This window comes from Bos taurus, chromosome X (genome assembly GCF_002263795.3).
Source record: "Bos taurus isolate L1 Dominette 01449 registration number 42190680 breed Hereford chromosome X, ARS-UCD2.0, whole genome shotgun sequence".
NCBI lineage: Eukaryota > Metazoa > Chordata > Mammalia > Artiodactyla > Bovidae > Bos > Bos taurus.
This window is the reverse complement of record NC_037357.1, coordinates 131539773-131611861: the sequence shown is the minus strand read 5'-3', so window position 1 is coordinate 131611861 and position 72089 is coordinate 131539773. Positions and strand designations below refer to the sequence as shown.

Below are 72089 nucleotides of genomic sequence, written 5' to 3'. Positions count from 1 at the left end.
GAAACCCACCCAGTATTCTTGCCTGGAAAACTCCATGGACAGAGGAGCCTGGCGGGCTACAGTCCATGGAGTCACAAAGAGTCGGACATGACTGAGCATGCAAGCAAGCAGCCTTAGAAGGTTACCTTGGAAATGAAAACACATGGTTAACACAGGACAAATTATTTTCTCTTCTCGAGATCAAAAAGATCACTTACCAGAAAGATGTTTTCCTCCTGGCACACGTCTAAATGATTGACACAGTGAACAGACAGTTTGAGTTTACTACTGCTCTGGTAGGTTAGATAGCAAATGACTTGCTAGGATAATAACACACACACAAAATACAAAGACTCAGATTTCTCCAAGGACAAAAATGCCACTTGACAGTTGAGTCCACTGGCCTGACAAGCTAGTGAACTTATCTTGATCTATGGAGTAAAAAATTCTATGTGTACATGATGACAAAACAAGATTTGGGACCCTGCCTGCAAATTTCTTTTGGTCAAATAGACAATTTAAAAATACTCCATCAATCCTTGCAATATTTCTAGATGTGGAAGCACTTTGTTTCTCAATCACGGTTGTAGGACATGACTCCAAGTTGCTTGTTTTCTGAAATTTATGGCAGAATAAATGAGATTACACAAAAGAGGCTTCTTCTAGACAGTGGCAAATGGGGAAGGGAATTTATGGATCACCAACTCTGTGATGCTGTGGCTTTGTAACATATTATTTCCTTTAAGTCTGAGGCCATTACCTTTACCTCATTTTAGAGCTAAAGAAATTAATGCTTAGGAGATTAAGAAACTCACCTGTAAAGGGGGCCTGTAGCTTTTAAGTGGGCAAGTTGAGATTAATACCCATATCTGCCTCTAATGCCAGTGGTCCTCGTAGTTCTATACTTTTGTCTAGCCTCTGCTTTATAGTTTTACTAGGCCTACGTATTTCAGAGAGAGCTGGGCATATACAAATTCCTGAGCCCTGGCCCCAGGTATCCTAATTCTGTCGCCCTTTTGGAAGTGTAGGCAGAAATTCCAATTTTCTTGGGCATCCCCTCCCACTGTGATGCTGACTGTCTGAAGCCAGTACTTGGCGGAGTGCTAGTCTGGACCTGAGGTTCTCCATGCTGGCTGCACATTGAGTCACCTCAAGTGCCAATATTTGGTGCCTCACCTCAGATTCTCTGGAGTGGAGCCCAGGCATCAGTATGTTAAAGTCAAGTCCTGCCCCTCTGGGTCATGATCATTTTGATGGGTTTGAGGGTTGTGAATCTCTGGTCTAGATGTTTTTGATCTCAGTTTCGGTAGGGAGTAACTACATGATCACTAACAGTCCTTGCTCCTTCATAAGGCATGGGACTGGGATAGTTAATTTTATGTGTCAGTTTGACTAGGCCAAGGGATAGCTGATAAGACATTATTTCAGATGGGGCCTGTGAGGGTGTTTCTGGAAGAGATTAGCCTTTGAATCAGTAGATTGGGTAAATAAAGTGCACCCTCAGCACTGTGAGTGGGCATCATCTAATCTATCAAGGGCCCAAATAGAACAAAAGGCAGAAGAAGGGTGAATTCTTGGCCTCCATAACCTCATGAAACAATTCCTATAATACATTTTCTATTATCTCTGCATATCCTGTTGGTTGTGTTTCTCTGGAGAACCCTGACCAATAGTGAACTTGACCTTCAAGATCTCTTTGAGTTACCTGAGTCTTAGAGGAAAACTAGTTGATATTGGATGGTTCATGGTTCAGTAAATATTCGAATACATTGTTGCTTTCTGGAATTAAACATTTTGATGTCATTTTTCCTTTGGCATTTTGATGTCATTTTTCCTTTGGCAAATAAGGAAAAACTCAGTATTTGCAGGTTTCTAACTGATTGTGTTTCAGCACCTCCTGTAGAAGAAAGATCAAGAATTTCCCCAAAGCTGTGAAATAGGATAAAGACAGCAGCTGAAGATGGTAGATTGAGTGAGTGAGCAGAGGGGTGGTGAGACCTGAATTCAAGTTTCCTGTTTCACTGGGATTCCCAGCAAACACTGGAGAAAACAGATGTGGAGGAAAGAAAGTGGAGGGATTTGTAGATTTGATAACTATAATCATTTTAACTACTGTAGGCACTAAAACCTGCCAACATATCCCAGAATTCTAGTTCTGCTAGGATTCTGTGACTTGAAGAACGTGGGTCTACAACTCTGTCTTCTGTAAATATTTCCTGGATGAATCAATTCCTCTAGATTTAGAGAAGGTTCATAAATGCAGGAAGTGAATTTGTCCTTTTTGTTTAAAAGATCAGTAAGTCTAACTTGGTGAACTGACGGTGTGTTACATCTGAGCAGCACATTACACGGTGTCCTTCAATTATGATGTCATTTGAATAATAACTAGGTAAGAATTGGACTGCAGGGGAAAGTGTCTGGGTGCTCTGAGTTAGTGGGATACCGCCTAGCCAGGTGTTAAAACTTAAATGCCTCCAGAGGGCCAAACAGGCAAACGAGATGGAGTACTGAACAGATAGAAAGCAAAAAGGAATGGTGGGAACAATGAAACATTTAAGCATGCAGGTCCTATCTGAAAGCATTCAGATAATACATTTCTTAGAAAAAAAATTGTGTGGGTAAAATAAAATACATCCCAGGGCCACCACTTTGTAACCCCCGATTCAACAAAACCATTTAGTATCCTGTTGCAGGCTTATGTTATATACAGCTTTAAAGCACAATCCTTTGATTATTGGAAAATTCTTTACAACTTTTAACAGTCAGGTTCTTGCCATCTCTCTTTTCTCCCTGATAAAGAAAACAAAACTCAAAATGTGCAAACAACCCTGCCTGTTCTTTAAACTGTAGCTAACCACATGGGAAAGTTATTTCTATGGATATTATTATTCTCTGTGCATTGTGCTGAATGGAGGAGAAAAATTAACCTTTTTTTATGTGTATACATAAATAATTAAATAACATGGTGAAGACAAAACATATGCTGCCTTTGTCACTTAGATATTTTCACACTGATTTGTGAATAGTGTTCAGAAATTTAATGTTATTTCTTGATATGGATATCTTCCAAAGTTAAGCATAAATCTTCATGGGATATGGTGATACACACACACACACACACACACACACAAATAGCCTTCTAGCAATGTAAAACTAATAGCTTTCAGGATGTGCTTGTGTTTACCGCAGTTGACTTTTATTTCCTATTCCTTGGTGCTGTGTGCTGACCTTAAAAATGTTATTAGATGTTGACCTGTAAATATAAAGAAGAATTGTCAATAAGTGGAATTGTATTTCTGAACACAGAGGTCGGAGTCTCTTCTAAGCTACATGAGGTTGCTTTGTGAGCTCATGGTATCAAAAAGTAATAAAACAGCTTTTTTGAGAAACATTTTCAATTAGAGTGGTTAACCAAATTTTCTAATAATAGAAATTGCGTAGCATATGCTGCAGAATGGAACTCAGCAAAATAGTCTTGTCCCTCATTTGTAGGGGTAGAAAGGCTGCACTACATTTTTATGGCAGAAAAGGAAGTAAGTCTATTTTAATCTAACAAGCCTGGAAGCTGGGTCCTAGGGGCATATGAACTAGCTGTAGTCTCTGCCCTTATATGGAGAAGAATATGGTACAGAGCTGTGTTGTCCAGTATGGTAGCCTCTAGTCACATATGGCTGTTTAAATGAATTAACCTAAAATCCAGTTCCTTAGTCACCCCGGTCACATTACAAGTGCTCAATACTGTGTGTGGTTAATGGTTACCATATTGGATGGTGGAGATATGCAACATGTCTATCACCATAGAAAGTTCCATCACACAGTGCTGGTATAGAAATGATGAACTCACCTCTGGACTCATTGACTGCATTTGAAACCAAGAAGAGTTCTTGAGATCACTGTGCCTCAGCTTCCCCCATTGTTAAATGGGTGATAATTATAGAGAGGGCTGCTGTGAGGATTTGGAGAAGGCAATGGCACCCCACTCCAGTACTCTTGCCTGGAAAATCCCATGGACAGAGGAGCCTGGTAGGCTGCAGTCCATGGGGTCGCTGAGGGTCGGACATGACTGAGCGACTTCACTTTTACTTTTGACTTTCATGCATTGGAGAAGGAAATGGCAACCCACTCCAGTGTGCTTGCCTGGAGAATCCCAGGGACGGGGGAGTTTGGTGGGCTGCCTTCTATGGGGTCGCACAGAGTCAGAGACGACTGAAGTGACTTAGCAGCAGCAGCAGCAGCTGTGAGGATTAAATGAGTTTCATATAAAAAACTTTTATAAGTACCTGGCCTATTGAAAGTGTATATTAGATACAGTGAGGGAATTCCTCAACACAGTAGAGGTTCAACAGAACATTCTGAACATTCTGAACACTCAGAAGAGGCAGCATATTAATTCTGCCACAGAGAGACTGAAGAAGCTTCATGGATCTGGTGACATTTAAGTTGGACCTAAAATGATGAACTTTAACAAATAAGGGAAGTGGATGGGAAAGAAGGACAAGTAGCCTGTGCAAACGCATGGAGGCATGAAATTATGTGGCATATCTGGGTAATAGCAAAATCGCCCTGTTTTTCTGTACAGAAGCTTAAAGGCAGAAGGTGAGGCTAGGAAGGCAGGTGAGGAAAGACTGCAGTGCCCTGGGCCTGGCACTCCAAGGAGGCCAGATTGTATTTTATTTAAAAAGTAAGGAGTCAGCAAGCAGTTTTGACATGACCCTATATAAGGTTTGGAACAATAACTATGGAGGTAGTGTGGAAGATGGATTAAAGTCGAGGGGTCCAGCAATCAGGAGGGAAAGTGGGGATGAGATCTTGAACTAAGTCTATGACCTTGAATTAAGACTGAGAAAGTATGGACCTGGGAGAGAGAAGAGTGTTGACATATATTGGGGGTGAGTCACACGTGGAGAGGTGGAAAGAGGGGATTCAAAGACAACTCTCTGAGCTTCTGACTTGGGTGAAGATGCTCTTTCTAAAACAGGGATTTCAGGACAAAGGCCAGGCATGTGTCTCCTGTGAAGCCTTCCTTGACCTCTCCAGGCAGTGCTGACAGCTCCTGTTTTGTGTTTTACGTTCTAGCTCTAGATGGCAGCAGCGGCCTTGTACTATTCTGATTCTTCCTGCCATAGGCTGTGAGCTTTCTGAGGACAGAGCCAGGCAGCGTCTACACTGTTCTCTGCCTTCTTGTGGAACCTCCCAAGGCCTTTTCCTTGCCAGCAGACACCCCCGCCCACTAAAATGCCAGAACCTATGTTCCCTGCCTCCCTTGCCACTAAGGCTTAGACATGGATATGTGATTCAGTTCTGGCTAAAGTGACCTCAGGAAACTATTGGGCCTGGGGCTAGACAGAAACTTTCTTCCTTGACAGAGGAGCATGTGGAAATGGGAAGCTTCTCTCTCCTTCCTGCTTTGAGACATAGTTCCATAGAAATATAATAGTTAGAGTTGTGACCGCCCTTTTTGTCACAGTGGGGCAAGTGTGAATAGATCATAGAAGCTGACACTGAATCCTGATGTTGTTGAGGCTCTGGACCAAACATGGACTGCCCTTCTCCTCAGACGTCCCCTGACTCTGTACATCCTCTTACTCTTGTCCACTGAGAGGCAAACCTGTCCCCCAGTTGGGAACCACTGCTCTAGGTAGATGCTGTGATTATATGTCAAATTCTAAAGGGCAAATAATAGGAACTACGCAAATGTCTGTTGTGAATACATAAGAATCCATCAGACAGGATTGCGCGGTGGGGAGGACAGGGGCCATGGAGCGCGGGAGGCTGCCCACAGCGGTCGAGGAGCTGGGTGACATAGGTGCTGCGCAGGTGTGACTGGTCTGGCTGCGATGTTCCAGAAAACTCTTAGGAACTCAGGGCCAACAGTGAGCACCAAGAAACCATGCTTGGCAGTTACCATTGGCGGGTCCAGTGGCAGTTCTTGCCTACTTGAAGAGTTGAATTTGAGGATGAGTGACTGAGGAAAACGCTGTCCAAATCAGAATTCCACTACAAAAACTAGTTTATGCTTCTACTTCAAGACTGTTGATTCAAGCTGCCTCATAATATCCCATTCTCTAGGTTTTAAAGCTAAACAGTGTAGAGTATCTTTAGAAAAAGCCCTCCGTCCCTCCTCCTTGCTCCTCTTCAGAGTCTCAGTTTATGCATGGTACAGAGCTCAGCATCTGTGACAGTGCTGTGTTATCTGCTGGGTAACTATTAATATTAAACTGGTCTGGAATTAGTACTGAATTACTGGAGGACAATATGGCCATGAAGAATAAGGAAATGGATATTTATTGGTGAGTAAATCTCTTTTTAGCCCTATAATTCCTGAATTAAAAACAACACAGCTGGCATCCTTTTATGAAGCGTTACACAAACACACCAAACTCTCCTCCCTTCCACCATCTAAATTCCTTATATAATTTCCACACCCTGCTCATTTTGTTTCTAATAAAAATAGAAAAATTTTCTTCCGGACCATTGAGATTCTACATTGCTAAGACCAGGGGAAAAATAAGGGAGGGAAAAAAAGCCAAGTATGTGTTCAGCTTCTGCAGTAACTGCAGGTTTTAATCAACATTGATGATTAACACTAACTTATTTATTTAAATGCCAGCTTTGTTATGACAAGGAAACTCCAGTCAGCTACACAGTGGCCCTGTTAACCAAATGCAGTGACCTTGTCTTCTTGCCTGCAGGTTGGGTCCAACAGCCTCCATTCTTCCTTCCCCATCTCCACTCTCTACAGTCCCCATACAATTAGTCACAATATCTCTATACAGTAATTAGTCCTGTTAAGATGAGTTTTGATTTAAAATAATGATTTAGGCAGCAAAGGAAAATGTCTCTTTTGATAACACTGATACATGCTAAGCTTTAGCTTCCCCTCAGGATGAATTTCTTCAGTTCCTAAGAAGGATGTAGGAAGAAAACAAAATAGCATTTAATGAAAACCTACTCTGTGCTTGGATTTTTCTCTCCTTTACTTCTCACAGCAACCCTGGGACACAGTTATCAGTGTTATTTAACAGACAAAGTAAAACTCAAAGAGTTAATGAAATTTGCACAAGGCTACAGGCACACACGGAGAAGGCAATGGCACCCCACCCCAGTACTCTTGCCTGGAAAATTCCATGGACGGAGGAGCCTGGTAGGCTGCAGTCCATGGGATCGCAAAGAGTTGGGCAGGACTGAGCGACTTCACTTTCACTTTCACACATTGCAGAAGGAAATGGCAACCCACTTCAGTGTTCTTGCCTGGAGAATCCCAGGGACAGCAGAGCCTGGTGCGCTGCTGTCTGTGGGGTCGCACAGAGTCAGACACGACTGAAGTGACTTAGCAGCAGCAACAGCACAGACACACAGATGGAAAGAAGAGAAAGCCAATGATTTCTTGGGAAATTTTAGTGGAAAAGCCTAGAAATGGAATATACCATTCTATTTTCATTTCTTTGATGAGAATTAATCTCATGGTCCAAACTTAAATGCAAGGGAGGCTTAGAAACAGTTTTCCAGAATGCCCAGGAAAATGCAATATTGGTGTGCATTTTGTCCCCGTCTCTGTGAGCACCTGTACTCCAGTGATGTGTCCCCATAAGAAGAGAAGAACTCATGTACACAGAGGCCATGTGAGGATAGAGGTAGAGATTGGAGTGATACAACCACAAGCTAAGGGATGACTAGAGCCACCAGAAGCTAGAAGAAGCAAGGATTCTTCTAGAATCCTTGTGCCTCTGAAGAGCGCACTGTCCTACAGACACCTCGATTTCAGACTTCTGGCTTCCAAAACTGTGAGAGACTAAATTTCTATTGTTTTTAGGCCATGAAGTTTATATATAGGTAATTTATTATGACAACCACAGGAAACTAATACATGAAGATGTGGCGAGTCTGTTCTGTGTCTTCCTGAGGAGTTTGGACATCATCCTGGGAGCAGGGAATGGGTGCAGGAGGCATTATTGATAATCTTCAAGATGGAGCTCTACTAACACAATATTGTAAATCAACTGTACATCGATAAAGAGAGAAAAGGCAATGCTCATGGCTTGGAAAGGTATCAGACAGTTACTGTAAGCCTGCTTGTCCTTGGGAGAGGGGGTGATGAAGACCTGTGGGTGAGCCTGCGGTACAGTGGAGCTGGAGCTGTGCATCTGCCTCTAGAGACACTCGCTGTGCCTCGGCTCTGAGGTCCCATAATCTCTTCTCAAACAGTGACTTAACCTACCACCCTCTTAGGGGATGTCTAAGAGGCTGCCTTTATGTAGCTCCAGAATAGCCAGTTCATTACTAGAGGAAGGGGAATTCATCCTTTTCAGCGAGTCCCTTCTGTAAAGGGCAGAACGTTTGTAACCCTCTGGCCACACATTGCCTCCTCTGGAATACTGACCTCAGCCCCCAAATTCCCTTGAGGGTCATTTCATTATTTAATTACTGTATAACCAACCATCCCAAAATACAGGGGCTTAAAATAGCAGTCCTTTTATTCTCTCTTATAGTTCCGTTGGTTGACTGGGTTCAGCTGTGCAGCTTTTCTGCTGGCCTTTCTTGGGGTTTCTCACAGTTGTGGTCAGGTAACGCTGGGTCTAGAGTCATCTAGAGGCTCACCTGGGACTCTGGGGTGGCCAGGCTTCTCTCCCTCCCCACGTTGTCGCAGTAGCTCTCCCCTCCACTTGGCTTCTCCACGTGTTCTCTCCAGAAAGAGAATGGGACTTCTTGCAGGGTGACTTGGAGGTCCTAAATGTGAGAGTTCTAAGAGAGAGAAAACAGAAACTGTGAGTACTCTTAAGAGGGAAGTCTGAAATTAGAATGGCTTGACTTCTGCTGCATTCTTAGTTAAAGCAGTCACAGTACACCAGATTCAACGGAAAATGAGAAATGGAGAAATAACCCCCATTTCTTGATGAGAGAAGACCAAGAATTGGTAGCCATATTTAATCTGTCTCAAGGAGATTTTTTTAAAAAGTTGCACTTTTGTCATTTTCCTTAAGCAGAACAATTGGGAGAAGAAGAGGCACAGGGTAAGTATTCAGTGAATATTTGATTAATAGATTTATGACTACATGAATGCACACATGCAAACAGTCACCTGTGTTTCAGAATTCCCAAGTCACTTCAAAAGGATTTGATCATAACAAGGACATTGTAATGAAATTGGCCAGAAATATTGTTTAGGTATTACATTAGAAAAAAGAGAAAAGCTTCTTTTCCTGGTGTGTGTGTGTGCGTGCACGTGCGCATGTGTGCTCAGTTGCTCAGTTGTGTCTGACTCTTTTCAACCCTATGGATCTTGTCCTGTTAAGAGTATGATAATCAGCATAAAGTAGTGTCATTAATTAAATCATGGTATTAATTGTAAGGTGGCTGTATATACCACAATCCTGAGCCCAGGGAAAACACTGTGTTTGCCTCTTGCCATTAGGTGGGAGACTTGTTATAAAGGGATATTAATAACGTTTAGTTCCTCTTTTAAAAATGAATTCTAATCTAGCAGATAAAACTACTATAGGCATGAATTAAGAAAGATGAAGTATTCACTGAAAAACTTTATGGAATTAAAAAGCTTTTAAATCGATATATACATTCTCTCTTTCCTGTGATAGGAATCCTAGAAGTCATAAATTTTCTACTTTCAGATATCATGATTGCTTTAATTTTATGAATTAAATACTGCCAGTTATATTAATGATTCAGGCAACATACAAAAGGTTTATCAGCAACATTATAAATCAGTTGTACTTCAGTAAAGTTTTTTAATTCGTAAAAATATTTTTTAAAGTATATCAAAATTCTGGGGGAATATTAATAACTTTTTGGGAAAATGTTATTCAAATTGAGAGATTAGTCAACTGTTCAAATGATTATGTCATTTTAAAGCAGAAATCTCCAGCTATATAATGTGCAATGAAATTCTTCAACATTCATTACCTTGAGTAGAATGTCTCAAACCAGGTTCCAGATATTAAATACCCAAGGCAAGTACTGTTCTCCTCTCTGAGCAAAAGGAGGTCTCCTAAGGGCCAGAGAATAATACAAGAAATATTCAAAAATACCTTGAACTTGACACGCATTTTCCTGGGTACCTTTGTCCAGCCTACTCTTTGCCCATATCCTCCTCTCCCTGAAACTCACATCTTTGGCAGGACTAGCCCCTGATTCCATTCACAGGCCTGCTTAAATTCTGTCTGTAGCACCAGAGTTACCTTTCCTGACTACCCTTGCTAAAATATCATTCCCATTATTCTAAGTTTCTTCTTGATGTATACATTGAATTATTGGTTTGCTCTTTATAATTTGTCTCTCTCCACTGAGTGCAGGGGCATTGCTTTCCACTGCCACCGTATAGTGCCTGGCATACAGCAGCTGCTCAGTGCATATCTATGTATTATTCATAAGACCAAATCCCCAAATGCCAGCACAGGGGTTGAGGGCTTAGACACTCCAAAATCAGGTACACGTTTCCACAAAAGAGAAAGATAAACGCTGCCACTGTAAGTCCTAGGTTCTAACATGGAGACATCTGCCCCAATTGTGGAAAAGACTGCCAGTTTCAGATTGGCCTCATTATTCATGGATCATAAAAAAGAATTGTTTCTTCCTCTTGGAAGATGGCTTGTCAGCAGTATTTATTGTTTTGTACTAACCATCCCCTTGCAATGCTCCTCATGAAGATGGGCTTACTGCCTTTCATAGCAGTCCCCTCTCTTCCATTGGCTGTTCTCCTTTTTTGTATTTAAGCTATGAGCTAATCTCAGCAACCTCAAATGATTCGTTGGAAATATCTTTCATTTGGATCATTGAAAGTTTTCCAGATGTGTGGAGTTGCAGTAAACCAGGAAAAAGTCAGCAGAAAATCAAACATTCTATTTTATTGCTGCAAAATGATTTTCAATTCTTCCTACACCCAAATCACTGCCCAGAAATTCCAGAGAATCAAAACCCTTACTGTTTCTCAGTACTTCCACCATCAATTCTATTTCAGAAACCAGTTGTATCCACCTACTCTCAATTGGGGAGAATAATTGTGTGCATTTGTAGGACTGAAACTGAGTTTCTAAAATATTTGGTGACATTATTGAAGTTAGTTTTGTTTCTTTAGGGATGATCAATATAATGCTAGAATAAATGTAGCATCAAATTACTTTATTTCAGTGGCAGAACTTCTAATTATGATTCAGTTGATCAGTCTGGTGCTAAGCATGCAATAACCCTGCCCTTTTGTTTATGTTTGCCTCTGTGCTAATTTTCTTTTTAAATTAAACTCTTCAGAAGAAAGCTTAAGGTGTGGAATTTTTATTTCAGTTAAGTAGTCCTGGCTTATTCATGGCATATACCCAGCTCTCCTGGCCCATTGCCAGTCATACTTAAAGGGGGATGAGCTTATCAAGATGGTTTGACAATGCCAGGCAACCAGTCTGCTGTCTGATAATCTTAATTTCAAAGAATTTCAACCAAGAGGTGTGGATTTAGTCTACTGTGCTGGTAAGATGAAAAGAACCCTGCATGCTGACTGGGTCACTGCATTGGGTACTCAGACTTGAAATTGCAAGGATTCTGTCTGTTTGCTTGCCTTACTTGAGTCTACCTAACTTTTAAACTAGGAAAGTGTGCTTGAGTTCACACTTAAGCGTGGTTCTGCCAACCTGCATGGCAGTTTATCTAAAACAGAAATAGGAAGTTTGAAGCTGGAAGGAACATCTTGACATTCAGCATCTCCAAGCACAATACCGGTACAGAATTTGTTGAGAAATGGAGAAGCATCTCTCTGCCTGCTGGAAACAGTGGTTTCTAAACTATAGCTCTACCCCTTCCCCACCCCCAGGAAAGTCTCCATGGTAAGAGTGGTTTACTTAATTTGTGAGGTAGACTGACTTTCATTATAAATGTAAAGAGAGCATTTGAGGAAGTGTTTTCTGTTCCCACATGAGAAAGTAATGTGTTCTTGACAAACATAATTGGGTAGTATGTAGTATTTTGAGAAGGAAATGGCATTGGAGAAGGAAATGGCAACCCACTCCAGTGTTCTTGCCTGGAGAATCCCAGGGATGGCAGAGCCTGGTGGGCTGCCGTCTTTGGGGTCGCACAGTCGGACATGACTGAAGCAACTTAGCAGCAGCAGCAGCAAGCTTATAAACTCTTTGAAGTTATGAACCATGACTATCTCTTCCACTTCTGTATCCCCAACCTAGGACAGACAAATTACTTGCAGTGTGATTGGTCTTTTCTTGTGAATGCTGAAGGTCAGGTTCAAGTTTGCCAGTAAACTTGGGCCCTTTGTGACACTGAATTTCTAGCAGTACAATAAAGTAGTGTTGAATTTTTTTACAGTACATTCAGAAGGTTTTAGGAGATGATTATTATGTGCAGTGCCATATGTTTACCTATAGGCCATTCTGGTATTTGCTAGTAACCACATTCCCCACAGCCCGGAACACTTGATGAAATATAGAAACATTCTGCCCATCCTTCCCCACAGTTAGCCATATGCCACTTCAGATCCATAGGTAATTCTTACATATCATCCCTTCCTGAGAAGAAAAAACAGCTTACATATATGAAGGCTTATTCCAAAATGAGAAGCATGGATGGTGTTTCATTTGCTTAAGAAACATTTCAGTCTCAAGTATTGAGAATCTTAAAGAGAGCAGTACCTTTGTTGGAAAAAATCTAGTGTTCAAAGTTTGAAGAAATCCAGTCAACTTCAAGCAGGCTTCTAGATTTATCCCCTAATTTAGAGGACTTAGGCAAGGGAGATTGAAGGCATGGCAGTTATTTTTAGCACTTATTATGGAGGGATGGAGAAGGAAATGGCATCCCACTCCCATACTGTTGCCTGGAGAATCCCATGGATGGAGGAGCCTGGTGGGCTGCAGTCCATGGGGTCACTAAGAGTCGGACACGACTGAGCGACTTCACTTTCACTTTCCACTTTCATGCATTGGAGAAGGAAATGGCAGCCCACTCCAGTGTTCTTGCCTGGAGAATCCCATGGACGGAGAAGCCTGGTGAGCTGCAGTCCATGGGGTCGCACAGAGTCGGACACGACTGAAGCTACTTGGCAGCATGGAGGGATTATCTTTATCACTTTGTAGGCTGAGAAGGCTTTTCTCCTGTGCTGAGAACTTCAGGTCTTTTACCTTCCTAAGGCCATGCATGTGAGGCCAACAGAAGCCCTGTTAAACATCAATCCCCAATAGTCAGTTGTGACCAAAGGCTTCCATGAAGGACATGTGTGGTGAGGAAATGAGGAAAACACACCACCCAGATGCATATGAATGCTAAACCTTTGGAGGTGAACAAAGGCTAAACATTATTTCAAATTGGCTTCTGGTTTTGATGCATATAAAATAGCAAGGGAAAAGCTACTACTGATTCTTCCCAGTGTAAATGTATCTTTGAAAATTTGTGCTGTAGCGGAAATTTATGCTACGTTTTGCATTTTAATAGTAACTTTGCTTCAAACTCTTACCCTGTGGAAATTTTCTGGATGATTATGTTGATTTGTAGTTGCAAGATGCATTTTAAAATATATCATTACCTAAATAATCAGTTCAGTCTCTCAGTTGTGTCAGACTCTTTGTGACCCCATGGAATACAACATGCCAGGCTTCCCTGTCCATCACCAACTCCTGGAGCTTACTCAAACTCATGTCCATCGAGTCGGTGATGCCATCCAATTATCTCATTCTCTGTTGTCCCCTTCTCCCACCTTCAATCTTTTCCAGCATCAAGGTCTTTTCCAATGAGTCAGTTCTTCGCGTCAGGTGGCCAAAGTATTGGAGTTTCAGCTTCAGCATCAGTCCTTCCAATGAATATTCAGGACTGATTTCCTTTAGGATAGACTGGTTGGATCTCCTTGTAGTGCAAGGGACTCTCAAGAGTCTTCTCCAACACCACAGTTGAAAAGCATCAATTCTTCTGCGCTCAGCTTGCTTTATAGTCCAACTCTCACATCCATACATGACTACTGGAAAAACCATAGCTTTGACTCGACAGACCTTTGTTGGCAAAGTAATGTCTCTGCTTTTCAATATGCTGTCTAGGTTGGTCATAACTTTTCTTCCAAGGAGCCTGCGTCTTTTAATTTCATGGCTGCAGTCAGCATCTGCAGTGATTTTGGAGCCCCCCAAAATAGAGTCTGTCACTGTTTCCATTGTTTCCCCATCTATTTGCCATGAAGTGATGGGACTGGATGCCATGATCTTAGTTTTCTGAATAGTATTTAATTTAAAAAGCTTTAACTACAAATTAAGGCACAAAAGAAGCAAAGTAGAATCCTGGCTATAGTAGAATTAAGGTAAAATAGGAACCTCCTACCTCGTAAAATCTACTGCAAATGAGAAAATGGAAGCTCCCCCCAAACATAGTGAGATTTATTATCCATTTAGGACCAGATTTTTGTGTCTAAAAAAGGGATGTTAAGGATTAGGTTGTCTTCAATAATCCTGGTCTCTTATTTTTAGAATAAGTAAAAGGAAGTCACATAGGATCCATTTATTTATTTTGGCAAAATTTGTAAATAATGACATTTTCATTCCTCAATTTAACCATTTTAAAGTGCACAATTCAGGGGCATTTAGTATATTCTCTCAGATTGAGCTAGTTCCAGAATGTTTTCACCACCCACAAAGGAATCCCCATATCCACTGAGCAGTCCTTTCCTCTTTCCCTCTCCTCCCAGCTCCTGCAACCGAGTATCAAACTTCGGCAGCCAGTAAAATATGCTTTCTCTTCAGATTTATGGATTCTGAACATTTCATGTAAACGGATCAACTTTTTAACAGGATAATCTAAGCCAGCAATCATCATCCTTTGAAAAGTATGCTAAAAGTGAATGGTTAGATTTTGCAATCTGCGACCTTTCCTTCTGCCAAAAGTGAAGGACCAGCTGGAGAATCTTGATAATTGAGCAGAAAGTGATGCTATAGTACCTAGGTACTGTGGATGAAACTCTAGAATTTCAGGTGAATTCCTGTGTCACAAAACCAGAAATCTGGGCAGAATTCCATACTGGAATCTCAAGTCATTACAGTGACCTGAGTATGGTACATGAAACTACCGATGGTGAGCTGAGAAGTCAGCTTTATCCATGTCTCTTACCCTTCCTTCCTTCCTTATTTTCTTTTTCAAACAAGTGTTATTAAACACATAGCATGGTCAACACAATGGAGGCAATGATGTACAAAGCAGGCATTATCTCTGCCCTCACAGAGTCTACACTTGTGTGGAGAGACACAATAAAATAAATAGCTACACTGTGCTCTAAGTGGTACGAAGGAAGAGAAAACCATAATACGAGTGAGAATAATTGAAGTAGGAAGCTCCTTTAGATCAAGTGTTCAAGAGTTGCCTCTCTAAGGATGTCATATTCAAGCTAGGAGTTGAAAGATACAAAGGAGGCAACTGTGTGAAAGTGGTGTACAAGAGTTCCAGGTTTAAAAAATGCCATGTGCAGTAGCCCCATGGCAAGAAGGATCACAGCACATTCTATGAAGAAAAGACCAGAAACTTAGTGAGGTGAGGCTGCAGAAGTAGCCAAGGGGCCAGTCGTGCAGGGGTTCATAGCCAGCCCATGGTACAGAATTTATTATGAAAGCAATCGTCAGTCATTGGGCAATACCAAGTAGGAGATTGACTTGATGCAATTTTTTTCACTTGTTGCTGTGAGAAGATTCTATTAAGCGAGCAAGAGTAGAGTTACGAGGGTAATAAAAACATCTGGGAGCAAGATAGTGGTGGCCGGACAGGGTAGAGGTATACCTATTTATACACTAATCACCTCTGGAGTCCTACAGCTGTGCCAGGCAAGGTGGAATGAGCATGGGTGTTCATATTCTTGTCATATTCTGTCCATGTAATATTCTTCTAGGGGACTTGGAAACAAAGAAAGTACAAATCAGCAATAAGGTTGGTAATTTGCTGCAGCTTAACCTAGATAGCATATTCAAAAGCAGAGACATTACTTTGCCAACAAAGGTTCATCTAGTCAAGGCTATGGTTTTTCCTGTGGTCATGTATGGATGTGAGAGTTGGACTGTGAAGAAGGCTCAGTGCCGAAGAATCGATGCTTTTGAACTGTGGTGTTGGAGAAGACTCTTGAGAGTCCCTTGGACTGCAAGGTGGTCCAACCAGTCCCTTCTAAAGGAGATCAGTCCTGGGTGTACACTGGAAGGACTGATGCTAAAGCTGAAACTCCAATACTTTGGCCACCTCATGCGAAGAATTGACTCATTGGAAAAGACTCTGATGCTGGGAGGGATTGGGGGCAAGAGGAGAAGGGGACGACAGAGGATGAGATGGCTGGATGGCATCACTGACTCGATGGACATGAGTGTGAGTGAACTCCGGGAGTTGGTGATGGACAGGGAGGCCTGGTGTGCTGCGATTCATGGGGTTGCAAAGAGTGGGACACGACTGAGTGACTGATCTGATCTGAATAAATATTTATTGAATATCTCTCTGTGCCAAGCAGATGGCACCATTTTCCTTTCGAACTCTGAAGGCATTGCTTCCATGTATATCTATCAGGAGCCAGTATTGCTGTTGGGAAGACCAAAGCTGTTCTGATTCTTCATCTCTTGATTTGACCTGGTTTTTCTCTCTGGAAACTGGAGGGATCTTTTCTGTTCCACTCTTTGATGTTGACAGGCCTTTGTTTGGGTCTCTGGTCATCCATTTTGCTGGGCACTCACTGGGCAAATTCATTCTCAACATTGATTCTCTTCAGTACCTGATATTTTAAAAGTAATTTCATCAATGATTTCCTGTCTCCCATTTTCTTTTTACTTTCTAGATATCTTATTATATTCAGATACTGAACTACTAGACTAGTCCTTTATATTTTTCCCCTGGTTTTGGAACATTTAATCTTATTTTCTGACCCATTCATTGAGCTATTTTTAATTTCTATGAACCACCTTCCCTTTTTGTATTTAATCTCTGGATGTCCCTTTTGTACAGGATCTGGGAAACTGGAAATCTAATTGCTTCTTAAACATACTTTTAACCAACAATTTTTTTTAATAACTTCACCTTCTCACCAACTCCCTGAGGTACTTGATACTGCCAGTTCCTGATCCTCTGGAGTAATGTACGATGGGGATCAGCAAGCTTCTCAAAAGGGGCAGATAGTATCTTAGGCTTTGTGGACCGTATAACTGCTCAACCATAAAATTACAGCTGCTCACAACTTCTCAGCTCTGCTGATGTATCATGAAAGCAGCCATAGACAATACTGAAAGCAATGGGCATATCTGTGTTTCAGTCAAACTTGATTCACTGACCCCTGGTCTGTGATATACATTGAGCTGCATTGTGGCTTTTCCCACTGTCAAGTTAGGATGGAGTGTCTTTTGGTCTGCTAACTTTCTTACTTCTTACCCATCTGCTTTCCAGCTTCCAGAATTTTGTTGCTGTTGTTTGTTCCCTGTTCAATTCTTGCTATTTTGAGATTAGTTGTTTTAAGTAGTTTTTACAGTGCTTTTATTGGAGTTTCAGGAGTGAACGTAAATAAATATTGGAATATCTTGTTTCTACCAACACCTTTACCTGAACATGGCAGTTAAGCATTAATAAAGGGTAGTATTAGGGGTTTCCATTTCTGTAAGTTGACCCAGACATAGTAGGTCATTTAAATGATTTTACTTGTTTCACCCTTTTTGCAGGGCTGACTAATTTGGAGCTTATGATCATTGTTTTCCTTTCTTACCATACAAATTTTACTCTCATTTCAGCTTTTATCAAGAAATCTATTTCCAGCAGTTGGTGGGATGTTAGCATTTGTAATTTCACACAAAATTAATAGGACATAGATTTTAGGCCATGCATTTGTAATTTTGTATAAAATTAATAGAACATAGATTTTAGGCAGTATGAGGCTAACTTACAAATGGCAGGTGAGAAAAACAGCTTTCCCAGGGAGAGGCCAGGAGCAGCAGAATATGCTCAGATAATCCAGAGGCTGCTGCTACCATGACCACCCACCAGGGGTAGAACTGAGGCCACCAAGAGCAGTTGCTAGTCCTTGTACCCTGAACCTTGAGCCATGGTGGCAAATAGGACAGAAAGCCACTGTCTGAACCAACACCTCCCAATAAGCTGAGAGCAGCACCACGTATGTCCACAAACCACGATTATGCTCCAAAACTCCCTCCCTTCTTCTCTTAGAGCAAGACACAAAAGCTTTGTGTGCTGTTACTGAGGAAAGAGAGCTAAAAAACAAATACACTGTTTTTTCCAACTAGAGAATGCTGATTTCCTGTTTCAGGAAATGCCATAGGAGCAGCAGTTTTCTAATCGGACTGTACCTTGGTATCACCTGGGGAGCTTTGCAGAATTCTGATGCCCAGGCCCCATCCCAGATTATTTATACTCAAGAAATAAGTAGCAGATCTGGAAGTCCACCTCCAGGGTTCAAGGTCATGACCACACTCCCTTTACATTTAATTTTGCAAATAGACACTGTCTTTATGGAAAAAAATCAAATTATAATAAAATAAATATAAAACTGAGCAAAAATAGAAATTTGATCACAGCACATATCTACTATCCTTTACATCTGAAATGCCCAAAGCTTGAAAAACAGACTTTTGTAAGTTTGGCTCCCAAAGTCATTTGTGTACAAGACCTGAACTGAACCAATGTGAGGTCATACATCGTCTCTTTTTACAGCCACCCCTCACTGTAAATATTCACAGTTTTTGTGGCACAGATATTGGGTTTTCTTACTCCTTGCTGTGGCAGACTCTGCTGCATAATATATGATGTGGAAATCCAAAGGGCTTTGTAACAGACATTTCCTGTTCTTCACTCTTTGGGCACATTGTGAGGCTGGCACTTTGCTTCCCCTTGGAAGTTAGGTTTGACCATGTGACTTGATTTGGCCAAAGAGAAGTGAGCGGATGTAATCTATGTCACTTCCGAGTCAAAGTTTTAGGAGACAGTTTGTAATTAGTTTTCGTTCTTTCCCCAGCTCTGACCAGCAGTGCTCCTGACAGTCTCTGTTCTGCCCTGAAGAGACAGAGAGCAGAGATATTGGACATATTCATTCCTGGAGTATAATCTAGTCTATCCAGACAAATACAGTGGTATAAGTACCACCTTACCTTTCTAAAATCTGAAAATTTCTAAATTCTGAAACACATCTGGCACCAAGGGTTTCAGATAAAATATTGTGGATCTTTATTTAAATATTTTAAGTTGGGTGCTTTCCCCCCCAAAATTTGAACTGTGTCAATGCTTTGAGCCCAGCAGTTTCCTGAAATGAGCAGACTAGCATCTGGGCAATGCCCTCTGGACTGAGCTCTTGGAAGTCAGAGATTGTCTTGGTAGCCTCAATGCCTGATATGAAGTGAACACTTGGTAATTAGGCACTGAAAAAAATTAATGGCACAAAGACAGATAATACCTGGAGCTTGAGGCTCTGAGAGAGAGAGAGAGAACAAAAGAGAAAGATATGAGGTGAAGGCAAAAGTTATTTACTTCATCTAGTTCATGGTTTTGCCTTGTTCAAATAATGAGCTGGAGGCAGAGCAAATCTTGTTTGAAAGGACGGTATACTGGCTATAAGTTAACGCTCATGGGTAGATGTCAAGATTAATTGAGGTAATTTGAACAAGTAAGGCTCTTAGCACAGAACTGGTTTACAGTTGTTGTTTTAGTTGCTGAGTGTGTCCAACTCTTTACGACCCCATTGACTGTAGCCCATTAGGCTCCTCTGTCCATGGGATTTCCCAGACAAGAATACTGGAGTGGGTTGCCATTTCTTCTGCAGGGGATCTTCCCCACCCAGGGCTTGAACTCTTATCTCCTGCATTGGTGGGCGAATTCTTTACCACTGAGCCACTAGGGAAGTCCTGGTTTATAGTTAACCTGTAATAAATGTAGCTATTATTAATATTAATTAAAAATACATTGGGAGTTAAAATAAATAGCCAACAAGAACCTACTGTATAGTGGTAAATAAATAAATAAATCCAATCGTAAAAAAAATAGCAATCCCCCTGAAACTGTATTGGAAAGGGGAAACTGGCTAATAATTATGGCTTTCAAATTGTACTTTATTCTTCAATGGATTCTGAAGCATCTCTTTAATACCTCTAGGGTGGATTATCTCTCAACCCTGGAGAGGGGAAGGGGCAGCTATGTGGGTAGGGCCTGAACCATCAATGCCCACTCCAACCTCAACAGCTCTACTTTGCAGCCATCATGGGTTAGCTTTCACATAGGACTTTGATTGAAGAAGGAGTCCTGTAGATTAAAAACAACCTTGAAGATCATTAAATAAGATATTTATATATATATGTGTGTGTGTGTGTGTGTGTGTGTGTGTGTGTGTAAACTGAATCACTTTGCTGCACACTAGAAACTAAGATAATATAATATTGTAAATCAGCTATACTTCAATGAAAATAAAATAAAATAATAAAAGAAAAATATATTTCAGAGAGACCTTCAGCAGCTAGTGTTGAAAACCAGGGCTTTTTTGATAAATTTCTTTTTAAAATAAATGAATTAACAAATTTTTCATGGTGTCCTGGTATTCTGGCTAATTAAAGTTTTAATGTAGCATTTGGACATACCATTTTAAAAAAATACTTGATTCCCTAGCAATCATGAGCATTTGAATCCTTAGAACATTTTCCCTGTGTTCTCAAAAAACAAATAATAGTCTTGAAAATGTGTAAGGTTAATCATATGAGAGCTCTGCTAAGCTAGAATTTAATGAGATATTACTTAAAGTTCCTAGAATTTCTTTCTTGGCTTGTGAATTAGTTCTCTGAGAGGCTATCAGTATTCCACTTTAAGGTATAATAGAGGCTTTGAGAAAAGGCTGTTGGAGAGTCTCTTTTTGAGTCCCATTAGTATGATAAATGTGATGTCATTGAGTAACAAAAGCCCAGTCTGGCTTTTGAATTGTGTGGGCTGTGAGGTGTATGTGTATGTACAGATGGCTGTCCTCTAATGCACTGACTGATCCGTGAAGTCTCATAAGAAGATGCTTTTCCTACTCATCCTTCTTCACTGTTGGTACTTCAAGAATTACTATTCTTGGGAGCCCTTATGGGAAAAACAAAAAAGAAACCAGAAAGTTGCAGAGTATTTGTTCAGAAGGGGAAGAGTTGGGGCGAGGAGCAGCTTCCAACACCTAATCCAAGTTAGAGCCTTCCAGGGAGATGGCAAGTTTCCAAAGAAGAGATCAGATAATGTTGACATTTCTAGAATGAACTCTGTAAACATGTGTACATATATGGTGGTGAAGGCTAGCTTGCAGGGGTTGGGGGACGGAATTTTTCCCTTTTCCTCTTTTTTCATATCTAGAATGTGTCTTATTTCCAGAACTCTTAAGTGAGAACAGTATTATTATAAGTTTACTTGGGGTCAAGGATAGGCTCAGCAAGGACTGGTTGGCCTTGGACTATGATCACTCTGTGCAAAAAGATTGAGATATAATTCATATACCTTTTAAAGTTTCATACCTTTTAAAGAGATATAATTCACATACCTTTTAAAGAAATTCACCATTTTAAAGTGCCCATTTCAGTGACGCTCAATATGTTCACAAGATCGAGGCTTGGGCATCAAGCCTCATGTGCCTAGTGAGTGAGTCAGTCCTGCTTTCATGAATAGTCCAGCCACTGGTCAGTGTTTCAGGGAGACCCAGGGCCTGTGGGAGCCTTATCCCCCTAAGGGGAGGTTTAAGAGAATAACAGGATGCAGACTCCTTCCCCGTCAGGCTAAGCTTGGTGCTTTTATTTCTTGAAGCTACAAAATCGACACTTCTTGGTACATCAGGATGGGAGCATTAAATCACAGCTGGAGCATACAAGGGAAGTCGTGTTTATCAGGGTAACACCTCCTCAAATTTATCACAGATGCTGCAGTTTGCATCCCAGGGGAGCAAAACCTAATCTGCCTTCCCCAGAGCCCGATTGTAATCTTTGAAAGGCAGTGGGAACTGGCAGCAGTCCAACCAATGTCTCCTTTCTCCTCCCATTGCAGGAAGTAGATGCTTGAGATTGAAGCTGTTACTCAAAGCTCAAAAAAGTGTATTTGAAAGGCCTTGATGTTTTGCATTTCTTCCTGTCCTAGAGATTCTAGAAGGGGAAAAGCTAACCCTGAGGATGTATTTGCAGCCATCACCCTACCCACTTTCATACAACATCTCCCCTGTCACCAACACCTCTCTTGTGGATGGCTGCCCTGGCCAAGGGGGTTGGAATTTCCTGCCTGAGGATAGCCAAATAATGAATAGAGTCAAGGTGGGGACCACCAGCAGCGTCAGTATTGCCCTGAAATTGATCAGGAATGCAAAATTTCAGGCTCCACCAAAATCAGAAACTGAGAGTGATGTCCAGCAAGCAGTGTTTTAACAAACTCTGCAGGAGATTCTTTTTGCACAAAAAAATTCAAAATGCAGTGAGAAGACCAAGATCAGGTGGGGTTCAGAGTGCAAGACATAACGAGATGGCTCTGAGAGCTGGTGCAAAACCAACAAAAAGAAATCAGGTGACATGAATCCAAACCTCTGAAGCTTGCATATACGTGCCCACAAATAGGCACCCACTGTACCATTTTCAGTTCAGTTCAGTTCAGTTGCTCAGTCGGGTCCAACTCTTTGCGACCCCATGAACCGCAGTATGCCAGGCCTCCCTGTCCATCACCAACTCCCAGAGTCCACCCAAACCCTTGTCCATTGTGTTGGTGATGCCATCCAATCATCTCATCCTCTGTCATCCCCTTCTCCTCCTGCCCTCAATCTTTCCCAGCATCAAGGTCTTTTCAAATGAGGCAGCTCTCTGCATCAGGTGGCCAAAGTATTGGAGTTTCAGCTTTAGCATCAGTCCTTCCAATGAACACCCAGGACTGATCTCCTTTAGGATTGACTGGTTGGATCTCCTTGCAGTCCAAGGGACTCTTAAGAGCCTTCTCCAACACCACAGTTCAAAAGCATCTTCTGCACTCAGCTTTCTTTATAGTCCAACTCTCACATCCATACATGACCACTGGAAAAACTATAGCCTTGACTAGACGGACCTTTGTTGGCAGAGTAATGTCTCTGCTTTTTAATATGGTGTCTAGTTTGGTCATAACTTTCCTTCCAAGGAGCAAACGTCTTTTAATTTCATGGCTGCAATCACCGTCCGCAGTGATTTTGGAGCCCAGAAAAATAAAGTCACCCACTGTTTCCCCATCTATTTGCCATGAAGTGATGGGACCGGATGCCATGATATTAGTTTTCTGAATGTTAAGCTTTAAGCCAACTTTTTCACTTTCTTCTTTCACTTTCATCAGGTACCATTTTCATTTAGGCTAAAAGTGAATGAGACTTCCTGTCTCCTACCTGCCTCTGTTAGTTTATCATTTGTGTTACTATCCTTCTTCCTTCAAGAAGCACTTTATTGTTAACTTCATTGCAAATAGATAAAATTAAGAAATTAAAAAATAGTGGAGAGGGTATAAAAAGAAAGGGAGCTTTTTTTGGATCCTGGAATTTAGGAGTCAAAGATTCTTAACCATGGTACTGTTTAAAACTTTTACCCAGATTTCTCTTGTCAAATAAAAACCAAATCCAGATTTAGGTAAGGAAAGACCTTTATTCACAAGGATTATTGTAGTAAGTGGAAGGGACCATTGCGTTAGGGAAAGAGAACTTAACAGTAGAGAGAACAATTTGGCTATAAGATCTCAAAGGCTGGGGAGAAAATAGTTTTCTTATATAAGAACAGGTAAATAAGGCTAGAAAGAACCCAAATATTGCAGAGAGGGATGAGCAAGTGGTGCGTTCCAACAGTTGAGCAGGAAATGTCTTTCTCTGGGGTCAGCTGATTTTCTTGAAGTGTCAAGAGGGCTTGGCATTCCAATGCTATTGGCAGGCATTTTGTCCACACCAGTCAGTGGTAAAACCAGTCTAGCTAATCACTTATGGCAACGAAAGGAAATGTGGAGGGTCGTGTCTCACATTGTCCTAGGTAAATGCACAAGTCTTATGGAAGTCATATGGGGAAGCCATATTAAGTAAGCCATTCCCTGGAAAACAAAAGGATGGAGGTATTTCTTAACCTTTCCTATATTCCAAGCCCCTACGGCTCAGATAAAGTCTAATGTTGTCACTGTATGTGACTGGAACATTTTAAAACACAAGCCTCTTAGAATTTATTTAATAAAAAGATTCTCTTTAATACAAAACACACTTGTTGACTTTTGTTCAGTTAACTGATGTGTTTTATAATTAAAGAGATGTTGCTTTTTTGGGTGAATGCTGAATTTCTCTTTAAACACATGCAAATATATAGCATAGATTTTTAAAAAATACTTTGAGGATGGATAGAATTGTGTAAACTATTTAAAGCTGGATGAAAGAGTTGCAACTGAAAAAGATATTACATAATTTTCCCCCTGTCAGTGAATCTGGTGTACACCAATATGTGATTTTGGTGAACAAAGAAATGCTGGGAAGTCATTAATTACAGTAATGAGAGAACATTGTGGCTAAGAGGGTGTTCACAGGTTGTCCCATTATTACCTCCTAAAAATAATCCTCATGGCTGAAGTGCTTTTTTTATATGAAAAACTTAATAATTTAAATTAAGAAACACAACTAAGAGCAGGGGAATCTTTCAGTGGAGGTGAGGGACGAAAAAAGGTTATTTTTTTTAACACTATATTTTTCAGTGCCGTGGTCCACTATGACTATCAGCTGACTACAGCTTCTATAAAACAATGCTGCTGCTGCTGCTACTGCTAAGTCACTTCAGTTGTGTCCGACTCTGTTCGACCCCATAGACGGCAGCCCACCAGGCTCCCCCGTCCTTGGTATTCTCCAGGCAAGAACACTGGAGTGGGTTGCCATTTCCTTCTCCAGTGCATGAAAGTGAAAAGTGAAAGTGAAGTCCCTCAGTCAAGTCCGACTCTTAGCGACTCCATGGACTGCAGCCCACCAGGCTCCTCCGTCCATGGGATTTTCCAGGCGAGAGTATTGGAGTGGGGTGCCATTGCCTTCTCCGATAAAACAATGCAGATCCTTTTTAATATCATCCTGGAGTCTTGACATAGCATTCTACAGTTTGCACTGCTGTTTGCTATCATTCTGTCTTTCATTATAAGATCATGAATTGCTTGTAGGAACTGCTGATTTCCATTGAGAATTTGTTCTTAACCTTGCTCATGTCCTTGGCAGCTTTTTAACAGAGTAGGAACCCCTCGTGGCTCAGACGGTAAAGAATATGCCCACAATGTGGGAAACCCGGGTTCAATCCCTGGGTCGGGAAAGTCCCCTGGAGAAGGAAATGACAACTCATTCTGATATTCTTGCCTGGGAAATTTCGTGGACAGAGGAGCCTCGGGGGCTACAGTCCATAGATTCCCAAAAGAGTTGGACATGACAGTGACTAACACTTTCACTTTTTTCTTTCACAGGGAAGTCTTATCACCAAGGAGGAGGCTACAACTCCTCCCAAACAACCACAGTGACAGCAATAACAAGAAAGCCATGTGTTAACAATCAGCCAGACCTTGTCTTAGGTAGTGATAAAGTTAATTCTTATATTGGGCCCCACAAAATGGAGGCTGATGTTCACATGGCCTGATCCCCATCACAAATCTAAACCTAAGTCAGCCTGCACTTACATGCCTCATAGTCAGGGAAACCTCATACCAATCACAGACCTCCAACTCAGCTTTAACTAGTTTACCTTACTAGCAATTTATACATTTTATTTCATTTAAACCTCACAACCTATTTAGTGGATATTGTTTCACTCCACAGATGCAAAATTGAATTTCCAAAGGGTTAGTCTCAGTCTTATCACTCCACTACAGGAAACTTCTAAAACACATGGCAAAGAAAGGTGTCCCCTTTTGAGCCTAGATTTCTGAAGGACAAATAAGGGTTCAATGTGGGGGTGAAGGTATTCCCAGCTTCTCTCAGCTATGGGCCTCAGCGGCTTCACATTTCAGGCTCATCTTTGCCAAGTTGCAAAATCAACTCTGACAGAGGTAAACAGTATGGCAATGTTACAGGTTTCAGGATGTGCATGCATGCTGAGTCACTTTAGTTATGTCCAACTTTTTGTGACCCTTTGGACTGTAGCCCACCAGGCTTTTCTGTCCATGAGATTTCCCAGGCAAGGATACTGGAGTGGGTTGCCATGCCCTCCTCCAGGAGATCTTCCCAACCCAGAGATTGAACCCGTGCCTCCTGTGTCTTTTGCATTGGCAGGTGGGTTCTTTACTACTAGCACCATCTGGGAAGCCCACAGGTTTCAGGATACTCTACCTCAAACTATGATACCTTGGCATATTGAACATTTTAAGCTGAAGAAATTTGAGAAATGGCAGGAGCAGGAAGGCCTCTGCCCTTCCCCTGAGTCAGGTCATAAGACCCTGAAGTGAGAGGTGCCCCCCTCCCCCATACCTGAGGAGAGGAGCATTCCTTTCTCTGCAAGTGGAGCAATGCTGGAGGGAATTTGAAGGAACTGTGCTTGCTCAGTTTCCTCCAGTTGACCACCCACAGCTCATACCCTTTGTCCTATCTCATTTCCACAACTTTCCATTCTTCATCAGACCTAGTATGAAAACACTTCATTCTATTTCTGAAACCACGCAGGACCTTATGGGGCCCTCCTGAATACAAAGGGTATTCTGTGTCCCCCATTTCTTGTTTATTGAACAAAGATTTCAACCTCCTAGACCTTCTCTGAGTTCCAAAGGGCAGATTCAAACAGTTACTAATTAGAGAAGTGAGAGGAAGCAGAGAGAAACAATAGTGCATCCAGTGGCACCTGGCCTGGTCCTGGTTCCTTCTCAGGGATGTACATAACAATTTGGTACATATCTGTGAGTTCTACAGGAATGCAGGCCTCCCACCAAGGTGGAGGATGGGAACTCCAGGCTGAACACAAGTAAGCGCACCTCAAACCTGTTGGAACAGGAAGACTGATAGCTGAGATTTCAGGAACACCACTCTTTACCTCCCCACCAACCGGAGGAGGGTTACACACCCTGCAGCCCTCCCTTGAGATTTTGCCTATGAAACGTTCTTCCCTGAAACCCATCAAAGAGAGTTCAGGTCTTTGAGCATGAGCCACCTGTTCTCCTTGGATGACCCTTGCAATAAACCTTTCTGTGCTCCATACTCCATTTTGGTTTGGTTGGACTCTCTGTGTTGGGCACTAGAACTTAGGTTTGACATTTCTTCATGTCTTTATTTCCTTATGAAGGCTTCCAGGTCACATAAAACATAAATGTGGGTGCTTTTCTCTTGTTAATCTGTCTTTTCTTATGGTGGCCTCAGCTGAGAACCTAAAAAAGTAGAAGGAAAAGATACTTTTCTTCCCGTGCAATGGCTCATGCCCTCTGAAAGATGTGCTCTATTATTACTGCCCACCATGTGCTTGATCGCTGGTGTGTCCACAAAGTTTCCACTCTCTCCAGCTCTCTGCATGCATTGAACTCATTGCCCAGTTCTACTCCATGTCTAAGCATTCCATTTCCCCCAATGAGACTGGAGGCTACCTCCACTATGTATTCTATTTATTGTGTTCCAAAAGATGGTATTGTAATAAATTCAATTAAAAATGTACGTGAGCTTCAAAGAGAGGAGGACTGCTTTAGAGACATTGGCTACTCAAAAATCAGATAAAGCCATTACAGTAGAAGATGCTGAATATAGTAACAAGAGCTCATTTTACTGTTAGTAGAGTTAGATTGACCCTTAGTGGAATTCATGGGTGTTGTGGTCCTATGATACATGTGTGCACATTTTGAATTAGTCTCTAGTGTGACCTAGCTCTTCCTTGCTTGTGGACAGTTCCTCTTTTATCACTGTGCTTTCTTTTGTGTAGCAAACTCTTTGAAACATTCTTCTGTACCAGTTTTAAATAGCATCTTTGTTCTTTTCATCTCTGGCCTTTCAGAAAATATACTTAGAATATTTCAAGAGCATTAGAAATTTTTTTCCATGTTAAAGTTAGAGAACTGAGGTTGAATTGTTGCCAAAGAAAGCAGGCTGGCTACTAACATATGTTCTAGTATCTGGCCCTCAGGTTTGGAGTTTCAGAAATGAGGCTTGTGTGGTACTCAGAGTCAATCAGCCTTATGTGTAGCCTAATCATACTCACAAGAGAATGGTTTATCATCAGTCAAAATTTATTTGTTCACACTAAAAAGACCAGTTTGTAAGAGGACAAGAATGCCTGTTGTATTGCCTTTTCTCCCTTATAGAAAAGCTGTGATTGTTGGCAAGCCAGAGAACTAGAGCAATAAAAAGGTAGATGAACTCACTGGCTGGTCTCATCTCCCTCTAGAGACCTTGACTATTAACAACTTCCTTCATAGAACCTGTTAAAGGATAATTTTAAACAAAAGGTAAAATCATGATTCATACAAATACAAACTGAACATGTAAAATATTTTAGGTAACTCATTAATTAAATGAGGGTCCCAGAAAGATGTTACAGCCAATTCAAAGTAGCATTAGTGAACTATTGATACGTATGGAGTAAAGAAATGTTAAAGCGAATTTACAAATGGACACAAAGCTGCCTTATTTTCGAGGAATGTGGTTGAGGGAGTCAACTGCCACCAGACAATTTATTTGCATGTCCATAAGCAAGAATTATTTTACATTGCTGTCATCTACAATTTACTGTTGTAAAGTAGCTCAAAGAAAATGATAGGCTAGAATCAGATAACCCAGAAGGTTGTGTTCTTCTCAGTTCATAGTTTTCCCATTGGAGCTACCTAGTAATCTTTTTTGCTTTTTTCAGATTTTCTTGTAAACTTGTTTGACATCTTCTTTTGATGGACAGTCATTATCTTGAAGATCAGTTGTAGAACTGATTTCTCCCGGCCTTTATGATGCAGTGGAAGGGAAATATCAAGCTTCTTATATATGGGCTGGATAATTTCATATGCTAACAAGTGGCATCCCTTCCCTACATGTTACTTCATACTCCAGAATAATTTTGTTATGGATATTTTAATCAGAAATAAGACTCTCATCAATTCACTATAACTCACCTCAGTGTCCAAAAAGATATTGTATCTGCTTATTTATATCAATTCACATGCTACCAAAGGTGTTGTCATTTACCACGTGCTCTCCCCATTGTTTGATTCGGTAAGTGTTTCATTCCTTCAGGAGTCCCTGGGCTGTCTGGCAGGATGAGTCCAGCAAAAGCATCCTCTTGTTTCATCGTTGTTGGGAATAGAAATTAGTATTCTTGTGCTAGTTGTACATGGTTCTTGTCTGTTGCTTTCCACTCTCTCAGCATCTTAAATTTAAAATAAAAATCAAACAATACATGAATATAAAAGAAAATGGCATTAGTTGTTTTCACCCCAGTATGGAACTTGAATAGTACCTTGATTTGATTGTTATTTAGAAGCAAACTCCTTATGTTCCATAGTCTTGCAATGCAGGTTCTTTCCTAACAAGGGGAAAATAATAGTTTTCTTATATCTTGTCAATGAAAAACTTAAGTAGTTGCTCTAAGAAAAGAAATGGAAAATTTTATTCAAGTCAAATTGAGGATTGCAACCTGGAAACAGAATTGCAGAAAACTCTGAGAACTGTTCCACTTATTAGGAATCAAAGCACAGATATATGTTTTTGAGACAGGGCTGTACATTAACGATGAATTATTGACAGTTTACACAGTCTAACAGGTCATGGGTCATCATGGGCCCTTATAAGATCAAGAAAAAAGAGAATCTTTTAAGGAGTTGTCTTGTTGGCGCTAGGAGAACATTGCCCTTTATGTCTGAGTGGTGTTTCTGCTGATGGAAAGGTTTGGTAGATGCCTAAATGTAGATCCACAGTGCACAGTAGAGGCAAATGAGGGGGCCAAAGGGCAGAGACATTTTTGTGTGTGTTTAAAGTTGTCGACTGAAAAACCGCACAACCTAAAAGTGGAGTTTTATGTTTTGTTTGGTGGACTTTCATATCTCCGAGGAAAAAGGTAAGAGGAGGAGGATTTATAGGAGTTTTGCAGCAAAGACCCGGTAGTCAGAAAGTCAAAAGATTATTGTTAATGAAAGAAAACCAGATATCTCAAGGTAATGAATTTAGTGCTTTTCTTTGTATGGGGAGATGCAGGAGTCTGGGCTCATTGAAATCATTCCTTTGATATGCACTTTATCTAGGGTCAGTACCTTGTTCGTTCTCCTCCTGAGTCCCCTTAGGGTGCACCATTGGGGGTGACTACAGTGGCTGAGGGCTTGGCAGCCAGCAGCCCATTTTTCTCCTACCAAGTCCCCTCAGGGCTCACTGTTGGGGAGGCCAAAGCAGCTTGATGGCTATAGCATCCTTTGTTTACTGATAAAGCAGGCAACATTTTTCATTCACAAATTTGTCTTGTTTTGCATTAAAATATGAAATTTATTTCACAGTCTCTCACAATATTGTCATACTTCCTCAACTCTATATTTTATATTTAGTGACTCAGTCAGGTGGTATTTTTTAAGTGCTATGCTTGAAAATCCATCTAAGACACAAATCCTGCGCAAAAGAAACTTAAATTGAGGAAAACATATACAAAGTTGGAAAGAAAGAAGCTTTTATACAAAGAATAGAATGAATGAAACCTTCATATGGCATGGACACATTTGCATCTAATCATAATAATGCTATTTTAGCCTTAATTTTTATCAATTGACCATGGCAATGGGTTGAAAAGATAGCATGGATATATAAAAATAATCTGTGATTTCAAAATGCTTTAACCAAGACTTAATTTTTCATGAGTCTAGTATTTTCTAAAGCATAATCAATAAGTAACACCAGCTAAGTCGAATATGCTTTTCTTCTCTTTTTTATTTCCAGTAATGCCAAGTGACAATCCTTTAATTCACAGACTCTGGCTTTGATCCATAATACTCCTGAATGCTTCATCCTTTATGTCTCTACTTTCATTTATTTTTAAGAAACTAAGTTATATGAATACAGCTGATTTTTTTTTTCAAGTAGGATAGATTAAATATTCTGTGTGCCCACACTTACTTGGATTACACTGGAGGATTCTCTTCTAATTGTGCTCATTTCAGGCCCCACTTCCCTAGCCATCAGAAAGTAAGTAGCTTGGGAGTGAGTTTTAGTCATTTATCTGGGTTTCTTTTATGTTTTTCATGGCAAAAGGTAACAGCCATTTAAAAAATAAAGTGCTATTACTATTCTGGAATTAGAACTGAGCAAAGATTTTAGATGTAAATATATCTCATCCATGGTGGGATTTCTTCCCAATTCATTGCTTTCAGAAATTGGAGACACTACCTCCTGCCACTCCCATTACTGCTGAAAATGTACAGCATCATGGACTGGTTTTGCATGGATAGTGCTGTTATATGGTGATGACTTGTGAGACTCTGATGGATGCATTTCTTAGTTTAGCTTTAGAGTCGCAATTTGCTGTCTCGATTAGAGCTGTGACTCCCAAGAGTCCCTGAATGACTTTTATTTGCACAATGCATTCATAGCAATAAGGGTTTGAATTTGTGAATTTCTGGTGCCTTGAGCTCTTACTGTGGGCCTTGATCATTTGCATTTTTACAATGAACATCTGGCCTTACAGTGCATCAGGACCAGAACTGATCTTACAGACTCAAGAATGGAGGGGAAGCTCTCGAACTTCCTTCAGCTTAGACCCAGACTGATAGGAGCCTGGGATACACTGACAAGTGGCTAACTCCTGGGCATTGTGGTTTCTTTAAGAAGACTGATGAATGGCAGCTGGAGTGGGTAGTTCATTGCAGATGCTACAGTGACTGACCTGTTGATTTTTCTCATAGAAGTGAAAGATTCACAGGAATCTTCACTGAGAGATATGGCCAACATCTAGAATTCTGTGTCCTCTGTTTTCTCTGTTTGACTGGGTAGGTCCACCAACTCTTTCTATTCCATCTTCTCTACTGTTGAATTCTCTTTTCCTGTGACCAGCTGGGGACAACCAGTTCCCAACGCCTAGTTTTTGAGCCTTAGGTCTAGTTCATGGTGCAAGTTATTGTTTTATGCCAGACACTGTACTCATGTTTGCAATAGCCCAATGAGATGCTAGCGTGTGAGATGAGTGCAATTGTGTGGTACTTTGAGCATTCTTTGGTGTTGCCTTTATTTGGGATTGGAATGAAAACGGACATTTTCCAGTCCTGTGGCCACTGATGAGTTTTCCAAATTTGCTGGCATATTGAGTGCAGCACTTTCACAGCATCATCTTTGAGGATTTGAAATAGCTCAACTGGTATTCCATCACTTCCACTAGCTTTGTTCGTAGTAAAGTAATGCTCAAAATTCTCCAACCAAGCTTCAGCAATATGTGAACCGTGATCTTCCAGATGTTCAAGCTGGTTTTAGAAAAGGCAGAAGAACCAGAGATCAAATTGCCAACATCTGCTGGATCATGGAAAAAGCAAGAGAGTTCCAGAAAAACATCTATTTCTGCTTTATTGACTATGCCAAAGCCTTTGACTGTGTGGATCACAAAAAACTGTGGAAAATTCTGAAGGAGATGGGAATACCAGACCACCTGACCTGCCTCTTGAGAAACTTATATGCAGGTCAGGAAGCAACAGTTAGAACTGGACATGGAACAACAGACTGGTTCCAAATAGGAAAAGAAGTCCGTCAAGGCTGTATATTGTCACTCTGCTTATTTAACTTATATGCAGACTACATCATGAGAAATGCTGGGCTGGAGGAAGCACAAGCTGGAATCAAGATTGCCGGGAGAAATATCAATAACCTCAGATATGCAGATGACACCACCCTTATGGCAGAAAGTGAAGAGGAACTAAAAAGCCTCCTGATGAAAGTGAAAGTGGAGAGTGAAAAAGTTGGCTTAAAGCTCAACATTCAGAAAACGAAGATCATGGCATCTGGTCCCATCACTTCATGGGAAATAGATGGGGAAATAGTGGAAACAGTGAGACATTTTATTTTTTGGGGCTCCAAAATCACTGCAGATGGTGACTGCAGCCATGAAATTAAAAGCCACTTGCTCCTTGGAAGAAAAGCTGTGCCCAAGCTAGACAGCATATTAAAAAGCAGAGACATTACTTTGCCAACAAAGGTCTGTCTAGTCAAACCTATGGTTTTCCCAGTAGTCATGTATGCATGTGAGAATTGGACTATAAAGAAAGCTGAGTGCCAAATAATTAATGCTTTTGAACTGTGGTGTTGGAAAAGACTCTTAAGAGTCCCTTGGACAGCAAGGAGATCCAGCCAGTCCATCCTAAATGAAATCAGTCCTGAATATTCATTGGAAGGACTGATGCTGAACCTGAAATGCCAATACTTTGGCCACCTGATGTGAAGAACTGACTCATTTGAAAAGACCCTGATGCTGGGAAGGATTTAAGGCAGGAGGAGAAGGGGACAACAGAGGATATGTTGGTTGGATGGCATCACCAACTGAATGACCATGAGTTTGAGTAAGCTTCACGGGTTGGTGATGGATAGGGAGGCCTGGCGTGCTGCAATTCATGGGGTTGCAAAGAGTCAGACACGACTGAGCGACTGAACTGAACTGAATTGAACTGACCTGCATATAGGTTTCTCAAGAGGCAGGTCAGGTGGTCTGGTATTCCCATCTCTTTCAGAATTTTCCACAGTTTTTTGTGATCCACACAGTCAAAAGCTTTGGCATAGTCAATAAAGCAGAAATAGATGTTTTTCTGGAACTCTCTTGCTTTTTTGATGATCCAGCAGATGTTGGCAATTTGATCTCTGGTTCCTCTGCCTTTTCTAAATCCAGCTTGAACATCTGGAAGTTCATGGTTCATGTATTGCTGAAGCCTGGATTGGAGAATTTTGAGCATTACTGTACTAGTGTGTGAGATCAGTGCAATTGTGTGGTAGTTTGAGCATTCTTTGGATTGTCTTTCTTTGGGATTGGAAAGAAAACTGACCCTTTCCTGCCAGGAGCTGGCCTGAGGAACTCCACCCGTGGCAAAGGTCATGAGGGAGGAGGCTCGGCATACGCAAAGGCGGGATCAAGCCTCAGGAGTCTTCCTGGAAATTCTCGAGCATCTACCCCCAAAACCAGAGTCTGCCTACTTTCTGCTTTGTGCTTTCACCTACACCTCTGACTTTATCGGGGGCTGTCCCCCACTACCTCTCTCTGAAAAGAGTTAGCTTTACAGCTCCAGTTAATAATTCCTGGGTGTGACAGTGTTTCAACCTTCAAACTCCTTTGGAAATCCTCTAGCCTGCCTGAACAGGTTTTTCCGGCCACATGTGATTGTTCAGAGCCTTCCAACTGTGAGAGGCAGGAGATGTTCTAAACTGTCTAAATACAGATTCCTTTGAGTAGTTAAAAGATTGATTAGAAATTGTATTGGTGAAGGGCTTTTCACTTGTTGGGCCAATGTTTGCTGCTAAGTCTCCATATCCCTTACCTACTGTGTCCTTGGCAGTGTATTGATTGATATAATTGGTGTATAGAAATGTAAGTAGTAGCCTCAATGTTTGTAACCTTGGACCCTTGAGTTAATTCTTTTCTTGATTGAGCCCACCTCACCTTTGCCCTATAGGAATGCAACTTTATCCAGTGCTTTTTGGAGGCTGGCCCCTGACTTTAGAATAATCACCTTTAGAGAAAAATAAGTTTCTTAAAATGTTAACAGGCCTCCTGGCCAGAAGATGATGTAAATCACTTAAACTTTTGCATATGATAAGTTTGAAAGCCTGGCTTCGATCAGGATCAGGAACTGCTGTCCTTGCATGACTCTACCCCTTCCCCCATGATCCTCTATGCACAACTTAAGGTATAAAACTACTTTGGAAAATAAAGTACGTCTTTTTGTTCACCGAAATTTGGTCTCCCCATGTCATTCTTTCTTTCACCTTCTGGCTGAATTTTTCCTCTGAGGCGGGGAAGCTTGTCAAGCCTACTAATTTTGCCTGGGCTTCTAAGATCTGACCAGGGAGGCCTTAGTGTCTCCTCTCCTTCGGGAGAATGGGAGGACGCCTGCGGCCTTCGTAGGTGATGTAAATTCCCTGCTTCGGAATTTTATTCAGCCTCTTTTCTTCACTGAATTTCTTCGCTGAGCTATCCTTATTTCACCACTCTTTATATCCTTAATTAACGTTTAATTAATCAGTTGTTTCCTGATCTCGCCGACGCCATCCCTGCTTCGAATTCCCTGGATCCACCGGGGCTGGACCTGAGGAACTCCACCCGTGGCACTTTCCAGTCCTGTGGCCACTGCTGAGTTTTCCAAATTTGCTGGCATATTGAGTGCAACACTTTCACAGCACCATCTTTCAGGATTTGAAAGAGCTCAACTGGAATTCCATCACCTCCTCTAGCTTTGTTCGTAGTGAAGCTTTCTAAGGCACACTTGACTTCACATTCCAGGATGTCTGGCTCTAGGTGAGTGATCACACCATCGTGATTATCTTGGTCGTGAAGATCTTTTTTGTACAGTTCTTCTGTGTATTCTTGCCACCTCTTCTTAATAGCTTCTGTTAGGGCCATACCTTTTTTGTCCATTATCGAGCCCATCTTTGCATGAAATGTTCCCCTGGTATTTCTAATTTTCTTGAAGAGATTTCTAGTCTTTCCCATTCTGTTGTTTTCCTCTATTTCTTTGCATTGATTGCTGAGGAAGGCTTTCTTATCTCTCCTTGCTATTCTTTGGAACTCTGCATTCAGATGCTTATATCTTTCCTTTTCTCCTTTGCTTTTCACTTCTCTTCTTTTCACAGCTATTTGTAAGGCCTCCCCAGACAGCCATTTTGCTTTTTTGCATTTCTTTTCCATGGGGATGGTCTTGATCCCTGTCTCCTGTACAGTGTCACGAACCTCTGTCCATAGTTCATCAGGCACTCTATCAATCAGATCTAGTCCCTTAAATCTATTTCTCACTTCCACTGTATAATCATAAGGGATTTGATTTAGGTCATACCTGAATGGTCTAGTGGTTTTCCCTACTTTCTTCAATTTCAGTCTGAATTTGGCAATAAGGAGTTCATGATCTGAGCCACAGTCAGCTCCCGGTCTTGTTTTTGTTGACTGTATAGAGTTTCTTCATCTTTGGCTGCAAGGAATATAATCAGTCTGATTTCAGTGTTGACCACCTGGTGATGTCCCTGTGTAGAGTCTTCTCTTGTGTTGTTGGAAGAGGATGTTTGCTATGACCAGTGCGTTCTCTTGGTGAAACTCTATTAGCCTTTGACCTGCTTCATTCTGTACTCCAAGGCCAAATTTGCCTGTTACTCCAGGTGTTTCTTCACTTCCTAGTTTTGCATTGCAGTCCCCTGTAATGAAAAGGACATCTTTTTTGGGTGTTAGTTCTAAAAGGTCTTGTAGGTCTTCATATAACCATTCAACTTTGGCTTCTTCAGCGTTACTGATTGGGGCACAGGCTTGGATTACTGTGATATTGAATAGTTTGCCTTGGAAACAAACAGAGATCATTCTGTCACTTTTGAGATTGCATCCAGGTACTACATTTCGAACTCTTTTGTTGACCATGATGGCTACTCCATTTCTTCTAAGGGATTCCTGCCCACAGTAGTAGATATAATGGTCATCTGAATTAAATTCACCCCTTCCAGTCCATTTTAATTTGCTGATTCCTAGAATGTCGATGTTCACTCTTGCCATCTCCTGTTTGACCACTTCCAATTAGCCTTGATTCATGGAGTTAACATTCCAGGTTCCTATGCAATATTGCTCTTTATGGCATCAGACCTTGCTTCTATCACCAGTCACATCCACAACTGGGTATTGTTTTGCTTTGGCTCCATCCCTTCATTCTTTCTAGAGTTATTTCTCCACTGATCTCCAGTAGCATAGTGGGCACTTACCGACCTGGGGAGTTCCTCTTTCAGTATCCTATCATTTTGCCTTTTCATACTGTTCATGGGTTTCTCAAGGCAAGAACAGTGAAGTAGTTTGCCATTCCCTTCTCCAGTGATATACTTTTCTAAAAGTGTATATCTTCTCCATTTCCCTTTCAATTCCCCTTACCCCTCTTGTCACTATAACAATCTTCATCCCTAATGAGCAGTGATTATCAGTTCAGTTCAGTTCAGTTCAGTCGCTCAGTCGTGTCCGACTCTTTGCGACCCCATGAATCGCAGCTCGCCAGGCCTCCCTGTCCATCACCAACTCCTGGAGTTCACTCAGACTCACGTCCATCAAGTCAGTGATGCCATCTCATCCTCTGTCGTCCCCTTCTCCTCCTGCCCCCAGTCCCTCCCAGCATCAGAGTCTTTTCCAATTAGTCAACTCTTCGCATGAGGTGGCCAAAGTACTGGAGTTTCAGCTTTAGCATCATTCCTTCCAAAGAACACCCAGGACTGATCTCCTTTACGATGGACTGGTTGGATCTCTTTGCAGTCCAAGGGACTCTCAAGAGTCTTCTCCAACACCACAGTTCAAAAGCATCAATTCTTCGGCACTCAGCTTTCTTCACAGTCCAACTGTCACAGCCATACATGACCACAGGAAAAACCATAGCCTTCACTAGACGAACCTTTGTTGGCAAAGTAACGTCTCTGCTTTTCAATATGCTATGTAGGTTGGTCATAACTTTCCTTCCAAGGAGTAAGCGTCTTTTAATTTCATGGCTGCAGTCACCATCTGCAGTGATTTTGGAGCCCAGAAAAATAAAGTCTGACACTGTTTCCACTGTTTCCCCATCTATTTCCCAAGAAGTGATGGGACCGGATGCCATGATCTTCGTTTTCTGAATGTTGAGCTTTAAGCCAACTTTTTCACTCTCCTCTTTCACCTTCATCAAGAGAGTCTAAAGAGGAGAGCTTTTCCTGGTGTCTTTTTTTTTTTTCTCTCCTGGGGCCCATCAGGTTATCTGATCTTCTTGCAGGCCCTTGGCACTTTGTAGTACACAGATGTCATATCGGCATGGGACTTGCCTTCTTAGATGGAGTCTGATGCTGCCATATCATGTGCAAACTTTTTGATCACTTTTGCCTCATCATTGCCAAGAGTCCACACACTGTGATCAGCATAAATGCCTAAGCACACTGGTTGCCTAGAAAACGGGAGAAGGGCATGCTCTCAGCACTAACCAACCACATCTCAATCATAAAAATTAACTAATAGCGCTCTGTACAGATGATCTGCAGGATGCCACTGTTCTTCATAAATAGGAGGTATATAAGAACCACCAGGGAACAGAAAGAGTAGCTGTCAGGAGGCAAATTTCTGCTGACTGCAAATTTCTGCCACTTTGGCTGGGTGAAATGATTTTTCCCGGAAGGTTTCGGTGATGGCCTAAAGCACTTGCTAGTTTTGCTAATGTGGTTTGACCTCACTGGGGCTCTCATCACAAATGCCTGTTATTTATCTCATACTATACACAGCTGAGACAGAGAATTTGTTCCCAGCCAAGAATCTCATAGAAATTGGATAATCATCCTTTGGCTCAGTCCAATTCTGTTTTATTGTCCCCTGGTTTAAGCTTCCCCTGAAAATAAATATAGTATTGATCTGATAGTCAGTATGTGTAATTGGCAATTGTTCTTCCCTTCTTCCAGATCATTTGTGTGTCTCACATGGTTTATAATGGCTGAATTTGTCAGGGATTTTTCCACTGGGCTTCCTAAATATCTGCAGGTCATGATCTGATACCCAACATTTCTTTATTTCCTTCCTTTCTGGAATCTGTGAGTCACTGAATGCATCTTAGCCATGGATGGGTCTGCCATTCTTACTCCAAAATCGAAATCTGAGTTGCTGTGTTCCATGGCCCAGATTTTGTTAGAGCCAGGGAGACATGCTTCCTTGTCTTGCAGCAAAGCTTTTGGAGTAAAAAATTCCATACAGCACTTTATCTGTGGCCTGGCCATTTCCTTTAGCTGATTATTATCTGATTATTATTGGTAGAACATGACTCCAGAGTTACTATAATATTGTAATTGTATTACTTATGTAGAAACATATGTATATGTAAAATTTAACAATGTAATAGCAGAGAGTATGAGCTAGTCAGTTGCAATGTCTATATCTCAATTATTTATATTCTAGTACCTTGAAGAATACCAGCTCATAGTTGGAATTCAATAAATGCTTTCATTTAAGTGAATAAATAAATGATGGGATAAAAGAATGAATAACTTAGCACTAGACTTTTCATGTTAGTACGTGCCTGCTGCTAAGTCGCTTCAGTCATGTCCAACTCTGTGCGACCCCATAGATGGCAGCCCACCAGGCTCCCCCGTCCCTGGGATTCTCCAGGCAAGAACACTGGAGTGGGTTGCCATTTCCTTCTCCAATGCATGAAAGCAAAAAGCGAAAGTGAAGTCGCTCAGTCGTGTCTCACTCTTAGCGACCCCATGGACTGCAGCCTACCAAGCTGCTCCGTCCATGGGATTTTCCAGGCAAGAGTACTGGAGTGGGGTGCCATTGCCTTCTCTGAGTATGTGCCTAGTAACTTAAAGAACATTTCAATTTTCTTCCCAGCACTTGTTCCACCCTCCTCCATGGAACTAGCAGTAATGCATTAGGTACAAGGATTGAGGCTGCCATGGCTCTGGAGATCATTCCTGACTGGTTAGTCCCAGTGTTAGGTACCAAAAAGGACACACTATTTTAGGAACCACTTCCCTGGTGACTCAGATGGTAAAGAATTTGCCTACAATGCAGGAGACCTGGGTTCAATCCCCGAGTCAGGAAGATCCCCTGGAGAAGGGAATGGCGACCCACTCCCATATTCTTGCCTGGAGAATTCCATGGACAGAGGAGCCTGGTCAGCTATAGTCCATGGGTTGCAAAGAGTCAGACATGATTGACAACTAACACTTCCACTTTTGAAGAAAAAATGAGGAAAAACCCTGACCTAACTATATATGAGTTGTAAGATGTAATTTTAGCAATACTTCAGAGATGTTACAATATGAAAATATGCATCTTATAATAGATCCAGTATAATGAGTTGGTTCTATCAGAGTGAAGCTCAGGACTTTGATAGTTTGGGGAAGAGATGGTCCTCCTCTCAAGTAGAAATGAGGAAGCAAGTAGCTATGAGAGTCCCTGGCCTTCCACATCCTAGAACTCTTAAGTGGGGCAGGCCCCAGATGTGTTCAGCAATTTCAACAGCAATGTGAAATGCTGAAAAGGAACTGGGTTCTTGACCCTGTCCTATCTTGGGAGTTTTCAGTTATGTGGATTAATATATCCCCTTTATCATTTAGGGCTGCCCTGGTGACTCAGACAGTAAAGAATCTCCCTGCAATGGGGAAACCCAGGTTTGATCCCTGGGTTGGAAAGATCCCTTGGAGAAGGGAATGGCTACCCACTCCAGTATTATTGCCTGGAGAATTCCATGGACAGAGGAGCTTGGTGGGCTATAGTCCATGGAGTTGCAAAGAGTCAAACGCAACTGAGCAACTAACACTTTATCATTTTAGCCAGTTCCAGCTGTATTTTTAAAATTTTGAAGCTAAAGCATCCTGAATATGACTTTTAATAAAGGATACTGAGCTCAAAGAAGACAGACTATACACTGAACAGCAGCTAGTATTGTAGGGGAAGAAATCCAAACCATAATTCAGTATAGAAAGTGGATGAAAGAACCACAAGTAAGGAGAGTAAAGTGTCCCTTCTATGTTCTCTCTTGAGCTAGGTTCTCAGATCATATTTAGTTCCTGCTCTTGAGTTCACTTGGAGGACTTCTTATTAGAATTCCAGAGGAGTCTTCCATGGATGAGAAAATATAGTGTAATTGCCCAGTTTTTTTTTAAACATGTAATAATGAAGAGGCAGGATAGTTAGTCATATGCCTGAGTTCAAATCCTGCCTTTGTTGCTCACTCCTGGGACCTCAGGCACATTCTCTGCTCTCCCTCTCTTCTTTCTTCATCTGCCAGACAGGATTAAAAGAGTACCTTATCCTTTGTGTTGTTGAGAGAATTGGCTGAGATTGACTCACAGAAAGCACATATAGAATGCCTTACAGATGCTAGCTATTGAGATTCAAAAAATTTAGAAAATTTTCAATTATATGCCATATCTAGAAGAGAGAGTAATCAGTTTGCCCTAGCCTTATGAGTATGTAAGATAAATTAGTTCATATTAAAGCTCAAGGATTTAGGTTGAGTAAAAAAAGGGAAAACTTTTCAGCCAGTAAAAGCTGCCAAACCTCAATAAACAAGTACGACTCTTTCCTGTCTCAATTCAGTCAAGTCCTATCTAGACTTAGCCCAGTGCAACATTCTGAAATGGAGGCTTGACTTTGCCTCCCTCTCACATGGCGTCATGTCCTTGGGGGTCTTTTATTCATTAAGCACCAGGATTCAGTAACTTTTTTCTTTAGGTTGCCCAGTAACCGCCACTTCAATGCCTCACTTTCTCTCTCCTTTCTCCTCCCCTTGTGGAAAGAAACAACCACTGTGTCTATTAATTCAGGCTCCCATCCATAGCTAGGAATACAGAAATCATTGTTACATTTGAAAACATTTGGTTTTGTTTACGTGTATTCTGTAAAATGTGGTGTTTCTAAGATGAGGGCTAAGATTTGAATCAGAGACTAGGGCCATCTAATGTTATGTCCTGCTGAAGGAGGAGGCTGGGTCTACATCCATCCCCTGATGTCGCTAGATCTAGGGCTTCCCTGCACAGATTGTAAGCCTTGATGTAGCTGTCACAAGGGGCCTGCTAGAAACACACCTCTCCCCCTTCACCTACTGAGCAAGAATTTGCGTTTTAACAAGGATCTGCAGCAGTTCTGAAAGTGAGAGAAGCAGTGCTCTCCAGAGCATATCTGAACAAAAGTGGAAAACTGCCTATAAAGCTCATCTTCTAACTAGAAGAAAGCCTGTGTGTGATTTTTTGCTGATAAGTTTTCATTCTCTGTCTTTTGTGTTATTCTCCTTTGTCATTAAGAGAGAAAGCTAACCACTTCATAAGAAAGAAACTGGACCAATAGAGATGTGCTTGTGATAAGGAATCCTATAGAACACTAGGGAACAAGCAGTAAAACTTGTTGTCTGCCAAAGAAAGCTCACGGGCTCTCAGGATGGTGGTTAAAGGAATTCTTCTCAACTCTTGAGAATTAGGATTCAGTCCAGCAATTGACAGTGATAGAAGGTTTCTTAGATGAAAGGGAGGTGGGCTTGACAGACCCGGCTACAGCTCAAAGGGGTGGGCATAGACATAAGTTCCAGAGGGGCTGAAAGCTGAGAGGCAGACTTGAACTAGAGATCTGGAATGGTTTAAAGTGGAACACAGGTCACCCAGGAGGTGAAGGATTTGCTGAGATAAAAGGTCAAAGTCAAGAGACGGAGAGTTGCAAGTGGTCTAGGAAAGAGCAAGCTTCCCTGGTGACTCAGACAGTAAAAAATCTGCCTGCAGTGTGGGAAACCTGGGTTCAGTCCCTGAGTTGGGAAGATCCCCTGGAGGAGGGAATGGCTACCCACTCCAGTATTCTGGCCTGGAGAATTCCATGGATAGAGGAGCCTGGCAGGCTACAGTCCATGGGATTGCAAAGAGTCAGACACAGGACGGAACGACTTTCACTTTTTAGGAAAGTGAAAGGGTAAAGGTTAAAAGTCCAGAGTAGTCATCAGAAACCAGGAGATCCATGGGAGCTGAAAGGTGGGAAAAGTCATGCGGGAGGTCTGGGGGGCAGCCCTCTGAGCAGCTTTGCTAATGAGCATCTCTTTCTGAGCCAGCCACATGCCATTGTATGTGCAGGACATTGAGCCCTGTGTGTGGTTTGCCTGGAATCTAGGCTGTTATTAAGTGGGAGCTCCTGGCTGGAGTGAGCAGAGAGGGTCACAGAGAGAGGCTGCTGCTGACCGGGAGCTGTTGACCCAGGCCGACCCCTGCCATGGTGGTGGCGGTGGGGCAAGACTGGGTGGGAAAGATGAAGTCCACACGGTCAGAAAATCTAGAGCAGGAAAGATTAATGGAGGAGGTCTGGTTTCCCCACTGCACCAGGCTAAGGAGCAGAGCTCCTGAAGGGCTGCTGGGGGCCAGGAAAACCACACAGGGTCATCAGCTCAGGTCAAGAAGGTAAGCGCAGTCAGGAGAATGAGACTGTTGGCTTAGGATGCTGAGATTTGACTGTTGGTTCTCTGCTTTATCAGAGTCTGATGAGGCACTGATGACCCTGAGCATTAATCACATCACAAAGGAGGGCAGAGGCCTGTGGAGAACAAGAGCAGATGCCTGGCATCTGTGAGGCCTGTGTCTCCGCCTAGTGCTTTCAGTTGTTTAAGCCTTCATCCAAAGAAAGTGACACCATTCTGAATATAGGACAAAGCATGCTCTCGAGAAAATTTGCAGGCATTGCAGTCAGACACATTGGGGCTTTGGAAAATTATCTTTGAGCTTTAGTTTCTGGTTCCATAAAATCGAGAAAAAATGCTACCTTCTTTGCAGACTTGTTGGGGAGGTTTAAAACATGTAGAAAATGTGACTCAGAAACACCAGGCATATAGCAGGGCCTTTATAAGATCCAAATAAATAACCATGGGGCAAGAAAGCAATCATACTGCTGCCTGAGCCTTCTGCCTACTGCTGCCTCATTATGGACATTTCCTTACTCCTTTAGCATTGTTCTCTGCATGCTAAGTCACTTCAGTCTGACTTCTGACTCTTCGCCACTCTATGCACTGTAGCCCGCCAGACTCCTCTGTCCATGGGATTTCCCAGGCAAGAACACTGAGTGGGTTGCCATGCCCTCCTCCAGGGGCTCTTACTAAACCAGAGATCGAACCCTCATATCCTGTGGCTCCTGCATTGCAGACAGATTCTTTACTGCTGAGCCACCAGGGAAGCCTACCTTTTTGCATTGAAAGAAAGTGAAAGTGTAGTTGCTCAGTCATGTCCGACTCTTTGCAACCCCATGGACTGTAGCCCGCCAGGCTCCTCTGTCCAGGGAATTCTCTAGGCAAGAATACTGGAATGAATTTCCATTTCCTTCTCCAGGGGATCTTCCCAACCTGGGGATGGAACCTGGGTCTCCCACATTGCAGGTAGATTCTTTACTGTCTGAGCCACAAGGGAAGCCCTTTTTTGCATTGAGGGATATTAAATTTGGGGGCATTCGCTGCACAGAGAAGATGGATTCTATTTCTGATGGGTAATGCATGAGGACAAATATAATTCCTAGTTAAAAATATAATTGATAGAAAGTTGAACTACCTAGAAGCCATGTACAGTACAGCCTTACTTTGCCTGTTTCCCTGGGGGTGAGCAGAGAGCCTGGAGGGAAATAAAGTCTTTGATGCAAGCTCTGAAAATTCATGTCTATAAAGTGCTGGCCAGTTTCTCAGCTGAAATTGAAGCATTTCTAGTTATGTGGTGAATTACATGAAGTTAGTGGGAGAAGGCAATGGCACCCCACTCCAGTACTTTTGCCTAGAAAATCCCATGGATGGAGGAGCCTGGTAGGCTGCAGTCCATGGGGTTGCGAAGAGTCGGACACGACTGAGCAACTTCACTTTCACTTTCACTTTTCACTTTCATGCATTGGAGAAGGAAATGGCAACCCACTCCAGTGTTCTTCCCTGGAGAATCCCAGGGACGGGGGAGCCTGGTGGGCTGCTGTCTATGGGGTTGCACAGAGTCGGACATGACTGAATCGACTTATCAGTAGCAGTGGGTATCAGTGAGTACCCTTCCCTCTCCATACATGCTGTTTGCATTTTATCAGGGTATTCCAGAGAGAAAGACCATCATTCACAGCAGTGGCTCTTACACTGGGAATTGTTGAGGCTGTGGCAGAGCCATAGGGACAGGGAGACTTTATGTATTCCTCTCTGTGGCACTCCTGAATGTTCCCTCTTTGGGTGAGTGTCTCTTCTGCCAAGTTAATCCTAAACTTCCCTGATGTTGAGGTGGGGAGTAGGTTCTTTTCAAGTTTTCAGGCCTGAGATGTTAGGTCTTGCAACAGAGGTATCTGAATAATCTGTAGCTTATCACACAAAAAATTTAAAGACAAATTCTTCATGAAGAACTAAGGGACAATAGAGGAGGGCCTACTGGCCTTTTTATAGTGAATACCGTGAAAGATAAAGGTGCTTTCTCTAAAAGCTATTTTTTTCTTTAAAAAAAAAAAAAAAAGTCATGCAGTCTTGATCTGGTACTGTCTTTTTTTTTTCCCCCTTTAAGAAATATCTAAAACGCCAACACTCTTGACTACACATCCTTTTTCCGGTAAGCTGTGACCTTGATCAGTAAACTGATTTTTATTTAAATGGAAAGGGAAATCTACTTTCTGGCCAAGGCATCAATCTGGTTAACCCTTTAAATGTGTTAATTGGAAGACATAGCTTTAAATGTTAGATCAATTTACCAAATATAATGTGATTCCTCAGATCACAATACTTCTGTTGTGTATCAAACAAGCCCATCACTATTCAAGTTGTTGCCTAAAGAGAATTAGCAATGACTAGCCAATTTAAGAGATTAACCTGGCTCAAAAAGACCCTGAAGGGCTGTGATTCAGCATCTTTATTAGACCCTGTTTATTTCCTCCTTATTTGCCATGACTCATCAGCTTTAATGGGACCAGTTCTGTGATCATTTTCACTTTATTTTGTCCTTTTTTTTGGATTGCATCAGATTTTTATTTTAACTTTCCATTGCACAGGATCATATTTATCACAGGTTTTTTTCTTGTCAAACAAACCAACAAACAAAACAGGATAAATCCTGGTACCTGGATTGTACCTGGAAACAGTAGCAAATTGTACTTGACTATGAAGCAAATAGTGTTTTTTTCTCATGTATAACGAATAAAAAAATGTCGAGAAGGCATTTAGGTCGATAAATTTTGCTGCTGCTGCTTATTAAAAGGTAGCTGGAACTATAGAAAACAAGCTCTGAGAAAATGGCTGCATTTGTGTAAATTTGCTTTTTGGAGTATTCTGGTATGGTCCTGCAATCTCAGAAATGGCACCTGTGGACACAACAGACTCAAGGACATCTGTCAGCCCACGTAGTTTTGTTCTCTGGGGCTCTGATGGATACTCAGAACAATCTGATGTCATTGGGGCTTCTCATTGGTTTTATTCCTGGAAAACATCTCCAAGGCCGATGTCCTTCTCTGTGATTCAAAAGGGTAGAATGTGTTAAATGGTGTTAAGTGGAGAAGTAAGAAGAGAACTCTACCCATGAATATTGCAGCATAGCTACTTGAGCAAGATTGCGCTATCCAGAGCATTGTACATGCATTGGAGAAGGAAATGGCAACCCACTGCAGTGTTCTTGCCTGGAGAATCCCAGGGACGGGGGAGCCTGGTGGGCTGCCGTCTATGGGGTCGCACAGAGTCGGACACGACTGAAGCGACTTAACATAGCATAGCATAGAACATTGTACCTCTTTAAAAAAAAAGAAGAAACAAAGTACATTTGGAATTGAAAACCGATTCAAAGAATATATGCTATCCATCTTAGAGAGGAAGAAAAAGAAATCTTTTTGGTAATTACTTCAGGAGACATCTAAACTGAATCACTGAAGTAATGAAATGGTTATTATGAGCAACATAAGTCAGGGCTGCTAGAAAAAATGGAATCTTAATGAGTAGAGTGTGTTTGTAGAGAATAAATCACACCCCACAAATACAAAAATTTGTTTGGAAACGATTAGAAAACTCGGGGACAAAAAGGAATAGCTCTACGATGGAAAAAAATTGTTTCCAGCTTTATTGAGATGCAGCTGACAAAAACTGTATATATAAAGTATGCAACATCATATTTTGATATGCACTGTAAAATTATCACCACAGTCAAGCTAGTTAATACACCCATTGCCTCACATAGTTAGCATTTTGTGTGTGCGTGGTGAGAATGTTTAAACTTTACTCTTAGTAAATTTTAAGTACTATACAGTACCATAACTGTCATCAGCCTGCTGTGCTTTCGATCTCCAGAATGTATTTATCCTGCCTAGCTGAAACTTTATACCCTTTGACTAAATTTCCCCATTTCCCCAACCTCCCAGCCCCTGGTAATACCATCCTATGCTCTGTCTGCTTTTATGAATTCAACTTTTTTATATTCCCACATAGAAATGAACTCATGCAGGATTTGTCTTACTGTGTCTGGCTTATTTCATTTAGCATAATGTCTTCTCTGTTCATCTATTGTCACATGGCAGAATTTCCTTCTTTTTTAAGGCTGAATGATATTCCATTTTATTTACAGTTCACCCTTGAACAGTGTAGGGATCGGGGTGCTGACCCCTGCACAGTTGAAAATAAACATGTAACTTTTGACTCCCCCTAAATTTAACTACTAACATCCTATCATTGAGCCTTACCAATAATGTAAACAGTCAATTGACACCTATTTTGTATGTTATATATGTTATGTATTGTATTCTTAGAATAAAGTAAGCTGGAGAAAAGAAAATGTTATTAAGAAAATCATAAGCATGACTTCCCTGCTGCTCCTGCAGTTAGACTCCACACTGTTACTGCAGCGGGCACCAGTTCAATCTCTGGTCAGGGAACTAAGATCTCACATGCCGAGTGGCAAAAAAAGAAAGAAAGAAAGGATATCATAAGGAAGAGAAAATACATTTTCAGTATTCTACTGTATGTATCGATACAGTGAGTTGACATCTGTTTACAAAATTGTCAATACCTACATCAGAATTGTCTTATGTTCTACAAAATACTGTAGATGTTATGTGTATTATTAACACTAGATGTCAAAATGAAAAGATAATGTGAAAATTCATATTTTTTTGCAGAGGTAATGATTGATAATGAATAAGCAGCAATATGATTGCTTTATGGTTGCCTTGTGCAAGGACTGATATTGAAGCTGAAACTCCAATACTTTGGCCACCTGATGTAAAGAGCTGACTCATTTAAAAAGACCCTGATGCTGGGAAAGATTGATGGCAGGAGGAGAAGGGGACGACAGAGGATGAAATGGTTGGATGGCATCAGCGACTCAATGGACATGGGTTTGGGTAAACTCTGGAAGTTGGTGATGGACAGGGAGGCCTGGTGTGCTGTGGTTCATGTGGTCACAGAGTCGGACATGACTGAGCAACTGAACTGAACTGAACCGTGCAATCGATATGATTGCTTTGATACGGTAGCACTATACACTAATGAATGAATACTTATACCATTTTTGTGTCATACACTATAAATCCATATTTATAACTTAGTATTGAAAACGCTATTATATGTACAAAACACTTCTGATGATAGGCTGATACATGAGAAAGACAGACAGACAGATATACTATACAATACTGTAATTCTTTGAAAGCAAAGTTGCAAAACAGCAAGAAAACTAACATTTAATTTTATATTCAATATCACCTTATATCTATATAAGGATAAGTGATCCTCTTCAATACAAGTCTTGCACATGATGGTTTTTACATGTATTTTTTGTGTATTTATTGAAAAAAAATCAGCATATAAGTAGATCCATGCAACTTAAAACTCATGTTGTTCAAGGAACAACTCTGTGTGTGTGTGTGTGTGTGTGTGTGTGTATCACATTTTCTTTATCCATTCAGCTGTCGACTAGCACTTAGGTTGTTTCCATATCTTGGCATCTTCAAGATCTTAATTCACATTATGGTCAGTGCTTTTTCTTGAAACTTAGTATATGTAGAACTGCTGTATTTTCTCCTCTCCGTAACATACACTGCCAACACCTCACCCTAGAATAGGTCCCTCTTTACTCTCAGAGTACCTTATTTTTTGTAGCATTAAGCACCTCTATAATTCTTACTAATTTTGAAAATGAATTATGGTGAAATATGCCTGTACCAGGAGGGTGGGAATCATTGTGGGGTTTAGAGAGTCATTTCCTAGGCAGGTTGATAAGAAGTTTAGGGGTCCCCAACAAGAGAGGGGTCTGGAATTCTCAAGGAGGAATAAAGACAAACTTTTTTCCCTCTACATTCCTTAGGATCATTTAACAATAATGTATCCTGCCTGAGGACAATCTCTGGATTTGGCTAATCCTGTTATCTTAAAATGTAAATTATGGGAGTTCAGTTCAGTTCAGTCACTCAGTCCTGGGCTACTCTTTGTGACCCCATGAATCGCAGCACGCCAGGCCTCCCTGTCCATCACCAACTCCCGGAGTTCACTCACACTCACGTCCATCGAGTCAATGATGCCATCCAGCCATCTCATCCTTTGTCGTCCCCTTCTCCTCCTGCCCCCAATCCCTCCCAGCATCAGAGTCTTTTCCAATGAGTCAACTCTTCACATGAGGTGGCCAAAGTACTGGAGTTTCAGCTTCAGCATCAGTCCTTCCAATGAACACCCAGGGCTGATCTTCTTCAGAATGGACTGGTTGGATTTCCTTGCAGTCCAAGGGACTCTCAAGAGTCTTCTCCAACACCACAGTTCAAAAGCATCAATTCTTCGGCACTCAGCTTTTTTCACAGTCCAACTCTCACATCCATATGTGACCACTGGAAAAACCATAGCCTTGACTAGACAGACCTTTGTTGGCAAAGTAACGTCTCTGCTTTTGAATATGCTATCTAGGTTGGTCATAACTTTCCTTCCAAGGAGTAAGCATCTTTTAATTTCATGGCTGCAATCACCATCTGCAGTGATTTTGGAGCCCAGAAAAATAAAGTCTTGACACTGTTTCCACTGTTTCCCCATCTATTTGCCATGAAGTGATGGGACCAGATGCCATGATCTTCGTTTTCTGAATGTTGAGCTTTAAGCCAACTTTTTCACTCTCCTCTTTCACTTTCATCAGGAGTCTTTTTAGTTTCTCTTCACTTTCTGCCATAAGAGTAGTGTCATCTGCATATCTGAGGTTATTGATATTTCTGCCGGCAATCTTGATTCCAGCTTGTGCCTCTTCCAGCCCAGCGTTTCTCATGATGTACTCTGCATATAAGTTAAATAAGCAGGGTGACAATATACAACCTTGATGTACTCCTTTTCCTATTTGGAACCAGTCTGTTGTGCCATGTCCAGTTCTAACTGTTGCTTCCTGACCTGCATATAGGTTTCTCAAGAGGCAGGTCAGGTGGTCTGGTATTCCCATCTCCTTCAGAATTTTCCACAGTTTTTTGTGATCCACACAGTCAAAGGCTTTGGCATAGTCAGTAAAGCAGAAATAGATGTTATTATTTTTAAATTATGGGAGTAGGTCTGGTTTTACAAGGATTATATAATAATGTATCCTGCATGAGGACAGTCTCTGGATTAAACCTTCTGGCTAATTCTGTTATCTTAAAATGTAAATTATGGGAGTAGGTCTGGTGAGGTCTTTACAACCTCCAGACATTCTTTGGATTCATTGGAGAGTATATAACTCCATTGTTAACACTAGCAAGCCAGTACTCTTTCTGCCCTCTTCTGATGTCTATGTCAGAAGCTTTCTCTATCTCCTTTATACTTTAATAAAACTTTATTACACAAAAGTTCTGAGCAATCAAGCCTAGTCTCTGTCCCCGGATTGAATTCTTCTCCTCAGGAGGCCAAGGATCCCAGGGTCTTTGCAAGGTTCAACAACAACCTTTCAGGGTCACGTTAGGGTCTTTGTGTCACAGAAAGAAAGAAAGTGAAAGTGAAGTCTCTCAGTGGTGCCTGACTCTTTGTAACCCCATGGATAGTAGCCTGCACCAAGCTCCTCCTCCATGGGATTTTCAAGGCAAGAATACTGGAGTGGGTTGCCATTTACTTCTCCAGGGAATCTTCCCAACCCAGGGATCAAACCCAGGTCTCTCACATTGTAGACAGACGCTTTACTGTCTGAGCCACCAGGGAAGTCCTTGTGTCACAGAATGTAATCCTTAACAGCATTTCCAAAGCAATACACTATTGTAAAGTTAAAAAATAAAAATAAAAAAAAATAAAAAACAAAATAAGGTCCAATGTTTCAAGCATAAACACAAAGTATGATTACATCAAGTAATTATCATATAAAACAAGCCTTTTTATTGTTAACCTGTGTGGATCCCATGTCTTTGAATCTATTTTATCTTTTTGTTGAAACATAAATGATAAGATGCCTCAATAAAAGGCCAGGTAGGTGCATACTGCAGCAGAATTCCTAACTTTGTCCCTCTCTTCCAACCACAGACAGGGACTTAAATTTAGACACTAATTGCAGTTGAATAGATATCAGAGTCAAGCTTACAGATAGTGACTGCTTCTAAAACATCCATCCTTCTTACATCCTCTTCAATCTGAAATACTTCTGTGCTTTGAACAGTAGGAAAAATTATTTCCTTTACATTTTAGTCATTTACCCTTTATTCACCTGAGAACATTTTCAAATTTGCTACTCTAAACAGAGAAGGAGGCAACCATACCTTTGACACCAATAAGGCGTGCATCTCAACTGAGATACATTATATTAATACTTAGAGTTGATTTGGGGTTTGCTTGCCCAGATTACAAAGGGTGACAATTGAAATCATTGAAGCTTTCTTACAAGTGCACTCACATCCAGATCACAGGGAACCATTTTATTTTTATATCTAGACTACTATCCAATGATTTAGAAGATAGATCTGCTCTAATTTTATTCAGTGTGTTCTTTTTGAGTGCTATAATAGGCTTTTGTTTGCACACAGGCACCTAATTAAGAGAGGGAAAAAAAATCTGTTGTTAAAATCAGCTGGGAATAATCAGAATGATCATTCTGAGGCTTATAAATATTACATGAGCAATATGGGTGCATCTGTAATATATAACTGTTTTCCAGTTCCACTTAAAACTTTTTGTTCTAAAAGTCTCCAAGCCCAGGAGAAGATTGCTGCTTTAAATTCTTACTCATAAGAAGAGCTCCCAAGATTTCTATTTGCAGATATTTGGTTTATTTATATACTTTCAAGGATTATTACAAAAACCAACATGTTATTGCTGTTGCCACGTGTTTAGTCTCTCAGGACAGGGATCTAGTGTGGCTTACCCAGAGTCCCAAGGAGATGCCTGCATTTGGTGGGATATTTCACCACCACCTGTGTTTTGAACCTTAATATTTTGATTGTCCTCTGTTGAGTTTCACTGCCTTTAGAGAATTTGGAACAATGTGATAGAATTACATAAATCTTCAAAAAGAATTAAGTGAGGTCAGAGCTCTCATTCAAAAATTTTAGCTGGAATTCCTAAAAAGAGATGCAGAGAAAATAAATTCATGGTGAAGAGATTTACTTCAAGAGGGAGAAAGGTTCTAGCCTCACTTGAGCTCTCTCTCTTTTTCGTTACCCCGCCCCCACTTGAATTCTGTTTATTGCTCACTGTTTGTCCTCACCCTCTAGCATGCCGCCTCCTTTTGCCCTGGGGAGGCCCTTCAGCATTATACCCCTCTACCTCTCAGGGGGTAGAGGCTGAGGAAAAGAACTTTAAGCGCCCCCTGGAGGTTCAAATGTATAATCAACAGATACCAGGTTCCAAAATAGTCCTTGTTTTTTGCAAATGTTGCAATTCATCCATTTAAAAGATAGGAATTTATTCCAACAAGACTTTAATTGTTTTAGTTTACCAAGAATGCGTTAATCAAGAAGAATGAAGTTATTTCTTTGTCTTCTCTTTCCAAAAAATTGGATTTTTCAAGTAATAGATAAACGGGGTACCTCCAGTAGCTGTATCCCTATCCTAGGCAGCATGGTGATTAAGCAAATGGAGAAGATGTGGGTACCATCTCTTTCCTATAGGTTGTAACCAAATCAGGGGCTGTGTCCAGGAGTTCTAATTACGTGTCTAGACTGGGATTTCTCAGCTTTAGTACTACTGACTTTCGGGGCTGGATAACTGGGGGCTGTCCCATGCATTATAGGGTGTTTAGCAGCATCCCTGGTCTCCACCCACTATATGTCAGCTATATTTCCTCTCCTGCCACCTCTAAGTTGTGATAACCGAAAATATCTTCATACATTGACAGATCCCTCACCCTGGGGGAGGGAGACAAAATTGCTCCCAGTTGAGTCCTACTGAACTCAGGAAACCATCAGGAATGGGGATGGGGAGTACTACCCTAAAAAAACTCTTGAGCAAAAATAGCATTCACTTAAAAATCAACATATTCTATAGACCAGTATGTCTAACTTGAGCCAGAAACATGTATTGTACAAGTCAGGGATCTAATATTAGCATTTTTGCAAAAACAAAGCTCTGCCTCTTCATATGTTCTTAAAAGTTATTTTTTCATTCCATCTGTTTTTGTGATGCAGTAATTTCAAAAGCCACAGTGAGTCTGAAGGAATATAGTTGTTTGCCCTTTAATATCTTTTCAAATAGGTATTTGTAAACAAGTCTGAAGGCAAGGAATGTGATAATGTATTGAGTCCTCGTTTGAGAATATTTTCATGTGTAAATTTTTCTTCAATGAGATAAGAACAAAAGCTCTTGACTGGAGTCCAGTTCTGCTAATTATTTTGTGATGAGCAGGTTTCCTGTGTTGTTTTTTGTTTTCTAAAGAGTAATATATGTACTAACAGCAACTGCACAGGGATAAAAACCACAATCTGAGGCACTGAATTTTAAGATGACTGGTATTTGCAAGTAAAGCCTGTCTTCACATAGACCAGCACTTCTTGGCTGGATGATTTCGTCCCCCAGGAGACATTTGACGATATCTGGGGATTTTTGATTTTCAAAACTGAGTAAAGGGATGCTATTGGCCACAAATGCTGCGAAACATCCGACGGTGCACAGCAGTCTTCTGTGACAAAGAGTTCTTCATCTCCAAATATCAGCGGTGCCAGGGTTGGAAGAGCCTGGGATATACATACGGGAGAGTTTCATCACATAAGGGGGCTTGAGGGTCAGAGGAAGGTTATTTTTCACCCCAGTTCCTTCCCTACTATTTGTGGAGCTCATTTCTTTGAATCTAGCATTGACTTTTTATTCTCTTTTAAAGGTTGATAGTCTTCGGAGATGTAAGGTGTTGAGTTACTAAATACAGTGAGAAGCCACAGATGGTTTGCTCTTATGCTGAGAAGATAGCAGGATAGAGCAAGTTTAACAATACTGTTTGAATAGCACGTTTGAGAGTGGGAGAGGTCTTTCAGATGAGGGAGAAGCTGCCAGGAGAAGCTGCCAAAAGGGGCTGTGGAGTCTGTAAGACTCAACTCTGTTGCTTTGTTTCCTTGTCTTCAGGAGCATTTTTAAATTCACAGAGATACAAATGGCAAACTGTGTTCAGTGTGTGTGTGTGTGTGTGTTTAGATTAAATCTAAAAGATAATTCCTATAAAATGAGATTTCTATGCTTGCTACTTCTCCAGAGAATGAGTGATAATGGGCAATATTCATCCCGATAAGTCAAGCAACCTAAAGTTTACATTTAGGTCATAGACTTCTGCTGCTGCTGCTGCTGCTGCTGCTAAGTCACTTCAGTCGTGTCTGACTCTGTGGGACCCCATAGACAGCAGCCCACCAGGCTCTGCCATCCCTGGGATTCTGCAGACAAGAACACTGGAGTGGGTTGCCATTTCCTCCTCCAATGCATGAAAGTGAAAAGTGAAAGTGACGTCGCTCAGTCATGCCTGACTCTTAGCGACCCCATGGAGTTCTAGAAGACATCAATTCTGTAGGAAGCTCTATGCTTAGTCCTTCATTCCAGTTTTCTGTCTGTGTTCTTTCTTTTCATTCTTGCATTTTTAATGCCATATGTCTGCTCTGAAGTCAGCCCAGAATAATTTGAAATCCTGGTATCACTTTTAAAAAATCCTTTTTTCCCAGTCCCTTTTCCACTTAACACTCCAAAATACTTGCAACAGCTCTCCCTTTTCTCTCAGAACAGCTTGAACATGTGGTCTTTGGACCTTTTCTTCCCCCCAAGATTATGTATTTTGTCTTTGTTCTGAAATGTTTCTCACTGCTAAATTATAGTTCTTTACAAAGAAGGTTGGGTTTAATTAAGAGTTTAGAAGAGTCTTTCAAAAGTAACTGAAGATCAAAGATGATCATCAAGAATGTCACACTATAGTGTGGTACTCTGAAGCACCACTTCTGCTCAAATTTGGGTTTTCTGACATCTGTTTCTTTGCAGTGGCATACTGTAACACATTTTTTTTAAGTCACAGATCAGACTGGAAGAGGTCCCAGAGAAATTTAATTTTGTCATCCCAATCTTTCCCACTCTTGTCTGGGTCCTGCTATCTTTATTTTCTTAAGTTTCCCATTTTAGTTGCCAGGGAGCTGTAAATAGAGTTGTCTTAAACATTTCAGGTTTCTTTCCCCACCAAATAGTCTACTTTTCTTGGAAAATGCTCCTTCAAATGGAAAGATTGAGAATTGAAGACAATGAATTCTTGTATGCTCTTTCAGCAGTTAGATCTTTAAAAATGCAGTTATTTAAAGTATTAAGAGAAACTTAGTGCTCACTTTGGAGGCACATATACTAAAATTGGAACAATACAGAGAAGATTAGCATGGCCCCTGCCCAAGGATGACACACAAATTCATGAAGTGTTCTGTATATTTTATATAACTCTTAGAGGAAAACATAGGCAGAACTCTCAGTGACACAAATCAAAGCAAAATCCTCTATGACCCACCTCCTAGAGTAATGGAAATAAAAACAAAAGTAAACAAGTGGGACCTGATTAAACATAAAAGATTTTGCACAGCAAAGGAAACTATAAGCAAGGTGAAAAGACAACCCCAAGAATGGGAGAAAATAATAGCAAAGGAAACAACTGACAAAGGATTAATTTCCAAAATATACAAGCAGCTTATTAAATTCAATACCAGAAAAACAAATAACCCAATCAGAAAATGGGAAAAAGACCCAAACAGACGTTTTTCTCCAAAGAAGACACACAGATGGCTAATAAATACATGAGAAGATGCTCAACGTTGCTCATTATTAGAGAAATGCAAATCAAAGCTACAATGAGATATCACCTCACATCAGTCAGAATGGCCCTCATCAAAAAGTCTACAAACCATAAATGCTGGAGATGGTGTGGAGAAAAGGGAACACTCTTGTACTGTTGGTGGGAATGTAAATTGATACAGCCACTATGGAAGACCGTATGGAGATTCCTTAAAAAACTTGGAATAAAACCACCATATAACCCAGCAATCCTACTCCTAGGCATACCCTAGGCATTTCCTAGGGTATACCCTGAGGAAACCAAAATTGAAAGAGGCACATTGTTCACTGCAGCACTATTTACAATAGCTAGAACATGGAAGCAACCTAGATGTCCATCAACAGATGAATGGATAAAGAAGCCGTGGTACATATACACAATGGAATATTACTCAGCCATAAAAAGGAGCACATTTGAGTCAGTTCTAATGAGGTGGATGAGCCTAGAACCTATTATACAGAGTGAAGTGAGTCAGAAAGAGAAAGATAAATTCTGTATTCTAATGCATATATATGGAATCTAGAAAAATGGTACTGAAAAATTTTTTAACAGGTCAACAATGGAGAAACAGACATAGAGAACAGACATATGGACATGGGGAGAGGGGAGGAGAGGGTGCGATGTATGGAAAGAGTAACATGGAAACTTACATTACCATATGTAAAATAGATAGCCAACGGGAATTTGCTGTATGGCTCAGGAACTCAAATGGGGGCTGTGTATCAACCAAGAGAGGTGGGATGGGGCAGGAGATGGGAGGGAGTTTCAAAAGGGAGAGGATATATGTATACCTATGGCTTATTCATGTTGAAGTTTGACAGAAAACAGCAAAATTCTGTAAAGCAATTATCCTTCAATAAAAAAAATAAAAAAAGAGAAACTTAGTACTTTATTAAAATCTCACTGTGTCACCACAAATTAATGTAGTTATCCTTCTTGGTCATTAGAAGGCTTTTACCCAATGGTGATGTTATCTCCTTTTTTGATTTGGCATCTGTCATAGCCAGGGACCTTCATGGTCTTGGACTAATAAATATGTAGGTAAAATTTTTGACTTATGTGGTTAAATATCCACTCTCATAATTAGTATCAAATTGCATCTGAAATGTCCAACACTGCAACTCTTAATGTTTGCTAAAATGTGGTTGGCAACTATTTACAATAGCCAGGACATAGAAGTAACCTAAATGTCCATAAACAGAGAAATGAATAAAGAAGATGTAGTACATATATACAGTGAAATATTACTCAGCCATAAAAAGGAACAAAATAATGCCATTTGCAGCAACATGGATGGACCTAGAGATTGTCATATCAAGTGAAATTAAGTCAGAGAAAGACAAATATCATATGATATCACTCATATGTAGAGTCTAAAAAAGGGTATAAATGAAGTGAGTTAACAAAACAGAAGCAGAATCACAGATGTAGAAAACAGACTTTTGGTTACCAGGGGATAAGGCAGGGAGGGATGAATTGGGAGATTGGGATTGACATATATACACTACTATAAATAAAATAGATAACTGATAAGAACAAGGAACTCTACTCAATATGCTGTAATGGCCCATATGGGAAAATAATCTTAAAAAAAGAGTAGATATATGTATATGTATAACTGATTTATTTTTCTATACACCTGAAACTAACACAATACTGTAAATCAACTGTACTTCAATGAAAAGTTTTTTTTTTTTTTTTTTTTTTTTAATGTGGCTGACATACTGAAGGCTGGAAGTGGTCCTCAGTTAAATTTCATCTTTGGTAAATGCATCAAGACTATTTTTCAGAATCTTTTGGCAATTTTACTTTAAACTTCTGTTACTGAGTTCTAGTTCATAATCAATAACAGGACTTTAAATTTTACCCCAAATGTGCCAGGTATAAAGATGCAGTTATTTAGATACTGAATCTCCATTTACAAAAAGAAAAAAAAAAGCAGAGTGTATACCTAGAAAATACAATTCCATTAATTAGTTCATTGATTCTGTAATGTGATACACTGACTCTTTGATAAATGAGGGAAGTTGCTACATCTTTGTCAGATGAAGGGTGGGAGAGGGGAGACTTGTTTGGTAGACTGGAAGACTATAAATAGTGTGCTTTGGCAGAAGATTCCCTCCCAGATGAACTTTTGGCTCCTCCTCACTGCCTTTGTGAGAAAATAAGTAGGGATTGACAATCATGTTCCCAAAGTTGTGGCAATTAGGTTAGGAAAATTCTCTGGGTAAGACATGACTGTGACTTCAGCAAGTACATCTGTCATGCTCCTCTTTCATCCTTTTAGTCTGGCAATAGGTATAAACAGTTAAAATATATACAACAAATGACACAAGATTCCTTCAGAGGGAAACAGTGATGCTTCCTTTTGTATATATTTGTTGTTGCTGTAAATTGTAAAGCTTTTGAGGCCATAGGTGATGGCTTGTTTATCTTTTTTCAGCGATCACATACCATAATGCCTGGTACATGAGGTGGGGCTTAATCAATGTGTATTGATCAAGTGAAAACTTATTTTAGGGTATCAAACAAATTTCCACTGCCTATTGTGTCCAGCCATTCCACAAAGAGTTTGGCAGGGGGACAAGAAAATGTAGTAAAATTTTATGTAGTTCTGGCTTTCTAGGAGATTTCAAGGTACTTGGGAAAGTAAGATACACATATATATATAAAGTCACTGCTTGACAAAGGCTCCTGGAATGTAGACTAAAAATGTTATAGAAACGTATAGTCCTTGCAACTCTTAAGAAGTCTGGGAAGGGTGATTACTACATGGAAGGAACGTGGCATAAAATGAAGCTTTGTAGATGAGTTGAAAAGAAATAGTGAGTATTCTAAATGAGGCTGAGGGGGAGAAGTTCTGCCTGAACAAAGATATGGCATAAAAGATTACTTTGGGCTACAAACAGTGAAGGGATATAAACTACTTGGTAGTGTTTGGAAACATCTGCATTTGAAGCTGTAAGGCTATGTAATGGGAAGTCTTGCAGATTTTGACATGAGATATGATATGAAGGTGGTGTTTAAGAAAAGTAGTCTAGCCTAGGCTTCAGGATGCATGGGAACCGAGCAAAACCAGACTCAGAAATATTAATTCGGATGCTGTTCCAGTAATACAATTCTAACGAGGGACTGTAAGAATATCACCTTGATATTTTGGATTTGGAAGGAGTAGAAGGTTAAATACAAGGTAAAATTTGTCTTATTTCCCAACATGCATGTGTTATCTACTGCTGCAGTAATGCTGTGTAACATTCGCAAATTTAGTGGTCTGTGAGTTGGACTGTGAAGAAAGCTGAGCGCAGAAGAATTGATGCTTTTGAACTGTGCTGTTGGAGAAGACTCTTGAGAGTCCCTTGGACTGCAAGGAGATCCAACCAGTCCATTCTGAAGGAGATCAGCCCTGGGATTTCTTTGGAGAGAATGATGCTGAAGCTGAAACGCCAGTACTTTGGCCACCTCATGCGAAGAGTTGACTCACTGGAAAAGTCTCTGATGCTGGGAGGGATTGGGGGCAGGAGGAGAAGGGGACGACAGAGGATGAGATGGCTGGATGGCATCACTGACTCGATGGACGTGAGTCTCAGTGAACTCTGGGAGTTGGTGATGGACAGGCAGGCCTGGCATGCTGCGATTCATGGGGTTGCAAAGAGTCGGACACGACTGAGTGACTGAACTGAACTGAACTAAAAGCATTTGGGGCTTCCGAGGTGGCTCAGTTGGAAAGGGTCCGCCTGCCAAGCAAGAGATGCAGGTTCGATCCCTGGGTCGAGAAGATCTCCTGGAGAAGGAAATGGCAGCCCACTGCAGTATTCTTGTCTGGGAAATCCCATGGACAGAGGAGTCTGGTGGGCTATAGTCTATGGGGTCACAAAGAGTCAGACACAGCAACTACACCACCAACAACTAAAAAACATTTCTTTTTCTTGCTCGTAAGTCTTTTGATTCACTAATGTGACTCTTTTTCAGGCTGCAACTTGGTGGGGCTTGGTTCCATGTTTCAGAGTCCACAGACCAGGCTTTGAATTCCAGGTTTCACGTCTACAGTGTGGGTCTCATGGCCCAGGCTGAAGGGACAGAGGCTTCCTAGAGCATGCTCTTCACATGGCCATCAAAGGGCAAAGTGTACTTCAAGCTTCTGTTAGAGTTGTATCCCTTTGTTGAAAGTAAGATACACGACAAAAACCAAGTCAATGGGGCAGGGACGTATATACTACAAGTAGAAGGGAGGTTCAGCAAATATTTTCTGAGCAATAATCCAAACTTTCAAAACTGGTATAATTTGTTTAAATGGATCTGGACAAGTCATTCGAGTGATTCCCTACTGGTGTAAAGGTCAAACTTATTAGTAGAGTTCTTCATGGTCTGCTCATGTTTCTGTCCTTGTTCTGCTAGGTTCCTACATCTGTCTCGCCTTCTAATTCCACTGTTCGTGTGTGCTAAGTCACTTCAGTCATGTCTGACTCTTTGCAACCCCATGGACCGTAGCCCGCCAGGCTCCTCTGTCCATGGAATTCTCCAGGCAAGAATACTGGAATGGGTTGCCATTTCCTCCTCCAGGGGATCTCTCCGACCCAGGGGTTGAACCCGCATCTCTTATATCTACCTGCATTGACAGGCGGGTTCTTTACCACTAGTGTGACCTGGGAAGCCCATGATTCCACTGACTTATTTGCAATTCACCATGAAATTTTATGCTTCCTTTTCATACCTGTTCCTTTCTGTCAGGAATGCCCTCCTCTCCTTTCAGTCCTTTGAGTCTTGACCTAAGTGCTGTCTTCTCTCAAAGGATCTTCTGACCTTGAAAGGCTGTGATGGATGCTGCTGATCTTCATTCCCTGATACTTCATGCATAATTTTGCCACAAAAATTATGACACATTTTAATGCTGTGCTCTAGAGGCTGGCCATGTGGCTTATCCATCTAGATCCCCCTTGCACATGTTGACTGAATGAGGCTATGATAATGGTGGGATCTTTAGAAGGAATTGGAAACTAGGGAAGCAGAACCACACATTTTCTTTGTTTGTATTGCTGTTTTTGTATGGGTGAATGAACGATAAGAAAGTGAAGAGTTTTCCCTTTGGGCCTTTTCAGATTTGAGGTGAGAGCAAGACATAGCTCAGAGTCTGGGGCTGAAACAAAGATGAGAGGTCTGGGATGGCAAGTCCAATTTGGTGACCATGTGTATTAACCTTGTACTGAAATCTTGACTATGATAATATAGTCTTTTCTGCCTAAGTGTCATCCAAAATCCTCTTTTTTAAAGTTCTGCCATAAAAGGGCACCTTTAAAATTTAAAGCCTTTTTGTGGTAAATCCATACATTGTATCTATATCATAGGAAATGTGATTGCTCATGCTCAGAGGAGAAATGATTGTTTTGTCAGCTTGACATATCCTACCTCCAAAACTTTCATTTCTTAGGATTCATGAAAAGTTATCCAAACTTTGAATGCTGCTTTAGGAAACATCTTGTCTTTCCAAACAGCTTGCATGGGGAACAGCTGCACAGTCACTTAAAAGAACTAGTTGACTAGTACTTTTCCATTTGTCTGGGAAGATGTCTTTTTCTTTTTTTAATAAAAAAGAGAAATCTCCTTTGGTTTTTTAATGTAGGGATGGCTCAGGGTCCCTATCTAGATGGGCTATGAGTCTGTGTAATTTCATCTGTCTGTGTGACATACAATAAATAACAGTTGATTATCTGACTGCTGGTGTATAAGGATCTCATGGACAAAGCGCTTTGCCTGCTGCTTCTTGGGGAGGCCTTGGAAGATGGTCATCTGTGGAACTATCCCACCTAGCACATCACTTTATCCAGGGTGCCCATAGCCTACCTCTACCCTTGTCCTCAAGGTTCCCTTGAGAGGTGCCGTATTTGTCCGTGACCTGCCACTCAATCCAAAAGTAATTAAGACATCGCTGGCTGTGCCAGACCAAAACTGAAGTTTGGCTTATATGTAAGTGTTCTAAAGAAACTCAAGGAAGAAAGAGAAGCGGAAATGGCCCAACGCCATATATGAACATAGAAATACTAACAAGTAGATCAGAAAACTTTCAAGTTGAATAAATGTTTTATTTTAGCCCCCGACAAAAGAATGTGCATGAAGACAAAATAGTACTGGGTGTATTGCAGCCTCAAGAGGTCATTAAGCCTGTTTGAAATCTGATGGGGCACGTTACGGAAGTCACTGAAATTCACCACTGGCAAAATGAGTTTGCACAGGCAGAGTGCCGTGTGCACGTGTAACAGTCTCGTGGGAACTGGATCTGTGCCCCCCGCTGCTGATCACATCGGAGACTAGAAAGGCAGAACGCGAGCCTGAATGGGAGATTACAGAGGAAGCAATTAGCAAATGGAGCACACCAGCCCCACCAACTAAAAACCTCTTCTTCAAATGGTTATGAGCATCTGTGCACGCCGCTGATGGCTATGTCTGTCTTTGGAGCCCATCAGTGATATTCAGAAAGTGGTAAAGATGAGCCTTTCCTTGTCAACACTCAGAGCACATCCTGAAAAGATGTTCTGTGCTTTGAATGCCCTACTTTTTGAGAAAAAGATCTTAACTTTTACTGGCATTTAAAAGGTCCATGTTTGAGAGTTAAGCTTGAAGTGATAAAATTATATGCCTCCTCAGATTTATTACTTTTGAATTATGCCAAATCGTATGTTCCAATGATAGTTTTAAAAACCCACTTTACTTTTTATCTTACCTACTTCAGTTCTTTTACCATCTCTGCTCTGCCCTCCCTCCGCTCCAACCACATGAAATCTTTTCTGTAGGTTTTGATACAAGTTCGGATTATTTTTCTCCAATTAGTTTGGCATAGAGTAGAGCTGTGAAAATATCTGTGAAGATTTTGAGTTACATGGAGATAAGGTGACAAAAAAACCAATAAAGTATATTTGGATTTCAATTCTTATTTTAAAATATGCCCAGAACATTGGTTAGAATTACAGGAGAAATAAAGATAAGGTCCAGTAAGAGCCTAGTAAAAGGCAGTTCAATTCAGTTCAGTTGCTTGGTCATGTCTGACTCTTTGCAACCCCATGGACTGCAGCATGCTAGGCTTCCCTGTCCATCACCAACCCCCAGAGCTTACTCAAACTCATGTTCATCGAGTCAGTGATGCCATCCAACCATCTTATCCTCTGTTGTCTCCTTTTCCTCCTGCCTGCAATCTTTCCCAGCATCAGGGTCTTTTCCAGTGAGTCAGTTTTTCACATCAGGTGGCCAAAGTATTGGAGTTTCAGCTTCAGCATCAGTCCCTCCAATGAATATTCAGGACTGATTTCCTTTAGAATGGACTGGTGGGATCTCCTTGCAGTCCAAGGGACTCTCAAGAGTCTTCTCCAACACCACAGTTCAAAAGCATCCATTCTTCGGTGCTCAGCTTTTTTTTGGTCCAGCTCTCACATCTATACATGACCACTGGAAAAACCATAGCCTTGACTAGATGGACCTTTGTTGGCAAAGTAATGTCTCTGATTTTTAATATGATGTCTAGGTTGGTCATAGCTTTTTTTTTCAAGGAGCAAGCGTCTTTTAACTTCATGGCTGCAGTCAGCATCTGCAGTGATTCTGGAGCCCAAGAAAATAAGGTCTGTCACTGTTTTCATTGTTTCCCCATCTATTTGCCATGAAGTGATGGGACCGGATGTCATGATCTTAGTTTTTTGAATGTTGAGTTTTAAGCCAGATTTTTCACTCTCCTCTTTCATCAAAAGGCTCTTTAGTTCTTCTTCATTTTCTGCCATAAGGGTTGTGTCATCTGTGTATCTGAGGTTAATAAAAGGCAACTTGACATAAATATACAATACTGTTTAACAAAAGAAAAGTTCAACATCCTAACAAACCAAAAACAGTTGGTTTACTTGTAGCCAAATTGTCAAGCATGATGCCGAGTTCAGCTTCTGAGTGTCCTCTTTTCAGTCCTTCCTGACCACAGTAGCTGCCTTGGAGTACATTTTCCTTGCCCAGAATATTCGTCCATCTCTTCCCTTCTTCAGGTTACATTCCCACTTTTCAAGACTGAGATTGGGCATTGCCTTCTTCTGGAAAGTTTTCCCAAACTGCATTAGAAATCTTTTCTCTCTCTGCACCCTTAGTACCCTCTGGCTAGCTCTGTTGTCATGCTGAGTTATCATTCTTTTCACATATGTGAGTTCCTTCCCTAGGAAATTGTGTCTATTGCTTCTCGAACCCCTAGCTTCAGGAAAATTTGTCGAGTGAATGGTTCTGTAAATCCTACTTTTTACCTTGATTCAATCTGTAACTCATTGGATGCATTTTAAAGACTGATATGAATCTCTTTATAGTTTTTGTTTCTCTTGCCCCATGTGAATATTCATGCATTTAGCTACAGGAATGCAAGTATACTCGAAGATCAGGTGCTATTCTGGACTCTACTGATGGGTTATGTAATAAATGGTGTATGCACTGCTTGCCTTTCTAGAACAGAAGAAGAATGACTTCAGGCATGCCTCCCACCCTAAGAGTTCACTCCACATGCACGGGGCTCCCTGATACAGCAGCTACACTCAGTGAGCAAGCATTGTCTTTAGTTAAGGTTGGTTGTGACAACTGCTATAATACAGTCTGAGAGACAACCATATCCAGTGTATTATTCCTTATATTAATCTGAGATAGACCACATGATATTGTACTGAGCTGAAAATGCAGGAATCTCAGTCAGTTGTCTTTTCTGATGATTTACTTGACAGTCATACAGAAGCATATTTGACAATTTAGGAAGGTGATAGGTGATAGATAGTTTGCATAAAGAAAGAAGGCAACCTGGAGAAATAAGAGACTATATAAATGACCATCTATTTCTCAGGTACTTCATAAGTGTGGACAAATGTTGATTTAGGAGAGCAGTGATACCGTAAGAAGAGGTGGCAAGAATACACAGAAGAACTGTACAAAAAAGATCTTCATGACCCAGATAATCACGATGGAGTGATCACTCACCTAGAGCCAGACATCCTGGAATGTGAAGTCAAGTGGGCCTTGGAAGCATCACGAGGAACAAAGCTAGTGGAAGTGATGGAATTCCAGTTGAGCTATTTCAAATCCTCAAAGATGATGCTGTGAAAGTGTTGCACTCAATATCCCAGCAAATTTGGAAAACTCGGCAGTGGCCACAGGATGGGAAAAGGTCCGTTTTCATTCCAATCTCAAAAAAAGACAATGCCAAAGAATGCTCAAACTACCGCACAATTGCATTCATCTCACACGCTAGTAAAGTAGTGCTTAAAATTATCCAAGCCAGGCTTTAGCAATACATGAACCATGAACTTCCAGATGTTCAAGCTGGATTTAGAAAAGGCAGAGGAACCAGAGATCAAATTGCTAACATCCGATGGATTATCGAAAAAGCAAAAGAGTTCCAGAAAAACATGTTTCTGCTTTATTGACTATGCCAAAGCCTTTGACTGTGTGGATCACAAAAAACTGTGGAAAATTCTGAAAGAGATGGGAATACCAGACCACCTGACCTGCCTCTTGAGAAACCTGTATGCAGGTCAGGAAGCAATAGTTAGAACTGGACATGGAACAACAGACTAGTTCCAGATAGCAAAAGGAGTACGTCAAGGCTGTATATTGTCACCCTGCTTATTTAACTGATATGCAGAGTACATTGTGAGAAATGCTGGGCTGGAGGAAGCACAAGCTGGAATCAAGATTGCCGGGAGAAATATCAATAACCTCAGATATGCAGATGACACCACCCTTATGGCAGAAAGGGAAGAAGAACTAAAGAGCCTCTTGATGAAAGTGAAAGGGGAGAGTGAAAAAGTTGGCTTAAAGCTCAACATTCAGAAAACGAGGATCATGGCATCTGGTCCCATCACTTCATGGGAAATAGATGGGAAAACACTGGAAACAGTGTCAGACTTTATTTTTCTGGGCTCCAAAATCACTGCAGATGGTGACTGCAGCCATGAAATCAAAAGACGCTTACTCCTTGGAAGGAAAGTTATGACCAACCTAGATAGCATATTGAAAAGCAGAGACATTACTTTGCCAACAAAGGTCTGTCTAGTCAAAGCTATGGTTTTTCCAGTAGTCATGTATGGATGTGAGAGTTGCACTATAAAGAAAGCTGAGTGCCAAAGAATGGATGCTTTTGAACTGTGGTGTTGGAGAAGACTCTTGAGAGTCCCTTGGACTGCAAGGAGATCCAATCAGTCCATCCGAAAGGAAATCAGTCCTGAATATTCATTGGAGGGACTGATGCTGAAGCTGAAACTCCAATACTTTGGCCACCTGATGCGAAGAACTGACTCATTTGAAAAGACTCTGATGCTGGGAAAGATTGAAGGCAGGAGGAGAAGGGGACGACAAAGGATGAGATGGTTGGATGGCATCACTGACTCGATGGATGTGAGTTGGAGTAGGCTTCTGAAGTTGGTGATGGACCTGGAAGCCTGGCGTGCTGCAGTCTTTGGGGTCTCAAATAGTCGGTTATGACTGAGCGACTGAACTGATTGGTTTTGAATGAAGATTGACTTGCCATCCTTGGCAGACTAGAACAAACACCTGGGCTTTCAGAAAATATGATCTGGAGTGTGCCATGCATGTAATGTCTGGGTGTATAACCAGAATTAGGGAGTAAATAGTAGTATTTGTAGCTGTCACTCTTTCCAGGGGCCTGTGGAACATCCATTGACATACAAATTCCATGTTAAACTCAGGATTCAGTGGCTCCTCAGAGACCTGTTCTCAGTGCTAGAAAGGAAGATGCAAAATGCAGCCTCAGAGCATTGGACTTCCTTCTCAGTGCATTTGTAGAGCACTTATTACAATGAAGAATGTGTTTTAATTAACTTTCTGGATCTCCAGTGAGTTTGTGGGCCCCTCATTCCCCTTTATGCAGCATGAGTGATACATAGAATTAATAGCCTGCCTGCTTATGCTTATGTGGGTATGGGAATCTGTTATCTTCTTAGGTTTGTTCATAGGCAGGTGGCTTTGGTTGTGTATCAAGTCAGCAATTCTGAGAAACTCAGTAGCGTTTCTCTTAGAATTGTCTGTCTAATCCATCCGCTCAATGCGATGGATTCATTTAAAGCAAGTATATAACAGAAAAGCCAAGTTAAATTAAGCAGTGTTACAAGTCAGAAGTAGTCTTAGTACATTCTTATTCCTCTCTACCTCATTCCCAGTTTTTAAAACCTTAGTCTGAATGCAGTAGAGCTGATAACTGAGAGCCTTTGTTGGTGTTCATTGTTGTATCCCCCACTTCCTGGCGTTGTGCATTGTACACAGTAGATGCTCAATAAATGAGTGAGAACAGTCGCTTGGAAATTACAGAAGGAATCCCCTGTGGGGTTAGGTCTAGATTCATTCATTCATTCAACAAACCATTACTAAGAAATTACTGTGTATTTTATAGTATTAGACATTGAGAATGCAAGACTGAGTCCTTTGTGCGTGAGTTTCTCAAGCCTAAGGAGGTGGGATTTGGAACATAAAGACACACTTACATAATATCTATCTACTAAAGTTGCCGTGTTGATCATATATTTCAGTAGTCCCACTAACAGAGAAGGTGGGGATTGGAACTTCTTTCCCAAAGACCCAGGCCCTAAGATACTACTGGGTTGTGTAGAGTTATAGTAAAATAAGCAGGAACTGAGTAGGTGTCTACTAACTGTTCTAGAAGCTACTTTGACTTTAAGTTACTCTTATCAAGCCCCCCACCCCCACCTATGCCAGGAACTCAAACTCAAAATCCCAAACTGTGATGGCCCAGGAGCAGCAACAGCATTGAGCTGGGTTACCCGTTGACATTCTCCTACCTGTTGTAGCCCAAGACAGTGGAAGAGGGCCTGAGATCTGAAAGGACTGATTTGCTTTACCTTGTGTCAACCTTGATTTCTTAATCTGTAAAATAGGGATATGATAAGATTAACAGAGACAGTCACTGGACTAAGGGAAGTGATTCTATCACAGGTTACTTAGAACTTGGTACATGTATTCTCATCCATTGCATTCAGTTCAACAAATACATAATTGAGATTCCACTGAGGAACTATTGATCCCCTTCCCCATTTGTCACCTGGTTCCTTTCACTGGGTCCTCTCACTGTGCCTGTTTTATCTACCCATCATCACACAAACATACATCATTAACATAAAATGTACAATTATTAAAAACTATACCCGATGTCAAGTTGCAGACAAAGGTCTGAGTGTGGGTGTTTCAGGCACATAGGTTCCTAACAGAATTAACTTATCTGAGGTTCCAGTCATGAATACGTCCTGTCTCTCCTTCCCCTATCTCCCCAAGGCAGGCTTGGATTCTGACCCCCAAACCCTTATATTGTTTATCACCTTGGTGTTGAACCACTTAGAAATTTAACCAAATTGGAATAGGTTAGATTTCAAGCTTCTGATTGTGTTTCTGCTTGCTGTCCGTGATCTGCACCTGCCCCCTTATATCCATGTGGACTCCCTGGCCCTGCTGCCTCTCCCTGCCAGGGGAACATGTTCTGTCCAGCCCAGCTTAGCCTCTTGACTTTTGTACTGGGCCCAGGTGTTCCTCTGTCCAAGGGGCAAGACCATGTTCTGCTGGCCCCAGCACTCTGCCTGACTTCTTCCTTGTATTATTTAGATCCTTAAAGCCCATACATAACTTAACATCACTATTTTCTGAAGTGTGGAGTACATCTTTAGTAATTTGGGGATGAGTGATTTTAGTAAATGATTTGTGAACTTGTCAAGTTTCATCTATTAGCATTTGCTCAAATCCTATCAAACTTTAGGCAATTTCCCAAGTACCTAAATAACACATGAATTATGCCTCATTTTTGTTATGCATTCTTGAGAGTTAAGCATAAGTCAACCAAATGTCTATTTTGTCGTTTTTCCTCTCTCTGCAATCTGAGTTGGGGCTTGTTGCACACTAGCGTGCTTAAGAATCATCTGGAGGGCTAGTAAAACACAGATTGCTGGCCCCCATTGCCACAGATTCTGGGTCTGTAGGTCTGGGATGGAGCCTCAGAATTTGCGTTTCTAACATGTCAGATGATGCTAATGCTGCTGGTCTCATGGACCACACTTTGAGTAGCAATGGCCTAAATCATGGACACACCATCTTGGGTTGACAGTTTATATTTTAACTTCAGCTTGACCATTATTGAGACTCCCCAGCACAAAGAACTTGTGAAAGCTAATCATTTGCTTGGTTCTTTTTATTTTACCATTTTATATATATATATATATATATATATATATATATATATATATATATATATATATATATATCCAGTCTAGACAGAGTCTATTTTATTTCTCATGTTTAGTTTAATCCCAGAGTACCCTAGAGATGCAGAGCCATTCTGTAGAATTTTATTGTCCTAGTTTTTATCCTGATGAATCATCTTTTAAGAGACATGTGAGCCTTCACTAAATGCATTATGTCATCCTTCTGAGCTCTGCCGAGAGAAGAATTGATATGCCTTTAGGTCTGATGTGAAATGATGGCTTCACTGTGCCCGTCCTGAAGCAACTCTGACTTGAGAGGGTTCCCAGAAGTGTGACAGAAAACTCTGTGGCTGGTGCCGAGTGGGGAAAGGGTGGCTTGTGACCCTATTACTCAAGCCTCCTACCTCCATGCTTGTGGGAGCAAGTCTGTCTCCTCCCAGGCTGCCACATTTAAAAGTGGGATTTATTTTTAGAGAAGAAATCATTAGTCATTAAACTCTCTCATGCTTCCTTTTTCCCTTTGGGTAAAATTTAAGAACCTGAGCTTTATAAGAAAATTTTCAGTCTGTTAGAAAAAACAGCCTTGGTACAATGAGCCCCCTTGCCCTCTGCCAGACTTCTCGCAGGAGTCACCACCCTTGGTCCCTACGTATAAATCAACTTTATCTTTTAGCTTTATTTGAGAATCCTTTGACTCCTTTGATTTTCTGAACCCACCAAACCTAGGATTTAAAAAACTAATTTTATCATATATTGAACATTTGCTCTTTAAGCCCATTATAAAATCTCATAATGGAAATTGGCTCTTAGCAAAATAGCCCTTGGGCTTAGGTATATACACTTTTTCACTTAATAACAGAAGCATTTAATAGATACAATCTATATTGAAGCAGAAATAACTGAAAACAAGATTTCTCTGATATCTTTAAATTCAGGGTTTTCTTACAAGGACTTTTAACATGTTTCCATTGCCTTGGACTAAATAAATATCATGTGGATAGTTTTACTACCAGAAAAGCCATCAAAAAAGCAAGTCTTATCTGTAATTAAGTTCTATCTGTAAATATATAGTTGAGAATGTCATCATTTTGAAACATATCAAAAATTCAAAGTCACTTGGTGGCCAATAAGGCCCAAGATCCCCTGAGGGGAACACTGTACATGTAATTGCCTCTCTCCCTCCATCCCCATAGCTGTAACATTTTGCTTTTACAGTTTAATCTGACTTAGTGAGACAAAGACCAATTTTAGGGCAGCAAGAAGTAGATTTTTGTGAAGAGGTATCAGTACCCCCAAAAGGAAGGGATTCTAATACATGCCAGCTGAAAGACTGAAGAGTTTCTGTGATCTTGAGGCTAGAGAAAGGGCTACATCATTATGAGGTAGCCAACTGCAGCTCCTCTCCTTTGCTGAGGTGATGGAGAAGGAGCAGAGAGAGAGGCTATGTAAATCTTAGTCTACTTCAGACCATTGAGTGTGGCAAGTTAAGATGGCCACAAACTATTTGACACACCTCTCACTGGAGGATGATTCTGCGTCCTCTCCGCTTGTACCTGGGTAAACTTGATGATGGTTTAACTAGTAGGCTACAGTGGCATGTTGCTGTGCCAGTTTCTGGGCCTGAACCTTAAAAGACATGAAATTTCTATTTCCTGTCTTTTGGAACACTCATTCTTGGAACCCAGCCTCCATGCTTTGAGGAAGCCTAAACATCTCTGTGGAAAAGCTCACATGGAGAGGACTGTGCCCGGATTACTACTGACGCCAAGTTCAGCCATGTGAATAAGCCATGTTGGAGTTGGATTCCCCAGCTTCAGTAGAACTTCCCAGCTGCCGCTATGTGCTTCAGAGATGATCCTTCCTGCTGAGTCCTGCTCACCTTACAGATTCAGGAGCAAAATGAACGATTGTCATTGTTTTAAACTACTTTATGCAGCAATAGATATCCAGGACAATTGGCATCTCCTTTTTTTCTACTCCTTCTCATTGCTTCCCCAAGAGGCAGTTGCTGTCATGTCAGAGCCTTTCAGACAAGGTCCCTGCCAGAATTTCCCAAACCCAGAATGCCCTTGTATGTGCCTTCCCAGTGCTTTTCCCTGACAGTGCTGTAGTCCAGAATGCCCTCTGTGCCTTCCCTCAGCTCCTTCATTCACACAACGCTGCTTTCTCTCCTTTGGAGCCCACTGATTAACCGGTGTGTTTGGAGTCAAGAGACAGAAGTAGTGGCAGATTTGCAGCACACTGTTACTCATCATGCCAAGAGAAGGCTTTTATCAAGGTTAAAAGCTGCTCCATTTTCTATATCCTCCTTTACATGATAAAAATATGCCTTTAAGGGTATACCTAAAATCTATGATACTCTTAAATTCTGAGTAGGGATTGGTGACAGTCTTCCAAGGGTAAAGCTTGGTCTGTCAGTGGCCACAGTATGGGACCCTCCCCCTGAAGAGCACTAGGATGGTGAGGATACTCACCATTGACAAGAGGAAGGAGAAATATACTGAGAAGGAGACAGGAAATGGAGATGGCATCAAAACAAAAACACAAACAACTCACGTGGTTTATCCTGACTAAGAGAGAGTACTTTTGAATCACTGTTTGCCAGGCCGATGCTGAAACATGACTATGATTAGTACTAATACTCCTTCTTGATGGCATGGTGAGGTTTTCTTTGTGCCAGGTACTGTTCCAACACCTTGTTTAAATTAAGGTGGATGTTATTTTAGTACCCCTTACTTCAGCCCAAGGAAACTGAGGCCTCTAGTGGAGAGGACACTTGGCTAAAATCACATGGCATGGCAGTGCAGAACCGAGTTCAGAACCAGGATTCAATTGCAGGGAATCTGGCTCCATTATCTGTCACTGCTGACATCAGAACTCTGGGGACAGAGGCTTTGGTGAGCCCAGTTTGACTTCACAATACGTTTCTAGTCTTTTTGGTTCATGTAGTATAGCATGTCACACAGGGTGAGAGATGCTTCATCTTTTCAAAACACATTTTAATCTCAAATATATATGTGCCTTTGTAGGCTGCTTGAAGTCATTCTCAGAAGGCAGAGTAAAAATAAACAAATACCCAAAGGTAGGGTACAAAAGCAAATGACAAAAAGACAACAGAATAACTCTGTGTAATAAGAATTAAAATCTTGGAGTCC

General features: G+C 41.1%; 1 non-coding gene across 1 annotated transcript; it reads left to right on the top strand.

Moving 5' to 3' along the window:
- Nucleotides 1-55215: 55215 nt before the first annotated feature.
- Nucleotides 55216-55322, top strand: LOC112445294 (U6 spliceosomal RNA). Its single transcript, XR_003033651.1, has one exon. It is a non-coding gene; the product is annotated as a U6 spliceosomal RNA (small nuclear RNA).
- The last annotated feature ends 16767 nt before the right edge of the window (nt 55323-72089 follow it).